The following is a 69,704-nucleotide window of genomic DNA, read 5'->3' as shown; positions in this document are numbered from 1 at the left end:
CAACTAACACTTCGACACTTAAAAAAGGCCTGACACGTTAAAAATGCAATGTGAGTGCAGGAGTGGAGTGGAGAGGGGGGACAATTGCGCTCGGGCATGCTACAACCATACCTAGTGTGAGTACACCCTTAAAGGACAACTCTGGTGAAAAATGAACCTAGGGGTAATTAACACGTGTTAAGTAGATCGTTCTCTGGGATGCGTTTTCATGAAAATCGAATGTAAAGAGTTTTATCTCTAAAAACAGATTAGCTTATAACGCTATATGGGGCACAGAATAAGTCAAATTAAATCGCTAGTTAATACCACTAACAAGGCTCAAAATAGCTTCACACTAACACGGTAGCATAATGAGGGTCCCTACATGCAAACCGAAGCATTGAGAACTTTGCAAGTGTACAAACAGTTATACTTTATAAAGACAGTACATTACACGTATACAGACAGGAGCCATCTTGGAAAACAGTCTCGACGAGTCGAGCCACGAACGCTGTGCTAAGTGATGAAATGTGATTTGGAATCTAATATGGGACACCTTCTTCCCTGTAGTTAGTAAACCATATATTTTAATAAACAGATATAATTCATGCATTTCCATGTAATTAGATTTCACAAACTTAATTCCTATCGACCAGCTCACTTAGCACAGCGTTCGTGGCTCGACTCGTCAAGACTGTTTTCCAAGATGGCTCCTGTCTGTATACACCTAACGTACTGTCTTTATAAAGCATCTTCTTATTAAACTGTTTGTGCACTTACAAAGTTCTCAATGCTTCGGTTTGCATGTAGGGACCCTCATTATGCTACCGTGTTAGTGTGAAGCTATTTTGAGCCTTGTTAGTGGTATTAACTAGCGATTTAATTTGACTTATTCTGTGCCCCATATACTAGCGTTATAAGCTAATCTGTTCTAAGAGATTAAACTCTTTACATTCGATTTTCATGAAAACGCATCCCAGAGAACGATCTACTCGTTAACCATGTGTTAATTACCCCTAGGTTCATTTTTCACCGGAGTTGTCCTTTAAAGCATTTGGGAAAATTTCAGGTGGATAGAGAGATTGAAGATGGAAGTAGATGGTCCACGTAGTAAGTCCCTCAGTACTCTCCCCGGAATACTCTCGGGACCAGCAGCCGTCCTGGGGTTCACACCACAGAGCCCCCTTCTGACCTCCTCTATACTCACAGTGAGTGCCAGGTTGTCCATGGGTGGTACTGGTGTGGGCCCTGTCTCTACCTCAGTCACCTAAAAATTGGCATAGAAATGGTTGAGCTCCTCGGCCAGGTTACTGCTTGTGCTTATGGCTGGATCTTTGGAGCCCTTAAGGTTTGTGAGGTGCTGGATGCTGGATTTTGCCTCCTTGATGCCTCTTTTTAGGTTGAACCTGGAAACGCTGTATAATTCCACGTTTCCAGACCTAAAAGCTGTCTCAATCCCTCAGCAGCAGCCTGACACCCCTGCTCATCCATGGTTTATTGTTTTGATGAAATCTGTTTCTCAACAGTGACATTATCAATGAAATTTTGGATGTAAAACAAAACGGTGGACGTAAAGTCTGCTAGATCCTGCTGTGCAAATATGTCCCAGATGGTGCGTTCAAAGCAATCCTACAGCTAAAGAGTCACGAGCACACACACACAATACAATACATAATCGCATTATCCATGGATAACTTTCGATTCACTATATGTTTGTGTTGGTTACATTATATGCATATCCGATATATCTGATTGCCAACAAAACGCAGACATTTGATGCAGTTTTACTTACCGCCTGCGGTATCATGACCGGGATCTTTTATCACTGGGACCAGTGAATTTGCAAATCCAGTGTCAAACTGGGCCTTGTTTATAAACATTTTGTCACAGAAATTCCGTAAACAAATGAACACTTGCAGAATTCTGTTGCTGCTCCAGAAAAACAAACTGCATCCACTGTTCCCTTAATGATGGGTTATTTGGAAAGCCAGCACCATAATCAAGCAGTTCTTCGCCATTTTTTGTACCTCGATTGGTCATCGCTAGCTCGTCAACTTTTGGTGAGTGTGTTCAAGTTTCAAGTCAAGTCTGTTCATTTTTCAAGTCAAGTCATTGTTATCATAAACCCAGCAGTTGCCCTCCTGTGTTTACGCCAGGGCAATCGTGGTTCCTCGTTTACCGTGGGAGCTGAGGAGGAGCCCCCCAGTCTCAAGCCAAGATGGCCGCCGCTCCAGAGTCTCAAGCCAAGATGGCCGCCGCTCCAGAGTCTCAAGCCAAGATGGCAGGCGCTCCATTGTCTCATCCCAAGATGAGTCCAGCAACGTCTCCTGTCCACATCCAGAGTCCAGCGAGGGCTCCAGCCCCTGACCAGCGTCCAGAGATGGCTCCAGGCCATGACCCCATAGCTCCGCCCATGAAAATCTTTTTAGGGGGGCAGTAGGTACCGGGCTAAGGCCACGGAGGCCGTGCCTCTCTGGTCCCCTGAACTGCCTACACCACCATGGTCCATGGTCTTGTACTTCCTGCCCCAGCCATGGTCCCCTGAACTTCCTGCACCACCATGGCTTCCTGAACTGCCTACACCACCATGGTCCCCTGAACTGCCTACACCACCATGGTCCCCCGGTCATGATACCGCGGGCGGTAAGTAAAACTGCATCAAATGTCTGTGTTTTGTTGGCAATCTGATATATCAGATATGCATATAATGTAACCAACACAAACATATAGTGAATCAAAAGTTATCCATGGATAATGCGATTATGTATTGTATTGTGTGTGTGTGTGTGTGTGCTCGTGACTCTTTAGCTGCAGGATTGCTTTGAGCGCACCATCTGGGACATATTTGCACAGCAGGATCTAGCAGACTTTACATCCACCGTTTTGTTCCTGCACCACCATGGTCCCCTGAACTTCCTGCACCACCATGGCTTCCTGAACTTCCTGCACCACCATGGCTTCCTGAACTTGCTGCACCATCATGGTTCCCTGAACTTCCTGCATCACCATGGCTTCCTGAACTTCCTGCAACACCATGGTCCCCTGAACTTCCTGCACCACCATGGCTTCCTGAACTTCCTGCATCACCATGGCTTCCTAAACTTCCTGCACCACCATGGTCCCCTGAACTTCCTGCATCACCATGGCTTCCTGAACTTCCTGCACCACCATGGCTTCCTGAACTTCCTGCATCACCATGGCTTCCTGAACTTCCTGCACCACCATGGAACCCTGAACTTCCTGCATCACCATGGCTTCCTGAACTTCCTGCACCACCATGGTCCCCTGAACTTCCTGCATCACCATGGCTTCCTGAACTTCCTGCACCACCATGGCTTCCTGAACTTCCTGCATCACCATGGCTTCCTGAACTTCCTGCACCACCATGGTACCCTGAACTTCCTGCATCACCATGGCTTCCTTAACTTCCTGCACCACCATGGTCCCCTGAACTGCTTACACCACCATGGTCCCCTGAACTGCCTACACCACCATGGTCCCCTGAACTTCCTGCATCACCATGGCTTCCTGAACTTCCTGCACCACCATGGTCCCCTGAACTTCCTGCACCACCATGGTCCCCTGAACTTCCTGCACCACCATGGCTTCTTGAACTTCCTGCACCACCATGGTCCCCTGAAATTCCTGCACCACAATGGCTTCCTGAACTTCCTGCACCACCATGGCTTCCCGAACTTCCTGCACCACCATGGTCCCCTGAACTTCCTGCACCACCATGGCTTCCTGAACTTCCTGCACCGCCATGGTCCCCTGAACTTCCTGTCTCACCATGGCTTCCTGAACTTCCTGCACCACCATGGTCCCCTGAACTTCCTGCATCACCATGGCTTCCTGAACTTCCTGCACCACCATGGCTTCCTGAACTTCCTGCATCACCATGGCTTCCTGAACTTCCTGCACCACCATGGTACCCTGAACTTCCTGCATCACCATGGCTTCCTGAACTTCCTGCACCACCATGGTCCCCTGAACTTCCTGCACCACCATGGCTTCCTGAACCTCCTGCACCGCCATGGTCCCCTGAACTTCCTGCATCACCATGGCTTCCTGAACTTCCTGCACCACCATGGTCCCCTGAACTGCCTGCACCACCATGGCTTCCTGAACTTCCTGCACCACCATGGTCCCCTGAACTTCCTGCATCACCATGGCTTCCTGAACTTCCTGCACCGCCATGGTCCCCTGAACTTCCTGCATCACCATGGCTTCCTGAACTTCCTGCACCGCCATGGTCCCCTGAACTTCCTGCACCGCCGTGGTCCCCTGAACTTCCTGCATCACCATGGCTTCCTGAACTTCCTGCATCACCATGGCTTCCTGAACTTCCTGCACCGCCATGGTCCCCTGAACTTCCTGCATCACCATGGCTTCCTGAACTTCCTGCACCGCCATGGTCCCCTGAACTTCCTGCACCGCCATGGTCCCCTGAACTTCCTGCATCACCATGGCTTCCTGAACTTCCTGCACCACCATGGTCCCCTGAACTTCCTGCACCGCCATGGTCCCCTGAACTTCCTGCATCACCATGGCTTCCTGAACTTCCTGCACCACCATGGTCCCCTGAACTACCTGTATCACCATGGCTTCCTGAATTTCCTGCACCACCATGGCTTCCTGAACTTCCTGCACTGCCATGGTCCCCTGAACTTCCTGCATCACCATGGCTTCCTGCACCACCATGGTCCCCTGAACTTCCTGCACCACCATGGCTTCCTGAACTTCCTGCACCGCCATGGTCCCCTGAACTTCCTACATCACCATGGCTTCCCGAACTTCCTGCACCACCATGGCTTCCTGAACTTCCTGCATCACCATGGCTTCCTGAACTTCCTGCACCGCCATGGTCCCCTGAACTTCCTGCACCACCATGGCTTGAACTTCCTGCACCTCCATGGTCCCCTGAACTTCCTGCATCACCATGGCTTCCTGAACTTCCTGCACTACCATGGCTTCCTGAACTTCCTGCACCACCATGGCTTCCTGAACTTCCTGCATCACCATGGCTTCCTGAACTTCCTGCATCACCATGGCTTCCTGAACTTCCTGCACCACCATGGTACCCTGAACTTCCTGCATCACCATGGCTTCCTGAACTTCCTGCACCACCATGGTCCCCTGAACTTCCTGCACCACCATGGCTTCCTGAACCTCCTGCACCGCCATGGTCCCCTGAACTTCCTGCATCACCATGGCTTCCTGAACTTCCTGCACCACCATGGTCCCCTGAACTGCCTGCACCACCATGGCTTCCTGAACTTCCTGCACCACCATGGTCCCCTGAACTTCCTGCATCACCATGGCTTCCTGAACTTCCTGCACCGCCATGGTCCCCTGAACTTCCTGCATCACCATGGCTTCCTGAACTTCCTGCACCACCATGGTCCCCTGAACTACCTGCATCACCATGGCTTCCTGAACTTCCTGCACCGCCATGGTCCCCTGAACTTCCTGTATCACCATGGCTTCCTGAACTTCCTGCACCACCATGGTCCCCTGAACTTCCTGCACCACCATGGCTTCCTGAACTTCCTGCACCGCCATGGTCCCCTGAAATTCCTGCATCACCATGGCTTCCTGAACTTCCTGCACCACCATGGTCCCCTGAACTACCTGTATCACCATGGCTTCCTGAATTTCCTGCACCACCATGGTCCCCTGAACTTCCTGCATCACCATGGCTTCCTGAACTTCCTGCACCGCCATGGTCCCCTGAACTTCCTGCATCACCATGGCTTCCTGAACTTCCTGCACCGCCATGGTCCCCTGAACTTCCTGCACCGCCGTGGTCCCCTGAACTTCCTGCATCACCATGGCTTCCTGAACTTCCTGCATCACCATGGCTTCCTGAACTTCCTGCACCACCATGGTCCCCTGAACTTCCTGCATCACCATGGCTTCCTGAACTTCCTGCACCGCCATGGTCCCCTGAACTTCCTGCACCGCCATGGTCCCCTGAACTTCCTGCATCACCATGGCTTCCTGAACTTCCTGCACCACCATGGTCCCCTGAACTTCCTGCACCACCATGGCTTCCTGAACTTCCTGCACCGCCATGGTCCCCTGAACTTCCTGCATCACCATGGCTTCCTGAACTTCCTGCACCACCATGGTCCCCTGAACTACCTGTATCACCATGGCTTCCTGAATTTCCTGCACCACCATGGCTTCCTGAACTTCCTGCACTGCCATGGTCCCCTGAACTTCCTGCATCACCATGGCTTCCTGCACCACCATGGTCCCCTGAACTTCCTGCACCACCATGGCTTCCTGAACTTCCTGCACCTCCATGGTCCCCTGAACTTCCTACATCACCATGGCTTCCCGAACTTCCTGCACCACCATGGCTTCCTGAACTTCCTGCATCACCATGGCTTCCTGAACTTCCTGCACCGCCATGGTCCCCTGAACTTCCTGCACCACCATGGCTTGAACTTCCTGCACCTCCATGGTCCCCTGAACTTCCTGCATCACCATGGCTTCCTGAACTTCCTGCACCACCATGGCTTCCTGAACTTCCTGCACCACCATGGCTTCCTGAACTTCCTGCATCACCATGGCTTCCTGAACTTCCTGCATCACCATGGCTTCCTTAACTTCCTGCACCACCATGGTACCCTGAACTTCCTGCATCACCATGGCTTCCTGAACTTCCTGCACCACCATGGTCCCCTGAACTTCCTGCACCACCATGGCTTCCTGAACCTCCTGCACCGCCATGGTCCCCTGAACTTCCTGCATCACCATGGCTTCCTGAACTTCCTGCACCACCATGGTCCCCTGAACTGCCTGCACCACCATGGCTTCCTGAACTTCCTGCACCACCATGGTCCCCTGAACTTCCTGCATCACCATGGCTTCCTGAACTTCCTGCACCGCCATGGTCCCCTGAACTTCCTGCATCACCATGGCTTCCTGAACTTCCTGCACCACCATGGTCCCCTGAACTACCTGCATCACCATGGCTTCCTGAACTTCCTGCACCGCCATGGTCCCCTGAACTTCCTGCATCACCATGGCTTCCTGAACTTCCTGCACCACCATGGTCCCCTGAACTTCCTGCACCACCATGGCTTCCTGAACTTCCTGCACCGCCATGGTCCCCTGAACTTCCTGCATCACCATGGCTTCCTGAACTTCCTGCACCACCATGGTCCCCTGAACTACCTGTATCACCATGGCTTCCTGAATTTCCTGCACCACCATGGCTTCCTGAACTTCCTGCACCGCCATGGTCCCCTGAACTTCCTGCACCACCATGGCTTCCTGAATTTCCTGCACCACCATGGTCCCCTGAACTTCCTGCACCACCATGGCTTCCTGAATTTCCTGCACCACCATGGTCCCCTGAACTTCCTGCATCACCATGGCTTCCTGCACCACCATGGTCCCCTGAACTTCCTGCACCACCATGGCTTCCTGAACTTCCTGCACCGCCATGGTCCCCTGAACTTCCTACATCACCATGGCTTCCTGAACTTCCTGCACCACCATGGCTTCCTGAACTTCCTGCATCACCATGGCTTCCTGAACTTCCTGCACCGCCATGGTCCCCTGAACTTCCTGCACCACCATGGCTTCCTGAACTTCCTGCACCACCATGGTCCCCTGAACTTCCTGCATCACCATGGCTTCCTGAACTTCCTGCATCACCATGGCTTCCTGAACTTCCTGCACCACCATGGCTTCCTGAACTTCCTGCATCACCATGGCTTCCTGAACTTCCTGCATCACCATGGCTTCCTGAACTTTCTGCATCACCTTGGCTTCCTGAACTTCCTGCATCACCATGGCTTCCTGAACTTCCTGCATCACCATGGCTTCCTGAACTTCCTGCATCACCATGGCTTCCTGAACTTCCTGCATCACCATGGCTTCCTGAACTTCCTGCACCACCATGGAGCACAATTTGTAAGTAATCTACCCAGCACTGTTTATGCTATAAATGGACTTTTAGGGCAATTAGCTAGCTATTGTTGCTGTTTTATTTGATTTGAATATCCGATGTTAGTGATAAGAAATATGTCAACCTGCAATGGACACTCATTATGCTCATCTTTGGTCTTTGAGAGCATCTTAAGTAAAAACCTGCATTGGCGAGTCCTGAAAAAAGTATATAAAATGACACAATCCTAGAATTTTTGCTGAAAATGCATTTGTTGGTGGGAGTTCAGTTATAGAATGAGGTTGTCACTGCTGTAAACTCCCATTGGCTCCTGGCTCAGATAACATTTTTAACAATTTCCTCAGCTTTTCTTAAATGTAAAAAAAAAATCTTCAAGTGAAATTAACTGATGTTACTGTTAATAACGTTGCCCTCTCAGGCAACAACATTAAATGTTGATTAACTTCAAGATTTACAGTGATAAAAATGATAGTTTAAACTTCAATAGCTACATTGTTTTTCATTTTCATTTTTTTTTTGTTCTGCACCCAGAACGCTTCCCTCCTCTATCCATTTTGATCATGTGACTGTGTCAGACTTATGCTGCCTTCACGAGTCATCGGAAATGTTGTACTTCCCACTTCTGAAGTCGTGATTACGAGCTCATCGCATTCAAATTTTGACTTGAGAGGGTGTTCATGTCCAATTTTTCAACTAGGAAACTAGTATTAAAGGAAGCATTAGAGAATGTCTTTGGGTGAGCAGTTGATATCAGATAATATAATAAAATACATTTCTTATTTAAAACGCTAAATAGAAGTAGAATAAAAAGGTTTAAAATGATTTTGACAATTTTCATGTTCACTTCTCATAATGCGTGCATCTGGATGAGGAAGGACTGTGAGTAATTGATCGTATTGTTGTAATATGTAATCTATTAGCTGCTATTGAATGTTCCCTGCTGCTGCTGCTGATAGTGTAATTAATAGAACACACCACAGCACCCTGAACTTTGTGTTGACATCAAAAAAAAAAAAGTTCTTCCTTATGGCCCAGTGTCATGATTACATGCTAGATTGTTTTCTCAGATGATCAACTGAACAGATAATTTGACCTGTCAATAGTCAGAGTTTTGTCATTCCATCCAGACAGGATCACTTTCCCAAGCAGTGATGTCCCCAACCTCCCCCACCACACACACAGATAGAGCCCCTTCCCCCATGCTCCTCACAAAGGTTGTTTATCTCATAAACCTCATTTTCCACCGAAATTACCCGGAACAATTTATCCCAGGAACTTTTTCCCAGGAAATTCTTTCCTCCAGACCTGTTGCTGTCTGCGTTTCCATTGCGGTCTAAAGTACTGTGAAGATTAGTCCGGTGACGTAGGACTGCGCACGACTTTCCTGTTCCCACTGGATTTCGTCCTCCGCATATAAGCTTAATAAAGCCTGAACCTTGTCATCGGTCCATCTGTCGTATATTTTTTTAAACTCCATTGTTGATTCGAACTGCACGCACCACAACAGACTTTTAAAAATGGTGGTTGAAATAAAATGCTACATGGAGTCAACCAATCAAAATGCAGCATGAACTCAACCAATCAGCATGTTCAGCGGCCAAGTCCCACCCCCACAAGTTCCTGAACTTTGATAAAGTACTACCTCATGAGCAGGGGCTTTCTGAGGGGGAATATGTACCCCGAACTTAATTTAAATTCTTCTAGTGGGCTCTGAGTTTCAAGATTCCATATTTGGTGACTGTTTTGTGATGGAAGTGATATTTGGAGGGAAATTTACAGGAAAATACATTTAAAAAAATCATGGGAACTTCAAGTTTTGTGATGTCAACTTCAAATTTGGAACACAAACTTGGTTAGACATATGGCTTTGATTTTATAGTAAAAAATATATGAAAAATATATATTTTATATAAAATAAAAAATAACCTCAAAAATGTCAGGTTGCACAAATGAACAGACTAAGAAAAACTATTTAAGATGGTGTTTTAATATTAAAGGGGTGGTAAAACACATTGTTTTGAAGGCTTGATTGTGTTTGTGGGGTGCACTGTAACATGTGTTCATGCTTCGTTTAAAAAAAAAAAATCATTATTTTTCATATATTTGACATTTATTCTACACTGCTCTGTCCCTCCTTGTAAAACGGTCTGATGCTTTCCGGGTTGTATGAAGCCAGTCCCTCAAAAATACGCAATGGGCTCAGATTGGTTAGCTGGCCCAGTGTGTTGTGATTCGCTAACCGCAGTGTACGTTTGTCGGAAACGTCACGCCCCTTACCGGTAGACTGTGCTTTGGTCAGTATTAGAAACGATGGCGTCAATAAAACCACACCAATCTGAGCCCGAATCAGACCCAGAACATTTTAGTGAAGATGATCGAGCAGAACCTGTTCAGTCCTAATGAGTAAAGACTGCGGATCTATAGTGATCGCTACTGAATGGCACTGTTACTTTTGTATTTTTAGAACGATTATAGCCAAATATCTGTCGCAAGAACTATTAAACCAAAACGAACACTAAACACTGGCTTTACTATAGTAGCCAAATCACACACAGAACCATGTTTAGCATGCCTGTAGATAAATAATACATAAAAGCTCTAATCAAAGAATCATTTACACTAATGCCAAGTTCGCTGTTGAGATTTTAACGTTAGTGTTTGTAACGTTAGGTGTTCATCGGATAACGTTAAGTATGAATGAGCATTTAACAGACTGGTTTGCAGAACAGTGTTGTCATCTGTTTACTTCCTTGCTACAACCTATTACAGGAAAACACATCGATGAAAAATAAATCAGACTTACAGGTTGTGGCCCGTAAACAGCTTCTGTTTGTAAATCCAGCTTTCAGGTCAAGCCGTTGTGCATATCCTGTATTGAACTCGTGAACATTGTGAAAGTTTTCCTCCGTGAAATGTGCTGCGGGAGGGAGCCCCGCGCGCGTCGTGCATTCACACACTGGCCGCGTTTGTCTCACGCAGCTGACGTTGTGCAAATCCGGTGTTGAACTCGCGAACATTGTGAAAGTTTCCCTCCGTGAGATGTGCTGCGGGAGCCCCGCACGTGCCTGTTCCCTTCTGTCTCATACACACGTGCATATAACATGTTGTATGTTAAACGCTCTGCAACGCACCCCCGTCCCTATGAAGGCTGAACAAAACAAGTACCCCAGACCTGCAATCCGGATGAATATAACAGCGTTTCCTCGGCATCGCGGCAACAACACTCCAGCCTAACTATACCACAACAGCGCCGCGATACAAAATGCCGCCCCCGCCCCCCCTATTTAATATTCTCGGAGGAGGGGTTTATGTAAATATTGAGCCTGGTGATGTCACCAACCCTGGAGGAATGTGTGTAGTCGCCTACTGGCCGTTTGCTGTAGTTCTTAGAAACTGATTTCTTTAAAAGCAAATATCTCCCTTTGCTTTAAACTTTGAACGTTGTAACTTTGCAGATGTTGTTTATGCTAAAGCAGCAACATTACACGCTAGCTAAAGTTAGAATAGTGAAATCGTGGTTTACCACACTACGGCGTCATTTTATGTTTGAAAGTTTTCCTACAAATAAGTGTAATAACTATCAGTAGTTTTAAAGCTGTTGAGATCATTGGAAAACTTTTGTCTGGGAATTTGCATGTTCTCAATTGTCAGGGTGGCACAACTGCAAACATGGGTCTTTTAGTATGAACTGACAAGGCATGATGATGCATCTGATCCTTGTGGCAGAATGAAAAGGGTTGTAGATCTCTCTCAAACACTGGTAAAAATAGCTACTTTCAAGTATGGGTAGGTTGATACACTTTCAATGTCAGGTGGTACAACCAATGTAAAACTAGCAACATGCTATTTTATCATAAACCTCTTTATATATGTCAAAATTATATGAATGAACTTGCTAGCATAGGCAACAGTTAATTCAGGCATCCAAGTAGAAGCTTGTTCAATGTAAAATTAGTTGTAAAAGTCAGGTGGTTTAACCAGGAAGTCAGGTGGTTCAACTGCAGTGAATGTCCCTATATTAAATAAAAAAAAACATTATTTAAGCTAAATAAATAAATTATTTAAGCTAAGTTTGTCTATTATTACTCCATTTTATTATTGTTCTAATATGTTAGTTTTAAGTCAAAGATGTTCTACACTTTCAATTATTTGTAACTTTATATGCCACTATCATATCAGGAAATAAAAATTGATCACACTTTATATTAGATGTCTTTAACTACCTTGTACTTCCATAAAAATTATTTTTAGGTATGATGTACTTTTGCAAAACACGTGTGCTGCTATTGAGGTGGGATACAGGGAAGGTTGGGACGGGTTTGGTGGGTACAATCTAAAAAATGCTGGGTTAAAAACAACCCAAGTTGGGTTGAAAATGGACTAACCCAGCAATTGGGTTGTTTTAACAAAAAAAAGCAATTGTGTTTTTTTAAACCCAGTGAATGGGTCGTTTTAACCCAATGGTTGGGTTAAATGTTTGCTTAAAACAACCCAATCACTGGGTTAAAACAACCCAATTGCTGGGTTAGTCCATTTTCAACCCAACTTGGGTTGTCATGTACAAAGACTTGCGTTGAATTCATACTAAAACGTTGCCCACGGACAAAGCTGTAAATGGCCGTACGCACAAAAAAAAACAGATGTATGAATCTCTGCGTACGAAGGGTCCCACGCATATTGTCTTTGTACATCCCAATTAGCGTAAAATTGAGCGCACTTGCACGAGCACAACGCCCCACCCAGTCTCCTCCCTTAATTAAATCAATTTAAATATGGTAATGAGTCCACTTTGGCAAAAGAAAGCAGTAATAAAATGGCTAAAGTAAGCGGCAAGAAACGAAACTTTACAGAAAGTGAATTGGAGGTGCTACTATCGGAGGTAGAAACGAGAAAAAGTATTTTATTTGGAACTTTGACCTCCGTAATTAAGAACAAAAGGAAAAAATATGAGTGGGACAGTCTGGCTGATGCCGTCAATGTGGTGGGATCTGAAAGTCGCACTGTAAATGACCTTAAAAAGAAATGGTCTGATATAAAGGTAGACGTTAAACGGAGAACTGCTGCGCACCGACAAAGTGTGGGCAGAACAGGCAGTGGTAAAGGGGTCGAGGAACTTACACCCTTTGAATGAGTTGAACGGAGTTGCTATATCTCACAATGACAGCTGTCAGTGTGAAAACCTTATCCCAAGATGTTTTTGGACACAGAATGTAGCGTATATCCCGTCCGAATGATGGCCAAACTTAACTGATGTTTTATCAAGTTTATTGCATCGTTATTCACTCCAAAAAATCATTGTAAGAGCTGAACAAACAAAGCATATGTGCGCATTAACATCTCATTCACAAACTATCTCTCTCCGTTGCATTACCATTAACATACACAGCAAATTACACAAAAACACTCAAACAACTAACAGTAAACAAACATATACACAGACCTTATGCCTTTTCGCGGGTGCAGTTAATAACTGGTAAACTTTGCAAAACAACTCCGATAAACTGCATGCGAGCTCTTCCTTTCACTAACGTTAACCCGTAGACTATAATACCCATCAAGTCCCTCTTAGTAGGACAGATAATGTAGTCCTTAAACATATCTAAAATTAAATTAATTTACATTTAACCAGTTTAATATGGAGAGGCACTGAAATGTAGACCTTCGTGTTTTTGACCTACAGTGTTACATGACGTGAGAACAGTTAGTTAGTTCGGTTTGTATGTTAGCAGGGCCTTTAATCGAAACTTAACGAGAGTTTGACAAACAGAAAATCCTCTCAGGATCCCTGGAGTCAGTGTTACAGTACCTCAGGCACGAAATTTTTGCATTTTTGTAGCATAAACACCATCAAACCGATGAGAGCTTCGAATTTTCCAATGTTTCTCTATGGCGCTGAAACCTAAAGATGCCCGAGTTCCGGTCCCAGCGCAACTGATACTCAACTGCTATTGGCTCATCTGCGTTCGAGGGGAGGGGCTTACCGATAGGTCAATTGTCGCAATCACATGTTGACGGGCTTGAATTGCTTGTTGGTTGGGCTGCACATACATTGGTCCTGGGTCAGGTTCATCTGGCGGTGCTGCCACCACACCAAGTGGTATGCCATGCCTGTGTGCGACATTGTGCAGCACACCACAGGCCAGCACAATGCGGCACACCTTGTCAGGGAGGTGTAAAAGTTTCCCCCTAGTCCTGTCAAGGCAGCGCCACAGACATTTCAGCTGCCCAATCGCCCGCTCTACAACTGACCGAGTGCGAGAATGGGCATCATTGTATCTGCGCTCTCGGTCAGTTTGTGGGTTGGTGAGGGGGGTTAACAGCCACGTCTTTAGTGGATAACCGCGGTCTCCTGAAGGGGTGTTGAATATTTAAATGCAAATAAAATAAATAAAAAAAACACTTAGATAGAACCATAACTTTAAATGCATCACTCACCAAGAAGCCACCCATCGGGCACCCTGCCAGCTTGGAGCCTCATCCCAACAATGCTGTTTGTAAGGATGTATGAATCATGGGTTGACCCAGGCCACCATGCCACAATATTTGTTAGGCGCATTTGTGCATCACATATTATCTGCACATTTATTGAATGGAAATGTTTCCGATTCACATATGCAAATTCCTCTTCAGATGGCGCCTTTATAGCAATGTGTGTGCAGTCGATCGCTCCGATTACATTAGGAAAACCGGCTATCGCTGCAAATTGCGTTTTAATGTTTGGCTGGTCAACTGCATCATATGGGAATATACCTTATATACCTGGTAGACATGCGGATGATCCCGTCCCATACCGCTGGCATTGCGCGGCTCAAAGACGACTGGCTTATTCCTGAGTGGTCTACCAGTTCCCTTTGGAAAGAACTAGTTGCCAGGAAACCAAGTGTTGTCAGCACCTGCAAGGGAACGGGTATTGCGTGGCTCCTCGCTGTCTCTCTCTCTAGATTCGGACCTAACTCAGCACAGAGCTCCAAGAGGATAGCCCTTGGAAATCTGAAACGGCTGATAAGCCAGTCATCATCCTGAGCCAGAAAATCATTGTGGTCCCTAAAAAGTCGTTCTCTTCGGATTCTGCCATTACCAATGTCCTCTAATAAGGCCAAAGCTGCCATTGCCATAGACTAAGGGTTGTATCAATTTGCATAGGCTTTTATATGTTCTTACTTAATTGCATAATTGATAGAATATTCCCATAAGGCCCGTGTGACAATATATGTCAATTATTTTATAAATTGCAAATTAATAGCAATACTTCCCACAGGTGGTGGTGTGATAGACTTGTAGGACAATTCGTTGTGTAATGTTTGCAACTTCACTTCATTGCCTGTAAGAGTCGCCAACGGACAAAAACAATGAGAAATGTTCGTACGCCAGACATGAAATTGGCGTGGAGGAACGCATATTCACACGTTAATTTCACTGTTAGTACATCTGACCGTGAGCGTGAAAGCTGGTTGATACATGAGGCCCCTGGTGAGTCTTTTTAACCTGAAACTTTACAGACACATTTTGGGGACACCAGAGATTTATATACATCTTGTGAAAAGGGGCATAATATGTCCCATTTAAACCACCAATAATAGGTCAATGTGAACAAAAGACTGAAAACTAAAATGTGAATAGTTATTGTACTGAATACATTTTGTACACTTGTATGGTCTTTGAAAATAACATCAGAATGTAAAGATACAAATACCTGGCCCCTATTCATGTCAGAATGACAACTCCATCTTAGTCAGGATGTTTTACCCCAGGGTCTTATGGGGGATCAGTTAAATCTTTTGAACAGCCCCAGTCCTCATCTGATGATACTTTGGCTGTGCTTCGAATGGAAACAGCTTATCTAGGACTTGATGACCCAATCTTCCCAGACACCTTTCCTTTTCAAGGCCACCATGCAAATATTTTGTGGCTGATTTTTCGATTGAAGGTCCTTCTCGTTGAATGCTGCCCACAGCTGACGTTCTTCGGTCTGTGGCAACAGACAATTGGTTTGTAAGCATTGACCTGAAAGATGCTTACTTTTCCGATCGCTGTTAATCACAGAAAGCTTCTGTTTCAGTCTCCAGAATCGAAACTACCAGTTCAAGGTTCTACCTTTTGGGCTGTCCCTTGTTCCTTGCATTTTCTCAAGAAGTGTGAGTCTCCTCTATGGATGAGAGTTATACGTATGCCCCCACACTAAACAGAAGGTTTTGAAAGACTCCTGACTGCTTTTGAAACACAAGAAGAAGAGTTTGAAACACTGCAAAAGAGAAGGTTTCAAGTTTGATTTCAACACAGCATAGATTTCAACATTCATAGGAAGGACTTTGAATTCCCACCTAATGTCTGCCACCCTGTCTCAGAAACATTAGATGAACATTCAGCAACTATTCGGGGTGTGTCTTTGCAGTAGAGTGGTCTTAAGGCTGATGGCTGCTACAGTTGTAATTCTACCATCCTAGTAATACACTGGGCTTACTCCACCTCTGGCCACTCCAGTTATGGGACAACAGTTTGCAGCTAGATCCCATCAGACAACTGATGGCAATTTCTCACTGTTGCATTCATGTACTGAGGGGGTAAAGATGGTATAGAGTTCCTGGAGCCAGGGGTGTACCTGGGTGTTGTTCTCTCTCGGTAGGAGTTGGTCATGACCAATGTTTTCCTCACAGGTTGGGGGGCAACATGGAATCAGAGGTATATTTTTGCCAGTCCTGACAGGCCACCATGTTCTCATTTGGCCCAAAAATACCCCAACAGTCTTCTATCTGAACCACCAGGGTGGCTCGAAATCCTGCAGGTCTCTACAGGTTACTCACAAAATCCTGACATGGTGTCAGCCACAACTCGCTTTTCTGAGGGCGGTTCATATTTTGGGAGCATGAAACCAGACAGCGGGTGCTCTTTCCAGGGGTAAACTACATCCAGGAGAATGGAGGCTTTGTCCAGATGTAGTGCAGGAGATCTGGCTATGGTTTGGATAAGCTTCAGAGAGGACCAGTCACTGTCGCTTATGGTTTGCAAAGAAAAAAGCGCCCAGTCTCTTGGGTCAGGATGCTCTGTCTCACAAATGGCTGACCTGCCAACTCTATGCATTTCCACCTGTCCCTTTGCTATGGGAGACAGGATCTCCCTGTGCAAGCACATTGTGCAACTTGTGGCACCAAACCTTGGAAGATTTCTGAAAGGGTGCACAATGTCTAAAGCCTGCTTGGAATCCTTATTTTCCTGTGTGGGATTTGCCACTTATGCTTGCATTCCTTTGTTCATCTTGGTTTGGGCCCTTTACAGAGCATTGATATGAAATGCATGTCTTAAAGACTGCTGTTTTGTTGGCTATTGTTTCTGCAAAGTGTGTCAGTGAGTTGCATGCACTGTTGGTTAGCAAGTTGTGCTTGCATTGGTTGTCGGATGGTTCTGGGATGGTCCAATGACCCAATCCTTCTTTTCTTCAGAAAGTCCGTCTTCCTCAGTTCATAAACCAGAGCATTGAGCTGGCCTCTTATCAGAATTCTTCATGGTCTGATTCAAGAGGTCAACTTTTGTGTCCTGTTAATGCCTTGAGATGTTATGTGGAGACTAGGGCTGTAATCAACCAAAGAAAATCTTGGTCGACTGAAGAAAAACGTTAAATGAATAAGCTGCACACTGTGCGCAGTACTTGGTAGCCTTGTTGTCTGCCTAAATTAATTATAAATAAACATAAAAAACTAGTAGGCTATTTGCAGAATATTAAATCGTTTTTGACCTGATTATTTTGCACTGAAATGAGTCTGACACACGAGTCTGTCGGCTCTGACAGCGTTACATCACATGCATCTGCGCAATATCATAGCCTATGACTTCCGAAAATATAGTACTGTGTTGTCAACTAGAAATCATCACAAGAACTTTTGAGGAATATGCAACATAATTTAGACAATTGTTTTTGTCATATGTATTATAATAACTGACAGACAGTATCATTTCAGCCGCTCTGTGCAGCTCGAACAGGAGCTGAGCTCAGCTTCGCGGCTGAGACACGAATAGACTATTAACTTAAAGCTTTTACTCTTAAACACAAAAGGCACGTCCACTTTAATAAAAAAGGAATATTTATTAAACAAGCCAGATCAAGAGCAGAAAAAACGCTCTCACAATTAAATAAATAATATACAAGAAAACTAGCCTTCTTCAATCGGTCTCTCTTCTCCAGTTGTTTGGGCTAATCCAAAAGAAGTGAAAACAATGGGGGTGTTCTGAAGGCAGACTGTTACCTGTGAAACAGGGGTGCTCTCAAAACACCCCCATTAGCAATTAGTGCTTTCCACCTGATGAAATGAACGCGGCGCGGCAAAACTGATAAAATGAACGCAGCAAAACTAATGAAATGAACATGGCTCGGCAAAAGTGATGAAATGAACGCGGCAAAACTGACAGTACAGATCCACTTAGCGTGGTGTTGTGACGCTTCCCCTCATGTGTATGTTGATGGGCGTTCCTCAAGTTTACCGCAATGGGCGTGCGTTTGAGCCAGCGGGGAATGAAAAACAAAGGACCCGCGAGAGACTTCTCTTCTCCAGTTGGTTGGGCTAATCCAAAAGAAGTGAAAACAATGGGGGTGTTCTTAAGACAGACTGTTACCTGTGAAACACGGGTGCTCTCAAAACACCCCCATTAGCAATTAGTGCTTTCCACCTGATGAAATAAACGCGGCGCGGCAAAACTGATTAAATGAACGCAGCAAAACTAATGAAATGAACGCGGCAAAAAAACGACCAATCAGAATTTTGATCGAGCCAGAACGTATCGACTAAAAATCGACTAATCGACTGGGAGATTACAGCCCTAGTGGAGACTACTAGTCAATTCAGACAAGTTATTTGTCTGCTTTTGTGGTGTGAAGAAAGATACTTCTGTGTTGAAGCAGATGTTTTATAACCGGATAGTAGAGATGATTATACTAGCTTACAAGGCAGCAGGGAAACCATTTACCAAGGGTCTAACTTGTCATTCCACTTGGGCCATCTCATCCTCATGTGCTGTTTTTTGTCTCCTTGGTGGATATTTGCTATGGATATATATTCTTGCTGCTGCCTGGGCCTCTCTATGCATGTTTACCAGGTTTTATAAGGTTAATGTTGCTGCTGCACATGCCATGAGTTATGCGGTTCTTCAGGAGCGACCTTAATTTTTTTTTCAGGTGGGTGCCGTTCATCATGAGTCATGACTCTGTTGTTATGTCATCCAATAGTTTTTACAAGGCATCTTGTGGTCAGTAGGAATGAAACAGAACGTTAGTTACACATGTACCTGTGGTTCTGGGAATTCTGGATGACCACGAGAATGAACCTCATTGGTTCTTGCTGAAGCTCAAACGCGCTGCGCAACACGAGAATGAACCTCATTGGTTCTTGCTGAAGCTCAAACGCGCTGCGCAACACGAGAATGAACCTCATTGGTTCTTGCTGAAGCACAAACGTGCTGCGTAACACGAGAATGAACCTCATTGGTTCTTGCTGAAGCTCAAACTGGCTGCGTAACACGAGAATGAACCTCATTGGTTCTTGCTGAAGCTCAAACGTGCTGCGAAAACACGAGAATGAACCTCATTGGTTCTTGAGGAAGCTCAAACGTGCTGCGAAACACGAGAATTAACTTCATTGGTTCTTGAGGAAGCTCAAACGTGCTGCGTAACACGAGAATGAACCTCATTGGTTCTTGAGGAAGCTCAAACGTGCTGCGAAACACGAGAATTAACCTCATTGGTTCTTGCTGAAGCTCAAACGTGCTGCGTAACACGAGAATGAACCTCATTGGTTCTTGCTGAAGCTCAAACGTGCTGCGCAACACGAGAATGAACCTCATTGGTTCTTGCTGAAGCTCAAACGTGCTGCGTAACACGAGAATGAACCTCATTGGTTCTTGCTGAAGCTCAAACGTGCTGCGTAACACGAGAATGAACCTCATTTGTTCTTGCTGAAGCTCAAACGTGCTGCGAAACACGAGAATGAACCTCATTGGTTCTTGAGGAAGCTCAACGTGCTGCGAAACACGAGAATGAACCTCATTGGTTCTTGAGGAAGCTCAAACGTGCTGCGTAACACGAGAATGAACCTCATTGGTTCTTGCTGAAGCTCAAACGTGCTGCGTAAAACGAGAATGAACCTCATTGGTTCTTGCTGAAGCTCAAACGTGCTGCGCAACACAAGAATGAACCTCATTGGTTCTTGCTGAAGCTCAAATGTGATGTGTAACACAAGAATGAACCTCATTGGTTCTCGCTGAAGCTCAAATGTGATATGTAACACAAGAATGAACCTCATTGGTTCTTGCTGAAGCTCAAACGTGCTGCGTAACACGAGAATGGACCTCATTGGTTCTTGCTGAAGCTCAAACGTGCTGCGTAACACGAGAATGAACCTCAATGGTTCTTGAGGAAGCTCAAACGTGCTGCGAAACACGAGAATTAACCTCATTGGTTCTTGCTGAAGCTCAAACGTGCTGCGTAACACGAGAATGAACCTCATTGGTTCTTGCTGAAGCTCAAACGTGCTGCGAAAACACGAGAATGAACCTCATTGGTTCTTGAGGAAGCTCAAACGTGCTGCGAAACACGAGAATTAACTTCATTGGTTCTTGAGGAAGCTCAAACGTGCTGCGTAACACGAGAATGAACCTCATTGGTTCTTGAGGAAGTTCAAACGTGCTGCGAAACACGAGAATTAACCTCATTGGTTCTTGCTGAAGCTCAAACGTGCTGCGTAACACGAGAATGAACCTCATTGGTTCTTGCTGAAGCTCAAACGTGCTGCGCAACACGAGAATGAACCTCATTGGTTCTTGCTGAAGCTCAAACGTGCTGCGTAACACGAGAATGAACCTCATTGGTTCTTGCTGAAGCTCAAACGTGCTGCGTAACACGAGAATGAACCTCATTTGTTCTTGCTGAAGCTCAAACGTGCTGCGAAACACGAGAATGAACCTCATTGGTTCTTGAGGAAGCTCAACGTGCTGCGAAACACGAGAATGAACCTCATTGGTTCTTGAGGAAGCTCAAACGTGCTGCGTAACACGAGAATGAACCTCATTGGTTCTTGCTGAAGCTCAAACGTGCTGCGTAAAACGAGAATGAACCTCATTGGTTCTTGCTGAAGCTCAAACGTGCTGCGCAACACAAGAATGAACCTCATTGGTTCTTGCTGAAGCTCAAATGTGATGTGTAACACAAGAATGAACCTCATTGGTTCTTGCTGAAGCTCAAATGTGATATGTAACACAAGAATGAACCTCATTGGTTCTTGCTGAAGCTCAAACGTGCTGCGTAACACGAGAATGGACCTCATTGGTTCTTGCTGAAGCTCAAACGTGCTGCGTAACACGAGAATGAACCTCAATGGTTCTTGAGGAAGCTCAAACGTGCTGCGAAACACGAGAATTAACCTCATTGGTTCTTGCTGAAGCTCAAACGTGCTGCGTAACACGAGAATGAACCTCATTGGTTCTTGCTGAAGCTCAAACGTGCTGCGCAACACAAGAATGAACCTCATTGGTTCTTGCTGAAGCTCAAACGTGCTGCGTAACACGAGAATTAACCTCATTGGTTCTTGCTGAAGCTCAAACGTGCTGGGTAACACGAGAATGAACCTCATTGGTTCTTGAGGAAGCTCAAACGTGCTGGGTAACACGAGAATGAACCTCATTGGTTCTTGAGGAAGCTCAAACGTGCTGCGTAACACGAGAATTAACCTCATTGGTTCTTGCTGAAGCTCAAACGTGCTGCGTAACACGAGAATGAACCTCATTGGTTCTTGCTGAAGCTCAAACGTGCTGCGTAACACGAGAATGAACCTCATTGGTTCTTGCTGAAGCTCAAACGTGCTGCGCAACACAAGAATGAACCTCATTGGTTCTTGCTGAAGCTCAAACGTGCTGCGAAACACGAGAAGGAACCTCATTGGTTCTTGAGGAAGCTCAACGTGCTGCGAAACACGAGAATGAACCTCAGTGGTTCTTGAGGAAGCTCAAACGTGCTGCGTAACACGAGAATGAACCTCATTGGTTCTTGCTGAAGCTCAAACGTACTGCGTAACACGAGAATGAACCTCATTGGTTCTTGCTGAAGCTCAAACGTGCTGCGCAACACAAGAATGAACCTCATTGGTTCTTGCTGAAGCTCAAATGTGATGTGTAACACAAGAATGAACCTCATTGGTTCTTGCTGAAGCTCAAATGTGATATGTAACACAAGAATGAACCTCATTGGTTCTTGCTGAAGCTCAAACGTGCTGCGTAACACGAGAATGAACCTCATTGGTTCTTGCTGAAGCTCAAACGCACTGCGTAACACGAGAATGAACCTCAATGGTTCTTAAGGAAGCTCAAACGTGCTGCGAAACACGAGAATGAACCTCATTGGTTCTTGCTGAAGCTCAAACGTGCTGCGTAACACGAGAATGAACCTCATTGGTTCTTGCTGAAGCTCAAATGTGCTGCGTAACACGAGAATTAACCTCATTGGTTCTTGCTGAAGCTCAAACGCACTGCGCAACACGAGAAGGAACCTCATTGGTTCTTGAGGAAGCTCAAACGTGCTGTGTAACACGAGAATGAACCTCATTGGTTCTTGCTGAAGCTCAAACGTGCTGCGCAACACGAGAATGAACCTCATTGGTTCTTGCTGAAGCTCAAACGTGCTGCGTAACACGAGAATGAACCTCAATGGTTCTCGAGGAAGCTCAAACGTGCTGCGCAACACGAGAATGAACCTCATTGGTTCTTGCTGAAGCTCAAACGTGCTGCGCAACACGAGAATGAACCTCATTGGTTCTTGCTGAAGCTCAAACGTGCTGCGCAATACAAGAATGAACCTCATTGGTTCTTGCTGAAGCTCAAACGTGCTGCGCAACACGAGAATGAACCTCATTGGTTCTTGCTGAAGCTCAAACGTGCTGCGCAACACGAGAATGAACCTCATTGGTTCTTGCTGAAGCTCAAACGTGCTGCGTAACACGAGAATGAACCTCATTGGTTCTTGCTGAAGCTCAAACGTGCTGCGCAACACGAGAATGAACCTCATTGGTTCTTGCTGAAGCTCAAACGTGCTGCGTAACACGAGAATGAACCTCATTGGTTCTTGCTGAAGCTCAAACGTGCTGCGCAACACGAGAATGAACCTCATTGGTTCTTGCTGAAGCTCAAACATGCTGCGTAACACGAGAATGAACCTCATTGGTTCTTGCTGAAGCTCAAACGTGCTGCGTAACACGAGAATGAACCTCATTGGTTCTTGCTAAAGCTCAAACGTGCTGCGCAACACGAGAATGAACCTCATTGGTTCTTGCTGAAGCTCAAACGTGCTGCGTAACACGAGAATGAACCTCATTGGTTCTTGCTGAAGCTCAAACGTGCTGCGCAATACAAGAATGAACATCATTGGTTCTTGCTGAAGCTCAAACGTGCTGCGTAACACGAGAATGAACCTCATTGGTTCTTGCTGAAGCTCAAACGTGCTGCGTAACACGAGAATTAACCTCATTGGTTCTGTTAGTCATCGCGTCACCTCAGCTCCACCCACATCCCGCCTCTTTGCCCATTTTCTATTATCCTGGAGTGACAAGTGATGGCCATGGCCAGCTCGACCCTACTTTACGCTTCAAAACGGCTCTTCAGAATCCTTATTTTTTTTTACAGTCTATGTGCGTAACACAAGAATGAACCTCATTGGTTCCCATGCTTGAGTTTCTGTTTACCTTATTCAAATGCTATATGTATGTTCGCTGACCTTGTGTACCTAAACAATCTTGAATCAAATGGCTTTATAAAATATATTGCACACTGTATGTTTCCTTACTGGAAAAGTGACAACCTAAATGTGCTTCATGTTGTAACAAATAAATTAATGGTTTATGAATTCTTGGGTACAAACTGAAGGAACGGTTTACAAATCTGAGAGCACAGATTGGTAGTTCATTATTCCATGGGCACGATCTGTTAAACCGAGGGAACAACTTTGAAGAATCTGTGAGTATGTTTTATAAAGTGAGGTGACAAATGGCAAAACCATGGCCATGGATTCAAGGATCTTGTTTTTTTTTGTTGGCCCTACAGGTGACATTCCAGGCTCCATAAAACAATTAGTCTTTGGCCTCATCCCCAAGCATACTCATATAGTATAAATACATCCGTATTGTTTCAGTTTCATCTATGAAGAAGTCTGAACTTAGTGCACTGTTTCTGGCTAGTGTCTCATTACTTACCGTACACTTATGACAACATTTACAGAGCTCGCCCACACATTCTGATAAGTATCGTAATTAAAAATTCAAACAAAACAACCTGAAACTGGATCATCTCTGATTAACAATACAAAGCTATAAAGAGACTGAAATTGTTAATCTGTAACTCCTTATCTAAGTAGGTCTTAAAGAAAATATTACACAATTCGGGTTTTCAAAGATATAAAACTCAGTGTCCTCATGATGTTTTCAACGTTTATTTAAAGAGAATATCTTCCATTTCTGAGTAAAGAAATACTTTAAGTCTAAAAGTCTTAATGAAATATACAAAATGCAACAGTACAAATCAGACATTAACAAAACATCTCAAATTTTATGTTTACAAATATCTAAAAACAAACAAATGCATCTTTACATAGTTCCACATGATGTGCAAAATTACAGTCAAGAGTCTGCTTTTTTTTTCATGCTTACCTCCACATTAGCATTTTTTTTTGGACAAATACTGAAGATTCATACAATTTCATGAAAACATACAGGTACAAAGAACCACAATATCAGCGGCATCAACGGTTACAGATGATTAGCAGGGTTTCTGCAGGTTTAAGACCTTAAGACCAATAAAGAATTGAAGGAATGAATTGAAGGGAACACATCAATATTTTCTCTAAATGTATATGTCTAGAAAGCACAGAATGAATTGTATTAGCAACCCTTTAAAGTTTGACAATACAAATTCCAACAGATCTCCATTACTTTTTAATAATCTTCGAAATATAGATCACACTACCAAAAAAAGAGCGATGTTCTCTTTCAGTGCAAATATCTAAAAGATTCTTAAATCAAGATACATTTACTTGGGAAGCAAAAATCTTGTGAAACAAGTGATTTTATGCTTAAAACAAGAACAAATCTGCCAATGGGTTGAGAAAAATCAACTTAATTCAAATAAAGAAAGTAATTTGCATACCGAATGACATATGCTTGTTCTTGTTTTAAGCATAAACACTTAATTTAGTAAAATTTCTTTATTTTTCATGTCAAGTAAATGCATCTTGATTATTCAGATATTTGTACTGGAAAACAATTATTTTTTTCTTTGCAATTTAATTTAGGGCCCTATGAAACCCATTTTATTGATTTTTTTATTTTTATTTTAATGGTTAAATTAAATTGTATTGGTCAAAAAGCATTTCTAAATTGAAATCATGAAACGTATACAATTTAACAGCAATTTATTAAAAGTTTAACAAAAAAATATACGTTTTCAAATTTAATTTAATTTTTACCAAATTCAGTTTTTTCTGTTTTTGGGTGAACTTTTTATTATTTCACATGAGAGTGAGTAAATGATGACAGAATAACATTTTTGGGTGAACTATCCCTTTAAGTGTACTGACCCTTTCAATTTATTCATCCAAAAATCGGCAAATTCTATGACATCCCGCACGCTACAGTAAACTCCATTTTTATGAATGGATTCTGCAATTCCATCCACATTTTCTGCATCGCAGAAATCATAGGGTGCTAATTTAATGGCATATTGATTTTAAGACTTTCTGCTCCAATTTAAGACATTCAATTGTAGAAGGTCAAATTAAGACCCGTGGAAACCCTGATCAGGTAGCAACTTCTGCACCATGGTGTCATTTTACTATAGTCAGTGTACCTGATGTATTGTTCTGAAAGACCTTGCTAAGTTCTTGGCAAGTGTATTATTCTTTCCTGTGCTGATATATTTCCTGTTAAAACAGGAAGTTGGGGCGGGACGTTAGCTTCACAGGTTCTTTAAACATTTAGCAAAAGCTTATGGAGTTAAATTAATGTAGCGATTAAATATTTTGCGGTCATTAACAACAAAGTGGCACATGAATGTAATGCAGTATTCTAAGCACTGCCTCAAAAACAAACCATTTCAGAATAAATAAGAGTCCGAAGACGTGAAAAGCTTCAAGTAGAATTAAGTGGAGTCATCTACATTTTAACACGAGGTGAACGCATTACTAAAAATCACTAGCAGCTTGTATCCAGTGCTGTATTACTAGTTCTGAAATCTTGCACGACACATGCTGGTTACATTAAAAACAATGATTTCCATAAAAAGGGTCCGTTAAGCGCTATAAATGCGTTGCAGTTATTTTGCCCTCATCCTCTATAGTGAGCGCTGGGTTGTCATACATCTCTAATCTCCTATCGTTGGTTTTCATGTCCGTCTCTTCATCCTTCGGGTTCTCTTTGCAACACTTGCAGCAGCAGCAGCAGCGAGTCCTGCAGAAAGTCATGCCGGCGGTCACCACTCTGTCCCAGGGTTTGAGGGAGTGCAGCGGTTTGGGCAGGAAGTCCCAGCTGCGGAGGAATGAGGGCAGGAAACGCGGGCAGCGTTTCTGCATGATGTTCACCACGACCACAACGATCGCAAAGACCACCACTGGCACTCCGACCCCCACCAGGACCTGCCACCCCGCGATGGAGAGGCCCAGGACTGACAGCGGGAAGAGGAGGAAGCACAGGAAGAGATACAGCGCCGCGAACCAGCGGTACTTGGCCGTGCGGTTGCCCAGAGCTTTGGCCATTCGGATAGGGATGCGCGTGAAGGGGATGGGATACCACAGTAGGATGCCACAGATGTTGAAAAAGAAGTGACAGAGAGAAATCTGGAAGAAAACACAAACGATAGTCATTTAATCTAGGGTTCAGAGTAATACAAATGAAAACGGCAACCATCACTTTTTAGTAGGGGTGAAACGGTGCATGTATTCTAAAAAGATTTTATATACAAGTATTTACGTTTCGGATGAAGGATTATCCTGACAGCAAGCAAGTCTACATTTGACTATGCAGAATTTTGTGATCCATCCATTTATGTTATGAGGGTAAGGAATTAATGACAGAAGTTTCATTTTTGGGTTAAGGTACGCATTTTGTACTCTGAAAGGTACTAATATTGACCTTTTATGTGCCGTTCACACCGGACGCGAATGACGCGAATAAATCGCGCTATTCGCGCAAAGTTGGATGCTTGAACATTTTGAGTTTACTCGCTTCATTTGCGCGTGAAATTCGCTTCATTTGCGTGACATTCACTTCACAAAAGACGCAAATTCTCATCATGGGAGGGGCTTCTGCCAGCAGCTCGTCTCGTTGAGAAATGGCTGACATGGGCTGTGTTTACACGTCTTTTTTGTTAAAATCTATTGTTAATGTGTGACAAAACGTAGTTTTAAGACTTTGTCAGTCGATAATGTAGTTGTTTAAAGCTCAAATCTGTGGTTTATTTATATAAAGAGTGCCTATTTGAACATTTTATCTGGCGTTTTCGGAGTTGTGAGCTCCAGTGGATCAGCGGCGCTCAGCGCTCATTAACCCCGGCGAGAGCAGCCTTTCCTCGGCTAGTCCTTCTGCCGTCTGCTGCTGGCTCTGATGTCTCTGTGGTGTCTCGAGCTATAACTCGTCTTGTGTATATGTCACATGCGATCTTTGGTCTCATGGATCTATAATTTGTTCCCTGGCAAATCGTTTAGGCTGAGGGCAAAGTGAAGTTTCATTACTTTTTATTTTTAGGCTATAACTTTACGTTACAGTTGTAGCCGACTAGCACTGACTTTGAATGTTTGACTGAATTGTTTGCTTTATTTCATGTTTAGCTTATTATACCTTTTACTTATACTTTTGTATTATTGATCAAACAAACTTGCATTTAACAAAAAGAGACTGGGTTGTGTTTCATGTCATTTAATGTTATCACAGTGATAATCATATTGTCTGAACCAGATATTAATATACATATTTTCTCCTTATTGTTGTCACTACTAGAGCAAGCTCCTAATTGGTTAACGCAGCGCGTGTCAAATGCTCAATTCGTGTGAATCGCACCGCAGAATGTCTATTCGCGTCTTTGCATTGACTTAACATGTAAATCACTAGCGCAAATCGCGTCATTCGCGTCCGGTGTGAACGCAAAAAGTAAAAAATAATAATAAAAAGGTACAAAGATGATGTCCTTTTAAAGTCCTCATGAAATCAAAATCGATCTTATTTACTTTGTTAGCCCACATTACAGGTCTTAGGGTGAACAACTAATCCGTGCAAGTTAATACACAAAACACAAAGTGTTTGCTGTGGTAATCTTTAATCAAAATCTGAAAAGTAACTTCCGGTCTTGAATGGCGTTCCCTTTCCGATGACGACTGTGTGACGGCTTGGGTTTGAATATCCTTAACCACTCCCCTCCAACCGTTAGTCTGCTATGAGCGAGAGATGGAGGGGAGGAGCGCTGAAGTGAAACCCTGCCCTCTATTCAATATTCCGTTTCGCTTGGAAATACGTCACAGCACTGAAGAAAACTCAGTTGCTACTTCCGGTTCACAAGGACTTTAAGGGTACTGGCACCAGTGACAAGCTGTTGTACCCCTAAAGGTACAATTTGTACACCCTTTTTCTCTGTGTGTAGGATACGGGTTAGTGTTGTGATTAGGGTTAGGGTAACAACTGCACCTAGTATGGTTACAGAATTCGATGGGTCACAGGAATCTTTTGGTATCTCACAATTCGATTCTTGATGTCACGATTTGATTAAATAACTATTCTCGATTTTGAATCAAAATTCGATTCAATATATTCGTTATACACAAAACATACCAATTCAAAATGAATTCAAAACCAAGGTCATTTTTGTGTACCCTTACACCCCTCTTTTTTCCAGCAGGCCCATAACAAACCTGTAGTGAGTTAGCCAGCGTCTCTCCTGGACTGGCTAAAGCAGCGAGAATGGCAGTGGTTGTCGTGCCAATGTTGGAGCCCAGCGTGAGTGGATACGCCCTCTCCAGGCTAATGACACCAATACCTGAATACGAAGAAAGTGGTGCAGAGGTTTAAGTAAATCACATTTACCCACTTAACATGTTGCTAAACTAACAGTGCAACACTCCAAATATTACAAAATACAGCACACAAACTACTTGGCTTTAAAAAGTGGTGGGAAGAATGTCTGTAGGGGATCCACAGATGTGGTTGTGATGCCACATCATGATTGGTTAATTGGGTTATTATTATTTCTTTCAGGATTCTTTAATGAAAAGAAAGATAAAAAAGAACAGCATTTATTTATATATAGTGAGGAAAATAAGTATTTGAACACCCTGCTATTTTGCAAGTTCTCCCACTTAAAAATCATGGAGGGGTCTGAAATTGTCATCGTAGGTGCATGTCCACTGTGAGAGACATAATCTAAAAAAAAAACCCCAGAAATCACAATGTATGATTTTTTTACTATTTATTTGTATGATACAGCTGCAAATAAGAATTTGAACACCTGTCTATCAGCTAGAATTCTGACCCTCAAAGACCTGTTAGTCTGCCTTTAAAATGTCTACCTCCACTCCATTTATTATCCTAAATTAGATGCACCTGTTTGAGGTCGTTAGCTGCATAAAGACACCTGTCCACCCCATACAATCAGTAAGAATCCAACTACTAACATGGCCAAGACCAAAGAGCTGTCCAAAGACACTAGAGACAAAATTGTACACCTCCACAAGGCTGGAAAGGGCTACGGGGAAATTGCCAAGCAGCTTGGTGAAAAAAGGTCCACTGTTGGAGCAATCATTAGAAAATGGAAGAAGCTAAACATGACTGTCAGTCTCCCTCGGACTGGGGCTCCATGCAAGATCTCACCTCGTGGGGTCTCAATGATCCTAAGAAAGGTGAGAAATCAGCCCAGAACTACACGGGAGGAGCTGGTCAATGACCTGAAAAGAGCTGGGACCACCGTTTCCAAGGTTACTGTTGGTAATACACTAAGACGTCATGGTTTGAAATCATGCATGGCACGGAAGGTTTCTCTGCTTAAACCAGCACATGTCCAGGCCCATCTTAAGTTTGCCAATGACCATTTGGATGATCCAGAGGAGTCATGGGAGAAAGTCATGTGGTCAGATGAGACCAAAATAGAACTTTTTGGTCATAATTCCACTAAACGTGTTTGGAGGAAGAAGAATGATGAGTACCATCCCAAGAACACCATCCCTACTGTGAAGCATGGGGGTGGTAGCATCATGCTTTGGGGTTGTTTTTCTGCACATGGGACAGGGCGACTGCACTGTATTAAGGAGAGGATGACCGGGACCATGTATTGCGAGACTTTGGGGAACAACCTCCTTCCCTCAGTTAGAGCATTGAAGATGGGTCGAGGCTGGGTCTTCCAACATGACAATGACCCGAAACACACAGCCAGGATAACCGAGGAGTGGCTCTGTAAGAAGCATATAAAGGTTCTGGCGTGGCCTAGCCAGTCTCCAGACCTAAACCCAATAGAGAATCTTTGGAGGGAGCTCAAACTCTGTGTTTCTCAGCGACAGGCCAGAAACCTGACTGATCTAGAGAAGATCTGTGTGGAGGAGTGGGCCAAAATCCCTCCTGCAGTGTGTGCAAACCTGTGAAAAACTACAGGAAACGTTTGACCTCTGTAATTGCAGATAAAGGCTACTGTACCAAATATTAACATTGATTTTCTCAGGTGTTCAAATACTTATTTGCAGCTGTATTATACAAATAAATAGTTAAAAAACATCATCATACATTGTGATTTCTCGATTTTGTTTTTTAGATTATGTCTCTCACAGTGGACATGACAATTTCAGACCCCTCCATGATTTCTAAGTGGGAGAACTTGCAAAATAGCAGGGTGTTCAAATACTTATTTTCCTCACTGTATCTGACATTTTATACATTTCATTTACAGTCGCGTTGGATCAATTGAATGTGTCCTTGCTGAATTAAACTATTCATTTCTTTCAAATCAATCAATAAAATGCTACTGACCCCAAACCTCCAAATTGCCTTTACCAAGGAGGATACATGCAAGGCCCAGCAATGCTAGATAAACTGTCCAAGTACGCTAATTTTCTTGGGTCAACTGCAATTGTGACTTAACCTGCACCATTTTGACCACCAGCCCGATCAATGACTAACAGCAGCATCAAGCCCTGTAGGTGTACTTTTATGGCAGTTAAAGGGTTTCTCTACTGACCGACTAGTGGAGTGATGGCTGAGGTGAAGACAGAGCTGCTCTGAACAATGAAGGTCATTCCAGCCCCAACAAGCATGGCAAGATATCCCGTGAGCCAGGCGAAGGGGAAGGGGAAATCTGGCAATTAGAAAGGTCATGAACAATACACATTTTTTAATATAAACTACTAAACTTGAACTTTGGACCACAAAGTGTTTCCATTGGACTACAAAATGTTTCCATTGGACTGACAGATTTACTTCTGGGTACCTCACCATAGGGGTGGGCGATCTTCCCAAGATTTCATATCATGATCCCTATTTTGAGATGTACTACCGATAATGCCCAGACTGAACAAGCCTATGGACTTATCCATTTGCACAATTTAAAACACAGAATTGCATTAAACAATCAGTTGCCAAAATAGTCATTAAACTTTAAAACCCATATTAAATATACATTGATTCTTATTAAAACTACTGAAGTTATTCAGTTAAGAGCAGTGAGTGATTGTGTTTTTGTATTTGCATTAGGCTGCAAGACTGCATGGATCTAATATAATGACACGCATCCCATTTCATTCCCAACGGTTTATTCACTTTAGACACAACTGACTGTCTTTATGTAAATACTCGCCAAGACGGACATTTTGACATGTGTATATTTGAGATTTAGGCGCATGCCTGAAACATTAGTTTACTTTGAAAACTTATGTGCAATCCCCCAATGAAATTCAAGCCCAGTATCAATATGTATCAAATATTGCACTTAGTTTATCCAATCAGATGCCTTTTTAAAAGACTACAATTGAAAAATATATATCTTGCGTCCTTAAACGCTAATTTTTTGGGTCAACAGCTTATAAAAACTTCTAGGTTTTTCGTTCTGGGTTGTTTAGCTTGTTTGCTGTACACTTTGTCACATATCAGCTTTTAGACATTGTTCTGTTTTTTGGTTATAAGTCAGAAATGACAAGGAGGGCGCTTCACGCAATACAAAGTCAATGGAGAGGGTTGGATTGTTTTCCCCCCCGGTGGGCATGGTTTTCAGATTATGACGCTCTGTCTCTATTAAGTTAACGCCATGTTAGCATCAGGGCTATTTACATGGAGCGACTGCGTTACACGCCACTGCTGAGATCCATGCATTTGGTGGGTTGGCGGGTGTTAATGTCAAGCCCTGGTTAAACTGTAAGAACAGTAGATGGATGTACCTGAGTGTCCTCTGATAGCAACAGCACATGCACATACACACACCTGTGGCACTCAGACACACTCAGGCTCATATAATGTTCCTGTACAGCTCATCAGACAACAGGACTGAATCACCCGTGCTGACTATCATATGACAGGATACATGCTAATATGCTTACAGGAAGCACTACACCTACAGGAATGTGATGGGATGGAAGTCTGGGAAGAATGACCAAATGCTGGTTTTTACTGGAAGGTCAAATATTTGCCACGCATCTTTGTCTTCAACACTGAAAACCTTGAGTGTAAAAGTTCAGTGTCCACCCACATTGTTGTCATACCTCACAGAGCACATTGCACAGGATTTTACCCATTAGCAGCAGAGCTTATCAGCAGATGATTATTCTCTGATGTTGACTCACCTGTGTTGAGAACCTTTTTGATGACGACCGCCACCTGACCCTTCAACATGGAGTTCAGCAGCTTGACGATCAGAATGAGGCAAGTACAGAGAGCCAGCAATGACAGAGCCAACAAAATCAACCCCACGGCCAGGTCAGGGAGATCAGCGAACACAAACATGTGAGTACCTGGAGAGAGAGATGAGGACGACTATGTCAGATTATGGAAATATTAAAGCAACGTTCATGAAACTAGTTTCCCTGCTGGTGGTTTGCTTGTTTCAGAAGGCCATCAAGTTAGTTTCCACGGTTCAGTCAGATGCAGTTTGATAGTTTTAGGGTGTTTGGGGGTAGAAAGCCAACAAACCACCCTAAGGTTGGTTTGGTTGGTCTTGTCAGCAGGAACATGCAGACAGTCAGGATGCCTATAGACATTCGGGTATTGAAAACTAAAATGGCAAGAGCCCGAGAAATTTGCCAATCCAATATGATTAGCTATTTGCTACGCAGCTTCTGCGTGGGCAGATTTATACGGATTTCTACTGAAACATATCGTGTACTAGTACCTTCAGTTAACAGTCCTGATGACATATACAGAGTTTCGTAACAATATGCTAATATTTACGCATTCAAAAGAAAAAATTCACAAAAGGACCAATAGGAGATAATTGGGTATCATTTGATTCGGCATGCTGCACTGAATTAAAGGGGTGGTAAACCACAATTTCACTATTCTAACTTTAGCTAGCGTGTAATGTTGCTGCTTGAGCATAATTTTTTTTTTTAAACGAAGCATGAACACGTTACAATGCACCCCACAGACACAATCAAGCCTTCAAAAGAATGTTTTACCACCCCTTTAAGAGTTTTATGATTTTAAGGCAAACAGTTTAGAAGTTATAAGCAAAAATAGCCGGTTTTCATCGATTGACCAGTAGGGGGCGCTGTGCCGAAACGCTGCATGTATTTGTCTCAATATGCTAAATCATTGCAGAAATGTAGGCTGAATCGCAAATCGCCCCCCATACCCTCAAATAGGGCATTATTTGAGGGGACAGCCATTTGTAGTGGTGTCCGAAACCACAGTGGACGCTATCGAGTGCACTCATTCAATCCTGCATTGCACCGCAGTAACGAGTGTACAGCCGATGAACACACACCGGCTGTCCGACTTCACGCACTCGTTTTCATTCACTCCTTGAAGAAGTGAACCGTATTAGTGGACTAACGTAGGGAATAGTGATTGAGGGTTAAAGGGGCGATTTCGGATTCAGCCGTAGTCTTGCATCCAATTTGGCATACTTTTAGTTTGAGAATAGTTGGATTTAATCAAAATGGGATTGTTTTATTATAACTTTTTGCAAATCAGAAGAACCATCAATGACGAGTTAAATACAGTAGGTTTTTCGGAAAATGACGTATGGTCATGACATTTGCAATTGAATCATCTTGGGCAAAGGAATCAAAGGGATTCCTTACAGTTCAAAAGACATTAGCATAAATGTAGCTGTCACTTCAGACAGTTGGTGGCGCTAGAGAAATTGAGTTGGAGACTCCAAATTTGCGGTGGTTAATGTTCAGACTGTCCTCTTCCAATGTGCCAAATTTCACAATTTTCACACAAGAGATTCTAGGTGCTGCCATAGACTTTGTTGTTTGGCCCCTAATACGGATAATCTTAAAAGATATGGAGGACTATTTTAAGCTATTAAGTACAACATATGCTTATACCATTATGCTTATGAGATTGTGATGTTATTACTACATCAAATCACAAAACGACACTATAGGCCGTAGTTGGTTTCTTTATATGATAGTTAAAGACCCCTGCAAGGGGGTACGTTAAACTTAAAGGGGTGGTAAACCACGATTTCACTATTCTAACTTTAGCTAACGTGTAATGTTGCTGCTTGAGCATAAACAACATCTGCAAAGTTACAACGTTCAAAGTTTAAAGCAAAGGGAGATATTTGCTTTTAAAAAAATCAGTTTCTAAGAACTACAGCAAACGGCCAGTAAGCGACTACACACATTCCTCCAGGGTTGGTGACATCACCAGGCTCAATATTTACATAAACCCCTCCTCCGAGAATATTAAATAAGGGGGGGTGAGGCCATTTTGTATCGCGGCGCTGTTGTGGTATAGTTAGGCTGGAGTGTTGTTGCCGCGATGCCGAGGAAACGCTGTTATTTTCATCCGGATTGCAGATCTGGGGTACTTGCTCTGTTCAGCCTTCCTTGGGACGGGGGTGCGTTGCAGAGCGTTTAACATACAGCATGTTATATGCACGTGTGTTTGAGTCAGCGGGGAATCAGGCGCGCGCAGGGCTCCCTGCAGCACATCTAACAGAGGAAAACATCCACCGTCTTCGCGATTTCAATGCCGGATTTGCACAACGTCAGCTGCGTGAAAAAAACACTGCCGGTGCGTGAGGACAACACAAACTTCGCGAGTTCAATACAGGATATGCACAACGGCTTGTCCTGAAAGCTGGATTTACAAACAGAAGCTGTTTACGGGCCACAACCTGTAAGTCTGATTTATATTTCATCGATGTGTTTTCCTGTAATAGGTTGTAGCAAGGAAGTAAACAGATGACAACGCTATTCTGCAAACCAGTCTGTTAAATGTTCATTCATACTTAACGTTATCCGACGAACACCTAACGTTACAAACACTAACGTTAAAATCTCAACAGCGAACCTGACATTAGTGTAAATGATTCTTTGATTAGAGCTTTTATGTATTGTTTATCTACAGGCATGCTAAACATGGTTCTGTGTGTGATTTGGCTAACTTACTAGTTAAAGCCAGTGCTTAGTGTTCGTTTTGGGTTAGTTCTTGCGACAGATATTTGGCTATAATCGTTCTAAAAATACAAAAGTTAAAGTGCCATTCAGTAGCGATCACTATAGATCCGCAGTCTTTACTCTTGAGGACTGAACAGGTTCTGCTCGATCATCTTCACTCAAATGTTCTGGGTCTGATTCGGGCTCATATGGTTTTATTGACGCCGTTGTTTCTAATACTGACCAAAGCACAGCCTCCGGTAAGGGGCGTGACGTTTCCGACATACGTGCACTAGGCGTTTAGCGAATCACAACACACTGGGCCAGCTAACCAATCAGAGCCCACTGCGTATTTTTGAGGGACTGGCTTCATACAACCCGGAAAGCATCAGACCGTTTTACAAGGAGGGACAGAGCAGTGTAGAATAAAGGTCAAATATATGAAAAATAAGGCAATTTTTTTTAAAACGAAGCATGAACACATGTCACAGTGCACCCCACAAACACAGTCAAGCCTTCAAAAGAATGTGCTTTACCACCCCTTTAATGGATTTGTCTGACAGTGTACTTTCTTTTTTTTTTTAATGGGTCTTGTATATATAGCTGCCTCCATGTTTTAAGAAGGGGGTTATCCTTGCAAGGGTATTAACAAATTCGGGGGTCCATGAATCAAAGTTTGAAAACCCCAGATATAGTTTACTGATATCATTTTAAAAGTTCTCAGTCCAGGAAGCGCTGAATGGTGCTCCTTGAAGATCCAAGCATACTCTTTCACAGTTGAAGGAATCCACAATGATTAAATACTCGAGACCACTCAACCAAGACAAGGCTGGAATTTCAACATGGCATCTAACGGCTAGCGTTGATCTACATCAGCCAAATTTATACCCAGAGCAAAAGTCCTTTGTTCGGGTGCGCTGGCTTCGGCTGTCATGAAGAATAGCCCCATTGAAAAGGTAGAGTAGATGGATGGGATAGGGGGGGAAAGGTGAAGCTAAGATCTCCCTCAGCATTTAAGAGAAGCCATTGTATTCATGGCTGTTAGAGTGAAATCACGGTCAACGGCTTCGAGCTAAAATTAGTGAACTATGCAAGGGAGAGAACGGGAAATGGACTGATATTAGGCTTTAGCTTCTGCTGATCCGGGAAGCCCTGTGCTGGTGGCTACAAGAGCCACATCAAAAAGCAGAGACACTTACATTTTTCTAAGTTGATAGTTTCCGTTTGGTTCTCTTGAGTCCAGACCTTGTCGCCCTCACTCCAGCAGAGGGCATCAGGGGTGCAGTTTGCAATCCCAGGGACTGTAATATTCACAAGGTTCTGAAATGGATGAAGAGTACATCATCAAGATAGATAATATGAAGATTTTGTCCTGGCCATCTAACAAAAGCACACAGAACATATTACAGTGTGGAAATAAACTAATATTTGGTACCAAGGATCCACAGATACCACTTTTTCTAGAACGATGCAGATAACGATACCCGTCTTTTCATTGCTTTTGTAATTTTAAATATATTAGATAGAGAACCCAAAATAATATTAATCAGTCATTGATTTAATTTGCTTAAATGTATATTTTCATGTTTAATTATGCTTGTTATAATGTATTGTACAGTACTGAGGATTTTTTTCGACTGGCCCGGTTTGCAGGTACAGAATTTGAATAAAGTAATCAAATATAAAATAACAGCATATCTTCACTTTAGAAATTAAATATAGATGAATCTTCATCAAAAGCTGCAGAAATTCAGTCAAGAGCACTGAGTGATTTCTTTGTTTTTAATGTTAAAGGACACAGCAGCAGGTTTATTAAGCGGCTGTCACTTTAAGACCAAATGTTTATCTTGAATTCCCATCAGTATGATAAATCCTATTTCCTCATGTTTTAACAGCCTAATCTGGTGACTGGCGGGAAATAGTGGGAGTGCTGGACTCAACCCATTTTCAATTTTCTCACCGTGACTTTTTGAGTTTTACACCAGATCCTGATCAAACTTTTGTTCCGGGCCGCAGGGTCTCCAGTGGCGATGTCACGGATCACAGAGGTGTCCAGCTGGAAGAACAAGGGGAAAAATCTCAAAATAAAGATCCTTGAGGTAGCAAATGGTAGAGAGCAAAGCAAGATCATTAAATATTCAATTGTGGCTTAAGAGTTTAAACCAGGGGTAGGCACGTCGGTCCTGGAGGGCCACTGTCCTGCAGAGTTCAGCTCCAAACCTAATCAAACACGCCCGACCCAGCTAATCAATGTCATAAGGGTCACTAAGGCTACAGGCAAGTGAAGTTGTTTTTTTTTCAGGGTTGGAGGCTCTCCAGGACCGACATTGCAGATTTTGAACCGCCCAATGTATTGCAAAAGATATTTTGGTGCATTCAAGACCTCTTGGCAGGTTTGTATTTACCAGTTCAGAAGTCGTAATTATTATGTCAGGACCAGGTGCATTCCAGTCACTTTGTGAGTGTATCGGGTCCTTTTACTCTTACAAAGTTATTTTTCATTCGCCAAGGGGTAAAAAGTTCGAAATACAAGACCAGCAATATAGCGAAGACCTGACGCCGTCCACACTGAGAGCGACGTTTCGATGAATTTGTTAATATGTGCTGCGCACTTTCCTCTCAAAAATAAACAAAAATGACCGTGGTGAGAAAACAGCAGTAAAGAAAGCATCTGATCATAGCGATGAGGATGTGTTTGCACATTTCTGCAATTCGCCACTCCAGTGAGTCATCACATTTGTACAAAAATAAAAATAGATTCCTTAAAATCAAACAGCTTTACATATGGAAGCTTGTTTCCGCCACGGAATAAAGCGATTTAAAAGATTATTGCGACTTCTCAGACTTTTTCCTCACAATTGCGTGATATAAAGTGTGAATTAAGAAAAAATTAGAAAAAAACAACTGCCCCTTATTTTTTATCCTGTGCCGGAAATAAGCTCCCACATTTACAGTTTTAAACATGAAACTGTGTCAGTAGCCGTGTTTCCATAATTGATTTACGCAAAACTCTTGCGATATTTTTTAAATGTCGATAAAAAAAATATTGTGAAATGACAGCGTTTCCATTAACCATTATGCGACTAAAAATTTTTTTTTTCCTCTCACGATAAGTAATTCCAAAAATTATGCTACGCAACTTTTTTGTATTATGTGCGAGTTTCTGGGAATTGATTTGTCGCATTTCCATTTGGCGTATTTTCAATTCGCAATTTCAATTTGCGCACTTTGAAGGGTAATGGAAACGTGGCTATTGTGTCCTTCAAACAGAATTACAACTTCAGTTTCTACTATAAAGCGTCTCTCCAGTGTGTTCATGTTTTAACCAGGGAAGATTTTCATGTCAAAAGGCAGAGCCTCAAAGCCAAATCCAAATATTACAACATCACCACGGACAAATGGTAGTTTAACCTCTTAAACTCTGCAGACCCTGTACAGGGTCCGGAATGACAGCATCAAGTATATACTTTACATTTTAAATGTCTGTGGAGGAGCTCTGACCTCATATGTGGTACCATTTAAAAGCTTAGAATGTCTGCTTTCTGGAGACATGCATCATTTGACCATTTCCATCTGGATTTGGCCTACCCAAATTGAAGAGCTTCCTATACCCACATACAGTGGTCTCTAAATACACAATTTTGGTGCAATTCTACAGAAAACCCTTTGAAGTTACATAAACTACTGCTAAAAGTGATAAAAAATTTAAGTATATTTTGTCTGAGCTGTAATAATTTAAGCTTTTCAATTTGGGTAGGCCAAATTCAGGCGGAAATCCCCCAAAATGGTCCCAGAGCATAAGAGGTTAAAGGTGTTTACCAGCCGGAGCAAACTTTTCCAGAAACGAACACCAAACAAACTTGATTTTGTGGCGTCACACCAGTTCGTTCCTCGACTTCAAGGAGAGATTGGAAGTCACCATATGAACCAAGCAACTGACAAAATTCCTGCAGCTGCTAACAACTTAATTTCTGGGACCATGACAATAACTGGATGTGACAAAACAGTTTATGCGAAAAAGAGGCGTAACAATGCAGCGTATGTGATCAGCTGCTCGACACCGATGTAGTGGAGTAGTAAACCTACTAGATAAACCAACAGGTCTACTTCTTGAGCACTGATGTTGACCTCACCTCAATGATGTTCTTGGTGAGGGGTTCAGTGATGACCTTTAACATGTCTGGAGCGTCTGCGCCGGTCTGAATGTTAAAGGATTTGATCACAAGGTCAGTGAGCCGGTAGAGGAATCCTGAGGCCACCTCCAGAGGCAACAGCACCAGGACAGACAGCCAGTTAAAGAAGTCATGGACCGTAGCACCAGCAAAGGCCCTGAGCCACACAGAATGAAATGACAAATCCCATTTCTCAGATGTGCAACTATTTCCTTCATCAGTAAGTAACTTCAAAGTGGCTGAAAAAGATCCATATCACTGCTACTTTTACACCCCTATCTTAAAGGGTTAGTTCACCCAAAAATGAAAATTCTGTCATTAATTACTTACCCTCATGTCGTTCGACACCCGTCAGACCTCCGTTCATCTTCGGAACACAAATGAAGATATTTTAGTGGAAATCTAACAATGCATCTAACACGGTTCACTCTCAAGACCCTTAAAAGGCACTAAAGACGTCGTTACAAAGTCCATCTCACTACAGTGGTTCTACAATAACTTTATAAAGCGACGAGAATAGTTTTTGTGCGCAAAAAAAACCTTATATAGTGATGACTGATTTCAAAACACGGCCTCATGAAGCTTCAAAGCGTTATGAATCAGTGAGTCGATTCATGATTCGGATCACGTGTCAAACCGCCAAACTGCTGAAATCAGTTGACTTTGGCGATTCAAACCGCTGAATCGACTCACTGATTCATAACGCTTCGAAGCTTCATGATGCCGTGTTTTGAAATCGTTCATCATGATATAAGTCGTTATTTAGGGTTTTTTTGCGCACAAAAACTATCATCGCCGATTCATAAAGTTATTGTAGAACCACTGTAGTGAGATGGACTTTGTAAAGACGTCTTTAGTACCTTTTAAGGGTTTAGTACCTTTTAAGGGCCAATGGAGGCCTTTCAGAGCCATCAGATTTCAACTAAAATATCTTCATTTCTGTTCTGAAGATGAACGGAGGTCTTACGGGTGTCGAACGACATGAGGGTAAGTCATTAATGACAGAATTTTCATTTTTGGGTGAACTAACCCTTTAAGGCAAACATTAGTGTGCAAATTAATCCAATAAGACCCTCGACGGATGTTATCACACTAATTTGGGGGCATGTTTAAAGGGGTCATGACATTTGTTTTATTATTTTAAATATTCCTTGAGATTCACTTATAAATGTTAATAATTTTTTTTTTTCAGCACAAAATATATATTTGGAAAAACGTTTTTCAACTTTTCATTCGAACCCTCGGTCTGAATTGATCAGTTTTTAAGGGCGGCTCCTTTAAGGCTTGTCAGTAAACGGCCATTGTTATGATTGGCTAATGTCATTGCATAGTAAACAGTATCAGTGGCCACTCGAGTAAGAGTTTTGAAAACATTATCCATATAAAACCGTCATTTACAGACAGAGCATTATGAAACGGTTAACTTGAGTTGTGTGATGCAGCTGCTGTCGGATGCAATAACAGTTTCTTTGTGAACTCTCCATGACACTGTGCTTCGATTACAAAACCAAATGCTCCGAACAAACATATAATACTCCAATGTGATCCGGGACGCCCTTAAAACAAACTATCCACTTGTTTCCGACGCTAAGTCTCATCAGAAATGGGCAAATGAGCTGTTTAAACTGGAAAAAGTTTCGCCAAAGCAAACGAATTTGCCTGTGTGACATTACAAATCCCAGAGTATCAAAAAGAGCCGTTTTTGGAGCTTGATTTAAATAAATGCTTTGTTTAGAATGAGAAGACGTTTTAAACTATGAAACTTTCAGGATGTTTTGATGATCTTTTGACATATAAAAGGTCTTTGGACCAAAGCAAATTTAATTTCTCATGTCACGACCCCTTTAAAATGACAAAAGCTCACAAACGGCAATATCTAGGTGATAACATATTTTAGCGCAAAGCACTACAGAAAAAAGATTTCACTTATTTCCGTGACTTTTCCAAGCCTGGAAATCTTAATTTAAAAAAAGTTTTAAAACTTGAACTTAAGTTGTCCATGACCGTGACTGTGGGAACTAGGGCTGGGTTAAAGAATAAATAAATAAAAAATTCTCGATTGTAATCGATTCTCATTTTTTACAAACAGATATCGATTCTTAAATCTCAAATCAATTATTCTATCCCGTTTCCAGTACATGAATGCAAACATTGTAGCGCACCTCCCATCCAATAAAAGCGCAAAAATATTTGTGCTTTGTTACTTTTGATATGAAACAACGTCTCTAATTTTGACCATTTTATTACGGAAAATTTTTTTACGACCATTTTTTGTATTTTAAAACAAAAAAAACACAGTTTTGGCACGTTTAATGTGGTGTGACAGATCGCTGTAACGCCTCAGTTCAAGAGAAGCAGCGGCGCAGCTCACGTAAACGGATCATCTCCTCCACTTTAATACCACTTACAGCGCAAAATAAACACACATTAACATCTTATGGTATGTAAAAAGATAACATACAACTTATCGGAATCTGTATCACGTTCACATGTAATCAGTGTTTCAACCGCGGAAAGACGTCAATAAAACAGCTTGTAAACAATGTCATGAAACGTTACATTTACCTCAGAAAAACACATCCAGTGTCCATAAACTCATTAGTGAGCTAGAAAAATGTACTCTAATGTGCACCATATTACATATGAATTATTTTAAATGTTCTTTAATTAATGCATGTTTGAATAAATCAGAAGTTATGACAGCCACCATTTAATTGTTTATATTACAAAAAATGAATTGGAGTAGAAATATGATTCTGTAATTGTAAAGTTATTATAATTATTTTTTTTTTTTTAAATGTGTATACAAATAAGTTCATTTTAACCTGCACTATTATAACATCTGACTGCCATGTATAGTTTACAGCATTAGTTCTGCATTAGTGCAATCTACTTTACTTGATAAATATCCAAAATAGGGATGTCACAATAACAAAAATCTAGTAGTAGGTATCGATACCACCAAAAGTACACAGTAATTGATACCAAGGTAAAAAAATAATAATAATAATACTTAAACATTACATTTTTATAGATATTTTACAAAAGAAATTACAATTCTCTCACCAAACGGTTTGCTCACTCAATGCATTTGTGTTTTTATAAGGTAACTTGTAGTAACCGTAGTAATCAAGTAAAAATAGGCCTACCACAGAAATTGAATAATCAAATATAAAATAACTTATATAAAGGCTGCTATCACTAAGACCTAATAGACAGAGAGACGATATGCTGTTAACATTCACATAACCAACGCGAATATTCGCCAAGATGGGCATTTTGACATAACAGTGTTTGTACTGGAACGTTAAATTAGGCTGATAATCAGCGAAAATCTGACACTTGCGTGAGAGGCAGCTATGCGTGTGCGTGCTTTAGTTGAGCACGCACTGACTGAAGACCATCTCTCAGAGAGAGAGAGAGAGAGAGAGAGTACTTTATATTTTAAAATCGCTTGAATTTATAAACTGGCATTTAATAAAACGATGTGCGCGAAGGTCTTGTGTTGCGCCGTGCATTTGTTTGGTGTTCAACCTACATGCTATAGTGCATAAATGTTCGGTACCATCGGTACTGTAGAAAACCATCAGGATTTAAAATGTTGATACCGACGTGGTACCGAAGTATCGGTTCTCGTGACATCCCTAATCCAAAATAATCAATATTGAATCGAAAGCTTGTGAATAGAAACCAAATCTAATCGTGAAATGTGTCAATACCCCGGTTTAATATGAACAAAAAGCGATTTGCTGAGTTGGGTTTACCTGCGAAACTCATTGCGGTCTCCAGCTTGCATCACGGCCACGATGGTGTTCGTCACAGAAGTGCCGATATTGGCACCCATGATGATTGGCACTGCTGACTTCACCTCCAACACTGAAATTTACAGTAAAACAAATATCATTTACACTACCGCTCAGAAGTATTTGTTATAAGCAGGGCTCTGAACCGGTTCAAGGAACGAAAACGAAAACCGGAAACGAACAAAATTTTAAGAGGAACAAAAACGAAAACAAAATCAATTTGAATCGTTCTGAACAGAAACGTTCATTTGAAATGACCACTAACCGGTTAATAACGTTATTTTATCGTTCTTTTAATATTTTAATTTGGCAGTGACCAATCATGAATAGAGTAGTAGCTACAGCATCAAGGCCGTAACCAGAGTTTGAAAATGAGTGAGGTCCTATAGCAAGAATTGTGCTATAATAATTGTGCATTTGCGGGTGGGACTATAGGCTACCTTTAGAGTTTTTTTCAATTGCTAACAAGCATTGTTCAATACTGAAACCACATTTTCAAAACTGTCTCACAAAAAACTGTGACACACTGTGACAAAAACTGTGACACACAAGTGTATACGTACCAAACGTCTAAGGTTACGTATGTAACCTCTGTTCCCTGAGAACAGGGAACGAGCGCTGCGTCTAGCTGACGCTATGGGGAACGCCCTCGGCGTGACTGGTGTCTGAAGCTACTATCGAATCACGGCAAAGTCTTTGACCGACGTCAGCCCATGACGTCATCAACGTGCGACCCGGAAGTATAAAAGGGCGCCGTGCCAACACATACACATCTTCTCGTCTGAAGGGACTGTATGGCAGATAAGCCCTGAAGCATGGCAACGCGACGCAGCGCTCGTTCCCTGAACAGAGGTTACATACGTAACCTTAGACGTTCCCTTTCGAAAGGGAACTCTCGCTGCGTCTAGCTGACGCTATGGGGAACGATATACCAACGCCGCCATGCTGAGGGGAGTGTCTGCCCATTGGCAGTGACAACTGTCAACTCAAGTAATTCATAGAAAAACCTGAGCGATTCCCCCTCAGGTCCTGGGCTGACAGTGACAGCACTCCCTACGGTCATAGCCCAAGCTATACAACTAAACGGAACCCTAACGTACTGCGTGGAGTTCCATCTAGACAGCTTGAAGGCCCGGGACCACTACTTCCAAAGAAGGGGTCCCTTCAAGGGAATGTGGCTAGGGGACCCGAAGGAACCCCAGCCAGTCACTACTCGGGAAATGTTCTCCCGAGTGCCACCAGGGAGGCCTAACCTGGTGCCCTAAGTGTTATGGACACTTCGGTTTAGCCAACCCTGTCTGTTCAAACAGAGCCTCTGGATGGTGCCCAAGGGGCGTCCAAGCTAAGGGACTGAAACACAGGCAGTCTTACTTAGCCCGGAACTCAGAGACGGGTTATCCAAGAGAGCAACACTCAGCGTAGTGCTTTTCAACCCTTGCTATCGAGGGGAGTCTGCCTGCTCAAATCAAGGATCTACCAGGTGCTTGTGTTTCAAAGCAGTAGGGAGGCCGAAAGGGCCTTAATGACTGATCTAACAGGGAGGCCTCATGAGAGGCCTACGACCGTCTGACCAGGCTCAGGCGGCTGAGCACTCATAGACGACCCTCATAGAGGGGAGCAGCTGAGCCTGCCTGGCGAGTAACCTCCAGCTGTAAGCCCAACTACCACAATTTCTCACAGAGAACTGGTAATCAAAGTGCCTAGCTCAGGAACTTCAACTTCAAGGAGGCCCTGTGGGCCTACTACTTGATAGCGGGTATTCCAGGGAGGCCTATAGAGGCCTACTACCTAACCGCAAGCCATGCTGGAAACCCAAGCATCCAGGCTCGGGACTCCGTCCTCAGGGAGGCCTTAGTGAGGCCTACTACCTGACAGCAATACCGCCTGCTGAGGTTACCCTTGTTTTCTCAAGGAGGCCTATGGAGGCCTACTACTTGACAGTCAAGCTACGCAGGCTAGTCGGGCATCCTGTTTAAGGAACCCGTCCTCAAGGGAGGCCTATTTAAGGCCTACTACCTGATAACCAGCCTTTAGGGAGGCCTGGAGAGGCCTACTACCTGATTGCAATACGTGCTAAATGACTGGGTCCCAGGAACACCTCAGGGAGGCCTGATGGGGCCTACTACCTCGTTCGAGTGACCACCATCTGGGACTCGACAGTCAAGCTACGCAGGCTTTTCGAGCATCCTGATTAAGGAACTCGCCCTCAAGGGAGGCCTATTAAGGCCTACTACCTGATAACCAGCCTTCAGGGAGGCCTGGAGAGGCCTGCTACCTGTTTGCAATGCGTGCTAACTGTATCAAATGACTGGATCCCAGGAACGCCTTAGGGAGGCCTGATGGGGCCTACTACCTCGTTCGAGTGACCACAACCTGGGAGCTCACCCTCAGGGAGGCCTATTGAGGCCTACTAGTCGACAGTCAAGCTACGCAGGCTATCCGAGCATCCTGATTAAGGAACTCGCTCTCAAGGGAGGGCTATTGAGGCCTACTACCAGATAATCAGCCTTTAGGGAGGCCTGGAGAGGCCTGCTACCTGTTTGCAATTCGTGCTTAACTGTTTTAGATGACTGGATCCCAGGAACACCTTAGGGAGGCCTGATGGGGCCTACTACCTTAGAATTTAACAGCAGGTCTTCAGGGAGGCCTGATGAGGCCTACAACCTGCCTCTGGGAGTGACCACAATCTGGGAGCTCACCCTCAGAAAGGCCTAGTAAGGTCTTAGAGTTAACAGCAGGCCTTCAGGGAGGCCTGATGAGGCCTACAACCTGCCTCTGGTAGTGATCACAACCTGAGAGCTCACCCTCAGGGAGGCCTAATAAGGCCTTACAACTAACAGCGGGCCTTCAGGGAGGCCTGATGAGGCCTACAACCTGATAGCCGCCAGGCTAGCTGTCCCGATGCGCACATCGGTACATACCTCCAGTGAGGCCTGGTTGAGGCCTTCCAACTGAAAACGCGCCTTGTTCAAGAGGCCTACTGAGGCCTACAATTGACAGCCGACCTTCAGGAGAGCGTTTTTGCCCCTCTTTAACCTGATAGCCAGCTAGGCTAGCAGTACCTTGATGCCTCAGCATTGGCACCTGCCTTACTAGAGCCTCCGATCTAAGTGGTACATATTACCAACGGTGGCGGTGCCTCAGCAACGCGCCTCCTTCATCCACATCCCAACTGACGCCTCAGCGTTCAGTCGTTGATGAATACCCAACTCTATACAGGAAACCTGGGGTCTGTAAGAAATACATATTTTTAGTGTAATACACAAAAATGACCACTCTCACCTGCGGCATGCTGAGCGAAGACTCATTGTGCGGTTCTCACCACCATGTTCTACCGCCCTTGAATGCCTGAAAGGGGCGTTCTCACTGAGCAGGTCCGGGCGGGCCGTCAGAACATAGTTCTACTCATCATGGGCCCGCCTCAGGCCTGATGTAAGAAGTGCCTGGGTAAAAAATCATTAAAAGACATTAAAAAGGAAAAAGGAGAGGGCTAGGATGTAACCGCCCTCAAGGGAAGTGATCCATCACCAACGCCGAGAGCGTTGGTCCTGGATCACCTCCCTCAGATCCTTTTTCCCCCCGGGAATCCCATCTCCTCTGTGCCCTGCTCCTCCACGGAGGGGGGGGGGGCACGAGAGGAGACGCTAGCTCTCTGGTCCTGCCTACGGTCCTCAGACCGTGAAGGACCAGGTCCCGCCTGCCTGGGTGGGGGCGCGGATCTCAGCGGTATGCATGTCTTAAATGCCGCTGAACGCGCCTTCGCCTCCCTGAACTTTCCAACCCCCGCCTCAACGGAGGTGCCGAAAAGTTCAGTCGGCGAAACCGGCGAATCGAGGAGAAAGCCTTTCTCTTTCTCCCCGATATCAGCCAGGCTCAGCCACAGATGCCTCTCCGTGACCACCATAGCCGCCATAGAGCGGCCGATGGCAGCAGCAGTCTGCTTGGTGGCCCGGAGAGCAAGATCTGTGGTGCGGCGCAGCTCAGCAACCGCCTCAGGGGACAGCCCGGCCCCCTGGTCGAGATCCTCCAGCAGGTCCGCCTGGTACGCCTGAAACACCGCCATGGTGTGAAAAGCAGCACCAGCCTGACCCGCTGCCGTGTATGCCCCTGCCATTAAAGCACAGTTTGAGCTCTCAGTGTTGATGCCCACGAAATGCGAGAAAAGTCTGCAAACTTTCCTCGCCAGTCGGTAGCCTCAACACATATCCATATTCCCCTATCCCCTCGACATCAGCGAAGTTAAACGCTGATGCTGATGAATATTGGGTCGAATATGGATTCTTCCATGCCCTCTCGATCTCTGTAAGAAGATCAAGAAGGAATGGAAGGCTCATCTGAGCTGATGGTTTATGGCCAAGGAGAAAACGATTGTGTAATCTACCACGAGCGATCTCTCCTCTAACGCGCCAACATGGCAGCCGCAGCCTGCCTGCAGTACGTTCCATAACATTCATCAGCTCAGCATACACGGTCAGGGTGGCTGAGAGGATTCATACCACTCTCACCAGCCATCCCTAAGAGCACTTGCTGTTTAGTCTCGTTAACCGCCAGATCGTCGCGACGATCGGCGAGCTGCATCTGAGAACCCATGATGTATGCCAACGCTCAGCCTCAGCTTGAACGGGACAGCATCATCCAGTCCCAGATGCCAAACTTTCTTCCCTCAGGAAAAAAGCCAGACTAGAGTGGAGCGATCTCAGATTGAAAACCGCTCACACTCACACACAAACAACTTCAAATGAACTTGACTGTGCATGCTCTTGATCCCAGGCAGTAAATACACACTCGTGTGTATTTAATAATTGAATTTGTTTTACCTTAACTCGTATAGCAGTTCAAACAGACAGTCCCTGAAGACGAGAAAGATGTGTATGTGTTGGCACGGCGCCCTTTTATACTTCCGGGTCGCACGTTGATGACGTCATGGGCTGACGTCGGTCAAAGACTTTGCCGTGATTCGATAGTAGCTTCAGACACCAGTCACGCCGAGGGCGTTCCCCATAGCGTCAGCTAGACGCAGCGAGAGTTCCCTTTCGAAAGGGAACTGAATAATTTTTCATTGCTTTGAGACAAAATGCATTCAATCACCACATTTTTCAAAATCCGCAAACACTTTTGTCATTCATACTCCACAAACTGCAAAACGCTATATATTTGCAGGATATTTTTAATATGCTAACACACTGCTTTCAAAACTGATGGCAAATTTCAAGCATTTCTGCAGAAATTATTTTGAAATATAGAAAATCTAGCTCCCTGTTGTTAGTGTGTTTTTAGGTCAGTGTGTTATGATTCTGAATGACATGCATGTTTTCTGAAGGAGAATTTGTTGCCAGTGATTGGTGGAATGAGCTTATTTTGAGACATGTATGAAGTGTTTTGTTGGTCTGAGGGTTAGATTAACTGTTTGGCCAAAATTAATCTTGGAAATGCAGATTGTATGAAGAGTTTTGAAAATGTGGTTTCAGTATCGAACAATGCTTATTAGCAATTGAAGAAACCTGTAAGATAACCTACACAAAAAAAATTAAGAATATGACACATACTGATGATGAATAAACAGTATAAGGTAGCAGTCCCAAACGAGATTTTGTTAATACAATAATGTTAGTTGTAAATTGGTATGAGAGACCAAAGTAAAAATAAAATGGCATTTTGTGGTTATGGAAACAACAGTTAATACACAATATTAACATGGACTGTTCATGAAACATGAATACTGATCCTAAGGATTAATGTATAAACCTGCATGTAAATCATTCGCAGGTAACATAATAAGTTTAATTTAATGGCACTTTTTGGTAATTTCATGACTTACTAATTAATATGCATTGCTTGTGGTTTATTTTGCGCTTTATTTATAATCAAGTGAAATCTACCGTGTTTGCGCGTGCAATTGAAGAGTGCGCGCTACGAGAACATTAGGTTCTGTTGTTATACAGATCTGTATTATGCTTCTGGTTTTGATTGTATTGATACCTTTCTTACAGATAATAATAATAATGATCATTGCGTTTGTCTTACCAAATGTGGTATCTTCCTGTCAGCAATTACAGTTTGTCTATGAGATTTTTTTGATTAATGCCGGTGGCACATATAACTACGAAAAAAAAAAAAAAAAAAAACAATATCCGACATAAGTTTTAAAAAGCTTGTGTTTTGGAAATAAAATAAATATATCACTAACCCTAACATGCAACTTACCACTTTATTAACTTCCTAAAGTGTCACGTTACGCGGGGAAAACGAGTCCAAAACCGCTTATAATAACTGGATCTGGCAACACGGAGGCGGCATCCGCGCCCTCACTTACAAAAAGCTCTCGAGTCCCATTCACTCTTCTCGCAGCGACATGAATCGCAAACAGTCATATGAGTCTATAGGAGGTGGTTCACATGGCTTATTAGTCATTTAGAGAGCGTGACATTTTATTTTTGAATATGAAAAAAATTACAGAGGTCCGGACCTCGGTGACCTCGTAGCTGGCTACGGCCCTGTACAGCATGTGACGTTGACGGATCAAGTGTGAGTGAAATGCCCGCGCACCAGTCATCTATGAATCTACTGGTAACGCAAGTCAGTATGAGCGCGCATTTTCATGCCTCAAGTACATTTCTTTCCCCGCTGAGGTCTACAATGAAAGCGCAGGTATTGGAGGACATTCTTTCCGTATGTTTAAATAAGCAGTACGGACTTTAAGCTCAAATAGTCTGATTTAGGCTAGTTTATGGATTTCGTTTAAGCCTTTCCAAGTAGGTTACTAGCATCTATCAAAAATTTTTCCTATAGTCTTTCAGATTGCCCATACAGGACAGGTCAATGTTTTCTATATAGAAGGTTGATGCTTCGTATTAAATGGTATGTAATATTGCATTAAATGATCGAGCTTTATTAGCTGACTGAATTTGATTATGTGATGAATGGACGTGTTGCGCAGTGTTTGCTTTGAAATTAGCAGTTGACGGTGCATTAAAAGAGCAATGGTTATCCAGTTTATTTATTCTTTATTCATGCAATTTTTAAAACAAGTCGTGTTGAAAAAAAAGTTATGTACAAAGAATGTTATCACTCTTCTGAAAAGAATTAGGCATAAGAGGCCACTTTCCACTCCATTAAAACAGGTCAATATTTGTCCCGCTTTTTATGCTTTGTAATTAATGCATGTATTTCTGTTGTGGTTTTAAAAATGTTATGAAATAAATATTCAAGTTTAATTATCATGCGTTATATTATTATTGAGTGAAAATAAGTCTCTATTTATACATATTTGTTTAAAGTATAGGCTAAATTAAAATAATGTTATCAACCGGTATTTTTTCAAATCAAACCATTTTCGGAACAGTAATGTTTAATGCAGGCACGTGCAGAGTGGGGGGCGGTGGGGGTGGGGGGTTTTGCTGCTTCAAACCATAATCGCTGGAACCGCTCCATCTTTCAGCGTTAGAGGAGCTACACATCCGGAGTTGAACTGGGCCTTGTTTATAAAACGATCGTCGCCGAAATGCAGGGATCCTATTAACGCTGGCATGGGCGTAGATTACGGGGGGGACGTGTCCCCCGCACCTTTAATAAAACGTACATTCGTCCCCCGCACTTTACCGAGTCTCACCGGGCCAAGTCGACCCGCTCCTTAGGGGATTTGAACCGGCGTCTAGTCGCACCGCTCTTACTGGCCTACAGGCACGTGCAGAGGGGGGGGCTTTGGGTGCTCGAGCCCCTGCCCTTTTTCAAAATGAATCAAAAGTGCCCCTCTCAGACAAATATCAATGATAATATTGTGGTCAATAAAACTAAATAAATGTGATTATTATAACATGACAATGTATACAATAGTAACGAACGGCTCAAAAGTCAAGGACAATTTCTGTTGAGGCGTTGCCATAACGCATTGCTATGGGTTGCGTGCGTTTTGATTGACAGCTGATTTTCCACTGTTCGGAAACGGCTCTCGAGCCAAATATGGTCCTTTCAGAGAGTGTGTGGCCTTACGGGAAAAAATAAACCAATATTTTTTTTTTCATCCATAATCAGAGCTAATGTGTTGATTTAATTACAAATCTATATATTTTAAAGTATTACACAATTCACCAATGCCCGTTTGTCATGTATATACACCAACCAATCGTGATCTGGCAAAGCAAGTTCAAATTCCAATGGGCGATGTGAAGTGGAGCGGTAATTTTCTGTTCTTATTCATAAATCGGTTGAAAATGACAGACGAACTAACGTTTGTGGAATGATTTGCTGCGGTTTGTCTCATTTTATAAATTGTATCACTGACAAAATGGATTTTAACTGACAACAAACAAATCCCTGCACAAAACCTTGCAGCAGCAAAAGTCGCATTAATGGTAAGTAGTGTTAAATTCACTTGTATTTATGTAGCCTATATTGATACACCGTTTACTATTTCATGAAACTATCAAAGTTAACAAAACCCAAGTGCCACCGGCATCTACAGGCCTATTATGTGAAGTGTAGACTGGCGAAATGGTTACGTGAAAGGACTTTATTATACGACCATTTTTGGATATTATGCAGCATTATGAAAGAAGTCTCTTATGTTCATCAAGCCTGCATTTATTTGATAAAAAACAGCAATATTGTGAAATATTATTAAAATACTGGTTTTCTATTTTAAAATAATTTAAAATATAATTTATTCCTGTGATCACAGCTGGATTTTCAGCATCATTACTCCACTCTTCAGTGTCACATGATCATTCAGAAATCATTCTAATATGAGGATTTAATGTCAATGATGGAAACTGTGATACTCTTTTCAAGATTCTCTGATTAATAAAAAGTTAACAAGAACATAATGTAATATTTCACAATATTAGGCTACTGTTTTTTTCTGTATTTTTGATTAAATAAATGCAGGCTTGATGAGCATATGGATATATATATATATATGGATATATATATATATATATATGGATATATATATATATATGGATATATATATATATATATATATATATATATATATATATATATATATATATATTGCCCCTTTTTTACATTTGAGCCCCTGCCCCTGAAGAACTCTCTGCACGGCCCTGGTTTAATGAGGAACGCAAAAACGGAAACGTTAAAATATCGATTCTCGGAGTGAACCGATTGATATTTTTTTCCGTTTTTAAGCCCTGGTTATAAGTCTCTTATGCTCACCAAGACTGCATTTAAATACAGAAAACAACATTAATATTACTACAATTCAAAATAACTTTTCTATTGTCATATACTGTAAAATATAATGTTTTCCTGTGATCCAAGCTAAATTTTAAGCAGCATTACTCCAGTCTTTAGTGTCACATGATCCTTCAGAAATCATTCAGATATGATGATTTGATGCTCAAGAAACATTTATGATTATTATCAGTGTTGGAAAGAGTTGTGCTGCTTTATATTTTTTGGAAACTGTGATACATCACAACTGTGATCTTTGTATACAAATGTCACTTTTGATCAATTTAATGCATTGTTGTTGTTGAATAAAATTATTAGTTTCTTTAAATACCTGTATCTCAACCCAACTGTAGTGTACGACATACGCGGATACAATTAGAAATTGAGACTTCATACGACAGAATCTATATGAATGTGCAACATTTTCAAAGGTCATTTCAGGAGGAGACTTTACAGTGTGGATATCGATTTCTTTTTACTTTGTAAACAATTTGTGCTACTGTTGTAGAAGAGCTTATGAGGGAGGAGATATCTGTAAGAGCATGAGTCACACACACACACTCACATCCAGATGACACCATGCTGACCACAATGGAGGACGAGGTGCTTGAGCTTTGAACCAGAACAGTGACCAGGACTCCAATCACCAGCCCAGCCACTGGGTTAGACAGGACCGCATTGTCCTGGAAGATATCGCCCGCTGCCTTCCCTGCACACAGCGACAAAACCACCACACATCTATTTCTGTTCAGAGATAAGCCTATATTATACATTAACCATGTTAAACTGACGTGCACTTTGATAAAGTAGCATTTGTTTGAAGTACAGGTTCACCTTCAACCTACAAAAGATCACACACTAACACTTTTTTCCCCCGTTTGACCAATAGATTTTCTACAGAGTCAAAAAAAGATGTGCATTGTTGGGTAAGTTACTCTAAAAAAGTTAGAGTGTAATTTTTTGCACTTTTAATCACCAGTGTAATTCGATTACTGTACTAATTACTGTCAGTAATAACTAATGCATTACGTATTACTTTCTAAATCACATAACCTCAACCAGCTGAACAATACAAGAATAGACATAAAACTGCTCTTTTAATTTTCAAATAAATATAAAATTGTGTAAATTATTCTTTAACTGAACAAAGTATATATTAGGGCTGTCAAAAGATTAATCGTGATTAATCGCATCCAAAATAAAAGTTTGTGTTTACATAATATATGTATATGTACTCTGTTAATTATTATTTATATATAAATACACACACATTCATGTATATATTTAAGAAATATTTGCATGTATATACTTTATATACATTTATATAATCTATAATATATATAAATATAAATGTTTTATATATAAAAATAATATTTTTTTCTTAAACATATACATGAATGTGTGTGTATTTATATATAAATAATAATTAACAGAGTACACACACATATATTATGTAAACACAAACTTTTATTTTGGATGCGATTAATCTTTTGACAGCCCTAGTATATATGTATATATATATATATATATATATGTATATATATATATATATACACTCTAAAAAAAAGGCTCGTAATCATAGGGGAACCTTTTTTAGTGCTATATAGCACCAATTTTGGTGCTTCAGTGGTTCTTCAGCGGTTCTTCAGAGGTGCTATATAGCACCTTAGTCAAAGAACCGTTGAAGAACCTCTGAAGAACCGCTGAAGAACCTCTGAAGAACCGCTGAAGAACCACTGAAGCACCAAAATTGGTGCTATATAGCACTAAAAAAGGTTCCCCTATGATTACGAGCCAAGAACCATTTTTGGTGCAATATAGAACCTTTTTTTTTTTAGAGTGTATATATATATATATATATATATATATATATATATATATATATATATATATATATATATATATATATATATATATATATATATATTTATTTTTGACTGTTTTAAGTGGAAAAAAAATATATGAGTGATTCGTACACTTCTGTGTTACGCGGTCATATTTTTAAAAATACATATCATTTTGGACAAATTCCTCTTTCTTTGTCAAACTAACAATAAAACCCCCAACAAAATTTTTTATTACCTTTCTATTATGATTTTTTCATACTTTTCAACCTCCTCGTAGGTGTCAAAATCAGTGTTTTCTCCTTGTCACACACCCAGACTTTTTAACTTCAACAATGAAAATACAGTTTAAAAATATAACTTATCAGGTAACTATTAATGCGCCTGAATTAAGCTTTAAAATACATTATATTATTTAACATGAGACCACTATCAATATTACTTTTTATACAAAATATAGCTGTCGCACAGTAGTAGTGTCTTTCCACCACAACACAGTAATGTCCCTTTAAAAGGTGTGTGTGAAAGATTGTTTAGCGGGTTTCTATGGAAATGTTCAGTGACATCAGAGCACATGTTGGACATGGAGGGAATTTAAATTTTCATCAACAACATATGAAGAAAAAAATCAAGGTAAATATAGCTTGAACAGTTAATATATCTATTCTACATGATTTTCAAACATGCTGTACCTTCAAAGGTGTTTTTGAAAAGCTAAACATTTTAAGTTAAATAAGAGTATTTTGCATACATGAAATGCTAAGTATTAATTCAAAGCCAATCAGTGAAGCTATCTTCCATTTTTTCACAAAAAACTACTCATGATTATGAAGTGCAATTGATATAGATTGAGAGTAGATTTGTGGAATACTTTATATATTATAATATATTACAATACTTTTTATATTTATCTACTGTTTCTCTACATTCACATTAATGCATTGTCATTTCCACAACACCATTTCCATCACCACACATTAAAAAAATTAAATAAATAAAAACTTATCACACATTAAAAATGTATCCACAATTTATCAGATCCTGCTCTACTTAATATAAAAATTCAAGTGATTTATTTTCTAATAAGCTCTTACCCAAACCAATATAAAATTAGAGTTCAGCATTTGGTCTTCAGGGCAGTTCATTTATCTCATTGACAAATTTATAATTATTGTACATTGTGGACAAACTGGTAAAACTAGTAACAAAAATGATCTTAGAGTGGCATAAGTTATTCTATTTTTAAATAACAGCTGCATATTGAGATGGTGGAAATGACATTTGTTCATTGCAGGTCAGAAAAAATGTAAAATAATAATTTATCTTGTAATCCAAGTTTGTCCTCTTACAGACCTTTAAACCGGACAAATTATTTAAACTTATTCTGTATTACGTGACTTTTGATGTGATAGACGATGTATCAGCCGGCCGATATATCGGGACGATATTTTTACGTGTATCGGCATCGGCCGATACAAGGCTGCTGCGTTGGCCGATATGTTTTTCCCCTGCATTATTTACAGACAGGCGTCCACAGGGCAGCTCTCACCGTCTTCAAACTGTCTTGCTCTCCCTCCCTCGCGCATATTAATCAAAATCAATTGAGAATTGACACAATGGTAAAAGGTCGAAAGACAGAAGTTTCACGTGGAGCATTGGGAGATTTTTTCCTGAATTACCGCTGGTGTTGCTCTACAAGAGATTAAGTGAAGTGCACCTACACACTAAACACATAACCCAAGTTGGGTTGAAAATTGACTAACCCAGCAATTGGGTTGTTTTAACCCAGCGATTGGGTTGTTTTAACCCAGCAATTGAGTTGTTTTAAGCAAACATTTAACCCAACTGCTGGGTCAAAACAACCCAATTGCTGGGTTAGTCCATATTCAACCCAACTTGGTTCAACCCAACTGCTGCCCGTGCCGCGCGCGTCACCCGTGCCGCTCTTACCTGACCACTTCAGCCCGGTGTCCCGGAGCTCGGGCAGAACCCATGGGTCATCCTCCTCCTCCTCCTCCTCCGATATTTCTGTCGTGTAATGCACAGGATCGGGCTCGGGTCCGGTCGCATTTTTGGTTATTTTTAACCCAGCATTTTTTTAGAGTGTAACCATTAAATGACTAGGTTGTAAATAGTTTTAAAATGAAGTATAGTACAGTCAGTGTGCACTTTATTATGCTGCTTGCTTGTTGATACTGTGTGCAATAGTGTAATTATTTTATTTATGCTTAAATATTTATTTTCACCACTGAACTCTTTTTTTTCTACCTCACCTGTTTTTACTATTTGTTAAATATAGTTTTTTTAGTTCAATAAATGTTCCTTTTTTAAATGTTTAATTTTAAATTGTTATCATCATGATCATTGTGTCATTTTTATGTTGTAAATTGAGGGAGCAAAAGCAGTATCGGCTCCAAATATCGGCTCAAGAAAATCGGCAGCCCGTATCGGTCATCGGCTAAGGCTGATGAAAAAAAATCGATATCGGCATCGGCACTAAAAAATCCATATCGGTCGACCCCTAATATATATATATATTATTCGTGGTTATTTATACACACACCGTCCTCTCTCCCACGTTACCCAGGATTGCCTAAAATGGGTCTGGTCAGAAAAGGGGCTCATGTTTCAGTGTCTTCCCAGGGTTTATTCCTTAATTTGCTTTTGATTAAGATTAAATAAAAAATTACAACATTTCCATTCTAACTAAAAGTGCAAGGAGAAAATTACCAAAATTATCTCACTTTGCCAAAAGTCCTATTCACTTTATGCGAGTTTTTTTTTTTTTAGCACAAGCCCCCTCTCTCCCTCTCCCACTCTATACGTTACTTTAAAAGAAAAAAAGTGATAAAGTTCAACGGTAGTTAAATAAAGTGTGTATTACCTCCTACCAGCTGGAAAGCGGAGCTCAGGATGTCCAGCGAGCAGACGAACACGTAGAGCAGTCCGACCAGAAGCACGAACTTCAAGATGGACTTCAGAACGCGCAGGACTTTCCCCCGCGTGTCGTGATCTGCGGGAGACACGGACAAAGAGTGAGACGCGCGCCGCCGGGTTCTGCTGCCCGTGCCGCGCGCGTCACCCGTGCCGCTCTTACCTGACCACTTCAGCCCGGTGTCCCGGAGCTCGGGCAGAACCCATGGGTCATCATCCTCCTCCTCCTCCTCCTCCGATATTTCTGTCGTGTAATGCACAGGATCGGGCTCGGGTCCGGTCGCATTTTTGCCCGCGTGGCATGCGTCTGTGAGAGTAAAGGACGAGCGGTCGAAGAGAAAGGAGGACCAGTGAGTGAAAGAAAGGGGGGAGGACGGAAGTGTGGACGTGGCTTTATAAGGTAACGGGGCACGTACCGAGTTCCGGCGGCGTGGCGAGATGAGTCTCGGCGATCGGGGCCATTGCCTTCAGTTAAAAACAAACATACAACACATCATCTTTCTTTCTTTCTTTCTTTCTTTCTTTCTTTCTTTCTTTCTTTCTTTCTTTCTTTCTTTCTTTCTTTCTTTCTTTCTTTCTTTCTTTCTTTCTTGTTTAGATTAAAAACAACAGTTTAAAGTAGCCTAAATGTCTTTCTTTCTTTCTTTCTTTCTTTCTTTCTTTCTTTCTTTCTTTCTTTCTTTCTTTCTTTCTTTCTTTCTTTCTTTCTTTCTTTCTATATTTTCTTTCTTTCTATATTTTCTTTCTTTCTTTCTATATTTTCTTTCTTTCTATATTTTCTTTCTTTCTTTCTTTCTTTCTTTCTTTCTTTCTTTCTTTCTTTCTTTCTTTCTTTCTTTCTTTCTTTCTTTCTTTCTTTCTTTCTTTCTTTCTTTCTTTCTTTCTTTCTTGTTTAGATTAAAAACAGCAGTTTAAAGTAGCCTTAATGTCTTTCTTTCTTTCTTTCTTTCTTTCTTTCTTTCTTTCTTTCTTTCTTTCTTTCTTTCTTTCTTTCTTTCTTTCTTTCTTTCTTTCTTTCTTATTTAGATTAAAATAGATTCTTTATAAAACAGTAATAACAACAATAGTCAGCTTACAATAACAATATAAATATAAACGTAAATAATTAAGACTTTTAATTATAATAAAAAAGTTATTTTATATTTAGAAAGCAGTGATTACAAACACTAAACAAGTAAAGTCTTTCTTTCTTTGTTATTTAGATTAAAAACAACCGTTTAAAGTAAAAATGTAAACATTCAAAGTAAAAGTAAAAAGTTTCTGATTTATAAAGCAGTGATTAAACAGCTTAAAGTAAATATGAAAACAAAAGTAAAAAATAAGTCTTTATTGCTTTCTTTCTTATTTAGATTAAAACAAACTGTTTGTAGTAAATCATGTAAACATTCAAAGTAAAAAAAGTATTTCTGATTTAAAAAACAGTGATTTAAAACCTATAAACAGCCCAATGTAAATAAGTTTAATGTAAATTTAATCTTCATGTTTGTCGGCTCACCTGCCGGGATTGTGGTGGATTTTCCATGTGTTAATATCTCGCAAATGCACACAGATTCATTGTGTTTACTTATATAAATAGTGAGCAATGATCAGTCATTCTTCAATATTCGGTAACTTCCACCACACAATTAAACAACAGTTTATTCACTCCCTGAAGCTCATGATTAAAAACTCCTCTGCAGTGAGCACATGCTTGCTCAGATACACCCAGACCACTGAAGATAGAAACACTACAGTGACCCAGAAAAAGGTTAAAGCCATAAATCTTTATATATAGAGACATACGAAAGTATAGAAATATCTATTTATCTGTTCACATTTTCAGCATGCTTTACAAAGCACTAAGCAAAATGATTTTAGACCGGCGTTCCTACCTGTCCTGTGAGTGTGTGGTCGGTGTTAGTCCAGGATCTACCTGTAGAGGAGGCGCACAGGTGTCTTATATACACCTGCAGCAGGAGAGCCTGCGTGTGTCACTGCTCTAAAGTCCAGAGCGGGTGGTACTACACTTCACCTCACCTCACTCACAGTGCATACAGGTAAATATAGGCCAATTATCAGCGAAAACAAAGTGATATAATATATATATTGTGCCCAGTGCCCAAAGTGATATAATATATATATTGTAAAATGTGTACCTTGATTGCAATGTAAGTCGCTTTGGATAAAAGCGTCTGCCAAATGCATAAATGTAAATGTAAATGTAATAACCTTGAAATAAAACATAAAGTTTCCTAATAATGTAAAATTGCTAAATTGTATCCTGTATTTTCTCTCTGCACCAGTAAAACTTTTTAAATATCTATTCTTTTCTATTCTATTCCTGTGGAAGTTTGGTTCCCTTTCAGTCGGTCACGTTCAACATACGTCAGAATGTGATCCGACGAATTTTGATATCGCATGAGAGCCCTATCATCTACGAGTGTGTACTATACGAGGCAATGAACATTGGTGTGTGAGATTTGCATGTCGCACTCCGCCCCGCAGCGTGGGTATAAATACGGAAGCGGATGCAGCGCACCTTTGTCTTTCGATTCGGAGCCGAGCAGAGTGTTGCTCTGGTGTTGCTCTTATTTGTTGGGAGAGAGTCTCTGTGTGTTGGCGAGAGGGCACTACAGCGGTGGCCACGAGCTCACGTGTCTCTACAGCTGTTTACAGCACGTTGTGTTGGCCGGTCTGAGAGTTTGAGAGCGCTCAGGCTCTCGGACACTGCGTCTTTTTCAAGATGTCATTCTGCCCGTGCACTTCTGGATGCAGTCTTTCCCTGACGCCAACTGATGGTTGCAATCGCTGCATCACGTGTTTGGGCGTTCAGCACGCTTTTTAGATAGTTCATGTTCTCACTGCGGGAACATGACTATCGCAGTGTTGCAATCCTCGAGGCCAAGCACCCACCCCTATGTCCCGATCTAACGCTCCCTCTGGTGGCAACCGGGATAGTGCAACTTCGGTGAATAGGCTGGGGGACCTGAGGATTACGTTTAGGGCTCGCCGAGACAACCTCTGTGGGCCCTGTCGTGCTGCCGGAAGAGTGTGGTGGAACCTCGGCTGAGTGACCAGTCTTCTCTTTCGGTGCACCTGCCGATGATCAGATGTTGATCGTGGCATCAGAGGGTGAGCTGTCGTCGGGAGATGACAACTCGGCTGTGTTGCCTCCTTCTGGGAGAGTAGCGTTGGCCGAGCCTGATCCCGAATTGGCAACTATGCTTTCCTGGGCTGCAGAGCGGTTCGGGCTTGAGTGGAACCCTCCATCATGTCCAGAGCCCTCTCGGTTGGATGACTGGTTTCTCGGGGTGGCCCTCGCTGGTTCTCAGTGCCCCGCCCCGGACCATTCTTTCCGGAAGTGCACGAGGATGTAACCCAAGAAACCACGGTTCCACCTCCACCTTCACCACCCTGGATGGAGATGCAGCTGTGTCCGACGGCCGCCAATTGGAGGTGTAATCCGTGGGACCCATCCAAGGCCTGTAAGTTCTCGTCTAACCTAATGGACAAGGCTTACAGAGCCTGTGGATAGGCCGCCTCCGCTCTCCTTGCCATGGAGTTGCTGCAGGTCTACCAGGCCAAGGCACTCATGGACATGGCCCAGGGTGTTCCTGACCAGCTGCTCATGGACGAGCTGCAAACCGCCACTGACCTCGCCCTCTGGGCGACTAAGGTGACAGCGCGCTCGGTTGGTCAGTTTGCCCGGCGTCCCCCGGTCTTCAGGGGCATTCTGTGCTGGCGGTGAATGCTCCTGTGCTTCAGGAGGAGAATGCAGTCCTACTGGCGAAGGGCGCGATCGAGCCGGTCCCTCCAGCCGAGATGCGGTTGGGGTTTTACAGCCCTTTCTTCATCATACCCAAGAAAAGCGGTGGGTTACGGCCAATCTTGGACCTGCGAGTCTTGAATCGGCCCCATTCACAGCTGCTGTTCAAGATTTTGACGCAGAAATGCATTTTCGATTGCATCTTTCCCCAAGATTGATTTGCAGCGATCGACCTGAAGGATGCGTACTTTCATGTCCCATCCTCAGCCCAGTCAAGAGAGCAGTTATGCAAACACAGGGACATGGTGCTCTGTCACCTCAGCCAGTTGGGTCTTCGGGTCAACTGGGACAAGAGCAAACTCTCCCCTGTGCAGAGGATGCCCCAAACAACCCGAAAGGAAGCATAACAAATTGGTGTATTGGCATTGTGAAAGCTGTTTTTTGTTTGGATAAAGGCGATAAGGGGATCTGCCAGTACCCTTTTGTTGAATCCAGTGTCAAATAAAAACGAGCGGTGCCGACCCGATCAAGCAGTCAACGAGCTTGCCCAATCACTGTTGGATTCTTCTATTACCCCCATATCGAGCATCTCTTCTAATTTAGTCTGAACCACTTTCTTTTATGTTCTGGTAATCTATACGGCCAGCTGTGCACCACTACGCCCGGCTCAGTCTCAATATGGTGCTGAATGAGATTCGTTCGACCGGGAAGGGGCGAGAACACGTCAGCAAATTCTGCCTGCAACTTGGCTACATCAATGATCTAAGACGGCGAAAGTTGATCTCCTTCCGGGGCCAGAGCAAGAGATTAAGGGTTGGTACTCACTAATCCCCCGAGATCTTTGTCAAATCACCGTCGCCAGCATCACTGACTCCGCCTCGCTCCATATTTTTTAGGAGGTTAAGATGTAAATGTGATGTGCTCCGCCCCTATCCGTTCTAACTACCTCATAATCGAGATCCCCAACTCGCTGAGTGACCTCAAAGGTCCTTGCCACTTCGCAAGTAATTTGGAACTCGATGTGGGGAGCAATACAAGGACTTTATCTCCCGGTGTCAATTCTCTCAGTTTGGTTCCCCTGTTATACAGCTAAGTCTGTTTGTCCTTAGCCTGTAACAAATTATCCATCAAGAGCCGCCCCTCAGGTCCAGGACATACTGAATTTCGTTTTGACATTCCAAAGGTCCTTCAGGACATCTAACACCCCGCGGGGCTGCGTCCATAAAGTAGCTTGAAGGGGGAAAACCCTGTGGAGGCTTGCGGGACCTCACGCACAGTGAATAAAAGGGGTTCCAACCATTTATCCCAATTTTTGGCATCTTAGTGAACAAACTTACGAATCATGGTTTTTAATGTGCGATTAAACCGTTCCACCAGTCCGTCTGTTTGTGGGTGATAGATGCTGGCACAAATCGATTTAATGGCCAGTAATTCGTAGAGTTTTCGTAAAATATGTGAAATAAACGCTGTGCCTTGATCAGTGAGGATCTCTTTTTGGGATCCCCACTTGGGAGGATTTGTCCCCACTTTTGCGGATATGTCGCGGAGCGCGACTGCTTCTGTGTATCGCGTTGCATAGTCCACTATCACTAATGCAAAACGATGCCCCCGTGCAGATCGTTCTAATGGCCCGATGAGGTCCATGCAAATTCTTTCGAAGGGGACCTGCATTAACGGAAGGGGGCACAAAGGTGCTTTTGGGGCAGCCAGCGGATTTAACAGCTGACATTCACGATAAGACGCACACCACCTACGCATGTTCACGTGAATGCCCAGCCAAAAGAAACAGGCCATAAGACGATTAAAAGTTGTAGCCTGTCCTAAATGTCCAGCCATGAAATTACAATGAGCCGCCTAGAAAAGCATTTCCCGAGAGCTTTTTGGTACCAATAACTGGGTTGTATTTTGTTTTGTCTGAGTGTCTTGGGTGACTCGATACAACCGATCCTTTATAATAGCAAAATATGGATAAGAGAGCGGATCACGTATCTTGGTAAAGAAGTCGGTCAAGTTAAAGTGCGCCCGTTAGAAGCGAAGGTGACCGCCATAGCTGAATTTCCAGCTCCGACAAACCGAAGAGAACTCCAGCGGTTTTTAGACATCAAAAGAGAACAGGTAAGCAGGTCACACTAGGTAAGGAATGTGCGCCACCCCTTGTATTTTTGTTTTCTAATTTAGAGTTAGGGCAGGGCGTCGTATGCGCTGAAGATTTATTTTTCACATTTTTCTTTTGGTAGGTTTGAGGGATTGGGGGTAGCTTTAAAATAATTATTTGGTTTTATTTTGCTCTTTGCTTTGGCGCTACTTTAGTCTTTTTTCCCAAACAATGTGTTTCTTTCTTTATTCTTTTTTCCTATTTTTTTATATCACATCTCATTCACTCTACCTTGTGGCTTCGGCTTGTGAATAAAGTAATTACTTTTCAGTCTGTACAGTTCCCTATTCATGATCATTTCTGCTCATTGCAATCTACCAGCAGTGGTCTAAATGTTGCGTTCCATCTCCTAGACCTTTAGAGGGGGCAACATCTACCTTTCACTAGACAGGAGAAAATTCTGTCCAGTCTGTGCTCTTCAGTTTTACATCCACCGCATTAGCCAGTGGCATAAGTCAGAGCAACTCTTAATATGCAATGGGGGTCGAAACTGGGGGGGCGGCCATCACCAAGCAAACAATGCCACACTGGGGTGAGTTATTCCATTGCCCTAGCCTACGAGGTGCACAGTCAAGCTTCGCCTCTTTCTTCTTCCACAAGGGAGTCCGAATGAAGTCGCGGACCGTTAAAGAATGCGACATGCACGTCTCCCGGACATCCTGTAGAATTCAACCAATCAGATGATGACTTTGAAAATCCTGAAGTGCTTCCAATTATGTGTGCCATATGCATCAGACGTTCAGCCAGTGGTCTGTTGGTTTGTGACGTCTGAGATATTCCAATGATGTCATCATCAGAGGTTATCTAAGTTCATTGGCGTATTTGCCACACATACTTCACAACCGGTCACACACAAAGGTGTTCCCATAGCGCTAAATAAGCTCAGCATTCTGTTTCCGCTTTTTCAGGGAACAGGGTTACAGTCAAGTAACCTGAGACGTTCAGCATTACTTGCATCTCCAGAAGACAAGATATATGTGTACGTTTAAACTTAACAATAACAACATCTTAATGACACCATATGAGTGTCTAAGCGTGTTTAAATTATGTTCAATGATTAACAGCCAATTTTGGCAGTATAACTGACCTGAAGTCCCCTCCCATCCCATTATATACATAAGCAGTAATATGCAGTCAAAGGTGAGAATGAGATACATTCACCCACACATATAAACCATACACTTTATTTATCACAACAGTACTTTGGACAATCTGCCACATCACAAAAAGGTACTTTTTGATACTGATCCAGGAAATATATAGATTTATTTATAGCAGTATTTTTAGTAGTTAAAGTATAAATGTAGATAAAATAATTAGAATGAATGAAATTATAATTTAATAATTCTGTGAATTATATTGAATTAATTTGATATTATGGCTCCTTCAAAAGAGTAGTAAGACTTAAAAAAAATGTTTTACAGTAAAGTACCTAATAAATGTTTATAAATATATATTTAATACACTTCTATTTTAATATAGGTGTTCACTTAAAAAAGAAAAGAAAAAAATGATGAGAGAAATTATGAAATATTTGTAACTTTTATTGAAAGTTCAGTGAAACAGAAATAATAAAATGAAATCAGAAACATTTACATCACATAGTATTGTATTATTGTGATTAGAGTACAAATACTAAACTTGCATGTTTGAAACATGTCAGCTGAAAAACACTGTATATACAGTATTCATTTTCTCATGTAAGAACTTACATAAAGAGCCATTAAAAGACCCGAATTGAGGCAAAACAAATATAAATTTAATATGAATATTTTCTGATATTTAAACAATTATGTAAGATACTTTTTGCATGGTGAAATGTATGAATAGTTATGAAAAATTATTAAAAAAAACATACAGAAAGTATAATGTCACAGAACTATTTTAATTTGCATGTTTATTATTATCCACGCACTCTATCTCTCGCTCTCACTGCTGCATTGCTTATTTTATCTTTATGATATCAGATAAATATGTCATATGAAAGAAAAAGACACATATTATACTACTCCAACAAGCTAAAAATTAAATGCAATAAACACCGTTTGTTGTTATCATAGCCACAGTAAAAAGCTTAATTAGCTTATCTGCGGGTTCACTGAGTTTGTGTGGTTAAGCGTTCAACTCTTAAACCTCAAGAGAGTAGATGATATAATTAAATCTCACTTCAACAAGGCAAAAGGTTGTTGCATTGCAACTGGATTTGTTTAAATGCTTGGGAAACTCCTCACCCATCTATGCAGTTATTTCTTCTGTATTTAGGCATTTTGCATGACATGTTTCAGGCTCCTCTAAATATACACATCAGATTAACTATTTCCATTTTATAAATTAATTTTTTCCCTCATTGTACTATACACATATTCATTTCATGCAAATATTTAGTGTTATACGAAAGTTATACGATCTGACTGTCAAGTACAATTACAATTATGTCATTATACCAGGAAAATAAGATCCTTTTCAAGTGCATGATTGCACTGTAGCTAGATTTGTGCCTTTAGCATGGAACAATGTAATAAACTGTCCTCATCTCTCTTCTAAATTAATGGTAAATTAATTGTTCCCTACAGAGACACTTTCTGACCTTGCTGATGTTTCCATTGACACTAAAATGATTTGCATGGAAAATTGAGCAAACAAAATCTCTCTTGAAGAAAGCCCTTGACCTGTAAAACAAAATATATCTGCCCGCATGGTCATAAAAAGATAACTGTGAAATGCAGAATTCAACACACGATTGCCTGTTGCTAGGTCCTTTTGTCACTAATTCTTGGAAATGAGAGTCGTTCTGTGTTCAGGATACATCTAAATTATTTATTTCATAAGCTTTTACATCTATGACTATGGAGTGTGACTGGCTTCAGTCCTGCTTTGAGATATCCAATGGCTGTTCCATAAACTCAAAGTAATTGTGACCTTGAATAAAACACGTAACCTTATGACATAAAATTCATCAGTAATACCCTCTTGTGTTTTGTTGTTTTTTTACACATGTTAAACTCCAAGTTGCTAACAAGTGGCTAAATGGGACTACAGAGGTTTTCTGGGACATTAAATATCATCAGCTGAACAGGCAAACTCATCTACTCATTAGTCGCTTTCACATCCTTGTTGAGTATATATAATTGTGCTCTTGGAAGCTTAGTTATGGTGATGTAATTTGTTGATAGTCTAAAGTCAGCGTTTAGTTACTGGTTATTGTATTTAGGCATCAAAATTCATAAAAGCTGTGTTTCACAAGTTCAGTATGGAGTACCACAAGGCTCACTACTAGGAACTTTGCTTTTCACCCTGTACATGCTACCCTTGAAAGATATCATGTTATGCTGATGATACTCAGCTCTATATTTCATAGCTGATATAAAAAATTGGATGACTAGTCATTTTATACTACTTAATTCTGAGAAAAAACAAAAACAAAACTGATTCTAATAATTGGACCAAAAACCTCAGCACGAAATAACCTAAAATACTGTCTAACACTTGGTAGATGTTCTGTCAAGTCTTTCATTGACAGTGAGGAACCTGGGTGTCTTTGATACCAATCTCTCATTTGAAAGCCACATTTATAGCATCTGTAAAACCACATTATTACATTTTAAAAATATATATAAATTACGACATATGCTCTCAGTGACAAATGCAGAACAGTAGTTTATGCGTTCATGACCTCAAGGCTAGATTATTGTAATGCTCTACTGGGTGGTTGCCCTACTCGCTTAATAAATAAACTCCAGCTAGTCCAAAACGCAGCAGCTCCAGTTCTTACTAGAACCAGGAAATATGACCATATTAGCCCAGTTCTGTCAACACTGCCCTGGCTCCCAAATAGCTACATTTGACTATCCCTATACATTTTAAAAGCTTGCTAATTACTTACAAAGCATTAAATGGTTAGGCCCCCTAGTACTCAAGCGAGCTCTTAACGCATTATACTCCATCACGTCTATTGCGGTCTCAAAACTCTGGCCAGTTGATAATACCTAGAATATCAAAATCAACTGTAGGCGGTCGATCCTTTTCCTATTTAGCACCTAAACGCTGGAACAGTCTTGTTACAAAGGACCCTTTATTCAGCACTTCAAGTAATAGATTTATATAAGAAGGGTTCATTACTGTGAGTTATTCAATGACTATGGACCGTTAATGCCCCCTTGTGGAATTATGGAATAATTCTGGAAAGTGGGTCAGTCAGTTGTTGTTATGAATCCGTAGAGTGTGGACTGTAGAACGCTCAAGTCGCCTTATCTCATAAAAGTTGTGCTATCAATCGTGTGCGTGCATCTAAAAGTAAGTTTCTATGTTTATTGAGTTTATTCCTCTTCTTATTCTTTTTGGAATATCACCATAATCCTGTTTTTGATACATTCAACAGGCCTATGTCGCATACGGCCGATCAACCTGCCTATATTATCATATTGCATATAACGACATTTCTACATTTCTTCCTTGTTTATATCAAGCGTAAGTGTAATTGCCTCTTTATTGTGTATATTGATAAAATTTGTTGGAATTATCGCATACGCTAGGAAATGCACGCGCTGTCTATGTAATGTCATTGACGCTACGGCCGCGGGTTCGATCCCCGGTCAAGTCAAAAAAAAAAAAAAAAAAAAATCCCCGGTCAAGTCAAGTCAACTTTATTTATATAGCGCTTTTCAGGGCCATGGACAGACATTTTGAGGGGCAGTGGCCCAAACCAAAAAAAGGGGCACTGGGGTGGGGTGGCATTGGGGGCGAGGATTGGGTGCTTGTCCATACAAATTATCCATCTTACTCTTACTATTCCTTTACTGACAGCCAGTAACTGTCTGATTTGGCTGATGCTCAGTGGGCTCTCCCTCACTCTCTGAGCCCTAATTTTTTCTCCTGACCATAGACTTCACAAAATCTCATCTCAGCACTTTTGATGAATGAATATACTATTTTTATTTATTTCATTTCATCTTAATATCAACATTTGTGAGATTTAGTCAGTCAAAACAGTTTTGATCTAATTTTGTGTCTATCGAAAATAGCTATGGTTTTGTGGAGCCATATTTGGCACAGAAGGCCCCAAGTGGCATGTTGTTACTGGTGTTATTGTTTTTAAGTGTAATATACATTGTAATTAACAGGGCTATTATTTAATACTTTCATGATTTAGATGTACCTTTTCAGGCATCTTCACTTCCATTAAAACCTATAGGCTAGGTTAATTGAGCGAATTCTATTATGACCAAATCTATTATGTTTTTTTATTATGACATACTGTATCTTCAATTAAAATATGGACAAATAAATAAGTAAATATTGATATGCTTGTACATAAGTCATAAAACAATTACCTTTCAGATGATTATCTTTTAATGGGATTCAGATTTTTCTGTTATCAGTTTTTCAATTATTCTACGAAATTGTCAAAATAAAATGAAGTAGAATATTTTATTTAGAAGATATATAAATAGTAATAAGAATTATATCAAAAGTAATTTATACATTCTGTAACTATATTCTGGTTATTATATGAAATTATGCCTATATATATTCTATAAAGTAGAATATACATCAACAGCAAAGTTGGTGTTATTTATATTAGATCAGAATGGGTACAAAAATGTGTTCTAATTCTCTTCCAAGAACGTGTATTTTGTACAAGTTGTTAGCACTATTACAAGATTAGGAGCAAAATAATACCGACAGAAATACCAAAACAAACTACCAAATTACAAATTCTGCGGATTGCAATGCATAGCTACTGTTAATGCGACGACATTCTGGAACTGTATAGTCTCCGCTTTCCAGATTTCCACGCATAAACTCTGAGTGACGCTGGGGAACGAGCGGGAAAACACAGGACCGGATTTGCGGAATCGGTGGATCTTTAGCAGAGGGAAAACAGAACACTTTTAGCGGGGATGGGTAGCGACCATAGACTGCGAGAGGGGCTCCTCAGCTGATGAGGGCAAAGGGGCAGTGGCTCTAGCCACCGGGCCACCCCCCTGTGCACGGCCCTTGCGCTTTTAACAATGCAGATTGTTTCAAAGCAGCTTTACAGTGTTAAACAGGAAAATAATGCAGCATAATTTTATTCAGCTGTATAGCCATTCTGGAGAAAACGGTAATGTCATCAGTTCATTTCAATTATCATACAGTGACAGTGTGGGCTTTAGATCAGTAATTAGATCAGTAATTTAGTTTATATGGTTAAAGGGGCTATATGCAACTTTTTCCCCAAAATAAACGTAACAATAGCCTTTTTATTTTACCATTTATGACTCAAACATCTCCTGATGAGCATACTGACACCTTGTCCGCTCACAGTGGGTGCACCTATAAGCCTGTATCCTATTTTTCCTATTTTCTGGCGGGTCGTCTTTTCCCG

General features: G+C 41.9%; 1 protein-coding gene across 2 annotated transcripts; it reads right to left on the bottom strand.

Moving 5' to 3' along the window:
• Positions 1–24,344: 24,344 nt before the first annotated feature.
• On the bottom strand, positions 24,345–59,345 carry slc34a2b (solute carrier family 34 member 2b). Of its 2 annotated transcripts, XR_013815506.1 has the most exons (14): positions 59,309–59,345; positions 57,854–57,902; positions 57,601–57,744; positions 57,388–57,516; positions 53,225–53,368; positions 43,429–43,540; positions 39,626–39,821; positions 37,453–37,548; positions 36,692–36,812; positions 32,724–32,891; positions 31,130–31,246; positions 28,821–28,945; positions 25,180–26,756; positions 24,345–24,958 (listed from the first exon to the last, which is right to left on the bottom strand). XR_013815506.1 is itself a non-coding variant. In XM_079803720.1 (13 exons), exons 2-13 carry the CDS (start codon positions 57,897–57,899, stop codon positions 26,220–26,222), a joined length of 1,935 nt encoding a protein of 644 aa, XP_079659846.1. In that variant the 5' UTR covers positions 57,900–57,902; positions 59,309–59,345; the 3' UTR covers positions 24,346–26,219. The 2 variants fall into 2 exon arrangements, 1 of the variants encoding a protein (XP_079659846.1); XM_079803720.1 differs by having other exon boundaries at positions 24,346–26,756.
• Between the last annotated feature and the right edge of the window lie 10,359 nt (positions 59,346–69,704).

Source organism: Gobio gobio, assembly GCF_949357685.1.
Source record: "Gobio gobio genome assembly, chromosome: 21".
Lineage (NCBI taxonomy): Eukaryota > Metazoa > Chordata > Actinopteri > Cypriniformes > Gobionidae > Gobio > Gobio gobio.
The sequence above is the reverse complement of the archived record's forward strand: the minus strand, read 5'-3'. Positions and strand labels throughout refer to the sequence as shown.

Coding starts and splice junctions, on each gene's coding strand:
- slc34a2b (XM_079803720.1), bottom strand. CDS start 57,899: ATGGCCCCGATCGCCGAGACTCATCTCGCCACGCCGCCGGAACTCG. Junction 57,745..57,853: donor CGCCACGCCGCCGGAACTCG/GTACGTGCCCCG, acceptor TTACTCTCACAG/ACGCATGCCACGCGGGCAAA. Junction 28,946..31,129: donor AGCCATCACTCCACTAGTCG/GTCAGTAGAGAA, acceptor CTTCGTATTCAG/GTATTGGTGTCATTAGCCTG.